The sequence below is a fragment of the Chelonoidis abingdonii genome, chromosome 8 (assembly GCF_003597395.2).
Source record: "Chelonoidis abingdonii isolate Lonesome George chromosome 8, CheloAbing_2.0, whole genome shotgun sequence".
Lineage (NCBI taxonomy): Eukaryota > Metazoa > Chordata > Testudines > Testudinidae > Chelonoidis > Chelonoidis abingdonii.
In genome coordinates, this window is record NC_133776.1 from 82,250,069 (window position 1) to 82,322,157 (window position 72,089).

Here is a 72,089-nt window from a genome sequence, read left to right on the forward strand (position 1 = left end):
GATTGCAGCTCTCACTGGTTGTGGTTTGCCGTTCCAGGCCAATGGGGGTTGCAGGAGGCGATGCGGGCCAAGGGATGTGCTGGCTGCTGTTTCCCTCAGCCCCCATTGGCCTGGAATGGCAAACCGCAGCCAGTGGAAGGTGCGATTGGCTGAACCTGTGGACACTGCAGGTAAACAAACCATCCCATCCAGCCAGTGGATTTCCCTGATGGGCTGTGTGCCAAAGATTGCCAATGTCTGTTTTGTATCATCTGCAATTTTTGCCACTTCACTGTTTACCCCTTTTTCCACATCATTTCTGAATACGTTGACTAGTACACAGCTATTTACCTCTCTCCATTCTGAAAACTGACCATTTATTCCTACCCTTTGTTTCCTATATTTTAACCAGTTACTGATCCATGAAAGGATCTTCCCTCTTATCCTATGACAGCTTACTATGCTTAAGAGCCTTTGGTGAGGGACCTTGTCAAAGGCTTTCTGAAAATCTAAGTACACTATATCCACTGGATCCCTCATGTCTACATTCTCAAAATTGGATGCCTAGTCTCAGTTTTGGAAGATAACACTTGCTTCAAAATTTGCACTACTAACGGCCTTCATTGCACAGTTTAGAAAGTTCTTTTTCTATCGACTACCAATTTGTTGTATTCCTAGCTCTACATATACATGTAGTTTATCTAGTAATTGTGCCAGCTGTTTACTGCATACGACCTAGACTCTGGGTCCTACAGAATTATTCAGAGACCAGAAATTCATCACAAAGTTGTCTAGACTTGATACCTGTTAAACTTTATCTCTTTCTTTGAGAAGAAAGCTGGTCAGACCTTCCTTCATGAAAATAACAGTGGACCTGGGCATGGGAAAAAATATTGATTCTTTGCAGAGCAGAAACATGAATTGTCGAGTCAATGCTGTCTTATATTTGTAAAATAGCTTTCAACCGGAAAGATCTCAACCAAACTGATATATAGTATTATAAAAAAAAAACATGGATAAGCACATGGAAATTACTTCGCCCACCATTTTAGTGTAGCCATCCACCACTGAGGTGAAACACAAGTTTGCCAGCATGCAGCCACACAAGTTTAGAAGAGAGGAAAAATACTGTATCTGACTGAAAATACAGGGAACATTTCTGTAAGGTGGAATAAAATAGCCCATGTAAGAATTTGGGCACATGCTGGAATTTTTACTCTAATTCTTGTGGAAAGTGCTTAGGTAGTTTAGTAACTGCAGATAGTTAACTGAAATACGGCAACAGTTCTGATGTCAACATTTTAAAAAAGGATGTGAAATATTAGAGAAAAAGAGTGCAAGAAGAGCTACAAAAGTGATTTTAGGGCCAGAAAAAATGCTTTTCTGTACGATTCCAGGAATTCAATCTCTTTTGCTTAACAAAAAGAAGAGATGAGCTGATCAGTGTATTAGTACCTTCACGGGAAGAAACACAGTAGGTTTTAAGGCTCTCTAAAGAGAGGCAAAATAAGGCCAGTGTGTGGAAATTAAAGACAGCCCTACCCAAACTATAAATAAGGCACAAAGAGAGGGTGATTAATCATTGGAACAAACTACCAAGGGATGTGGAGATTCTCCATCTCTTGAGGTCTTCACATCAAGACTGGATGCCTTTCAGGAGCTCTGCTTCAGTTAAACTCAAGTTATTGATCTCAATAACGGATGAATTTCTATGGCCCGTGTTATGCAGGAGGTCACACTACATGATCTAATGATCCTTTCTGGCCTTCACATCTATGAATCTATAATCAGCACCTGCAGTAGCATAGCACCCATTAATAATGTGCTGGAATACTCTTTCACTATTGACTTGGAGAGAAGGGTGCCACCTATTAGAACAGCATGTCCTGCTGCATTTGGATTTTTTTGGGAGATCTCTTGTCCATATACTATCACGGTCCAGCTCCGCTTAGTGGAACTCGTCAGAAATGGGGGTAGGGGATGAGGAGGCAGCTTTTTTGTGAAAATGTTTGCAACCAAAAAAAAAGTTTTAAAAAATTTCAGCCAGCTCTAGTGCTTTACAAAGTGACAAAGCCTCAACCCAAGGTGATATTGCTACAGGCATAGCTCTACTAACAAGCCATGTAATTTAAATCAAGGTGCTAGCCAACAATCAGTGTGATGATGGGCTGTGCATGCTTTAAACTGGATGAAACATTTGCTATTTTACCATTTTAGTCCCGCTTCCCGGAGCCAATCTTTCAGTGTGAATTCAAAAAATGAATGATCAGTTTCCTTATGGAAATGTGCCATATACTCACAAGCAATGTCACTTAGCAGTCTAGCCTTCAGTATGTCTCTCCCTCCCACTCCTCCTACCCCCAAAACAGTTGGATGCATTTGCAGAGTGACTTTTGTATTGAGGAGGATATTATGCATATGTAATATGACAGCACCAAACGCAAAGTGCTACATTATTAGTTAATATATGGAGTTTTAGGACTGGAAAATGTACTAGTCAGGATGAACAAAAGCTATAGAAAAGCTGTTTAATTTGCATAAATTAAGCTGACTGGGTAGGTAAAAGCAGAAAAAGATCTTTTAACAAGCAATCTATGCAATGGGATAATTCATAGTGGCTTCTCAATTCTGATCATCACCTTCAGGCTATTATTGGATAATTTACCTCATGAATCCTTAGAAAGTCAAGGAGCCAGATGATAGTGACAGGGATCAGTTCAGAAGCATTTCTCCTATGGAGATGTTAGTTACCATATAAGAGCCTAATTCATTGTGGCTCTGTGACTTGTGATGTCATTTAAGCCAATATAAAAGGGGTGGGGGTTAAGCCTTGTGAAAACAGAATGGTAGCATTTTATATCCACTTCACATTCATTTTGCTCTGGTGCAAATGAGCAAACACTAGTGCAAGGCAATGGAGAATCAGGCCCTAAATGTGGTGAGCAAAACTACGTGAGGTGGTCCAAATTCAGAGCAGGTGAAAGTGTGTTCAACTCTGTTGACATCAGTGGTTTTGCACCTACTTATACTTTATGATTTGTTGGCTATTATAGCAACAACTCCATGTACGCACTTTACAGACATGTAGAAGAAAAAGTGCCTCGTCCCCAAAAGCTCATGATCTAAATAATATACCTATTCTGAATCTGGAGCATTGTGCATCTAGATTTCAATGAGGAAGAGCACATTTACATTTTTCAGTTAGAATCTGACAGTTCACCACCTCCCCAATGGTGTTACCATTGACGGCTGTAAAATATAAAGACAGTTACTTCCAGGTGAGATTACAGCATAGCTCCTACCATCTCAGCCAATGCGAGAGCAGCTCTTTTTAGACCAAGAGGGTCCCATATGGATTCTCTGCTGGGTTAAAGTACAAATAGTAGCTCCTGCCATTGGGTGGGGACTGCGCTAAGTATGTCAAAGTGCCTGGTCAACAGATGTGTAGATGTAACAAACTCCAAAAAGAACTTAAGTTCAAGAGCCTGCCCCTCTTCTACAGTGATCTGTGGAGTTGCTTGAACTGGAGCTTCCTCAAAGCTGTGTAACTGTTATTTAAAATCCCAAACTATGGTATTTGTTTCTCTGCCACACTTGATCAGACTGATTCACTCACCTCTCAGTAAATACAAGTAAATGTTTGGGATTTTCCGTCACATTTTATCCAACCGCTGGCATTCTAATGGACATCTGAATCTGGATCAGATTGAGGATCTTTCCTCCTCCTGCTACTTTAGTCACTCAGTTTGTCATCTAACAAGGCAGTTGATAGAGACCGATTGCTCATCTTAACAGGAACCAAAGGTAAATCTCATTACCTAGAAACAAATGCTTTCACACTGTGACGGAATACCCCTGGCTTCATACCCTATAGGCTATTGTATTAACATCTGTATAAAGTATGCCTTGTGAGGAATCATTTAAAAACCTCATAATTTGATGATCAGTAATAGCATGGGAAAATGCACATCGGTGTGTTACATGTGATGTTATAAACATGAGCTGAGATCATGACTAAACATATCTTTTTCCAGATAAATGTGGGCAGTGGCCAAACACATTTCTCAGAGACAAAGGCTGATGGACCATTACCTGGCCACTGTTGGAAGTCAGGATACTGGGCTAGATTGGACCTTTGGTCTGACCCAGTATGACTATTCTTATAAAAAGAAGTGGTAGATACCCCAAGAAACCCCTCTCTCTCTCCCTGCCCATCACATTCTCTGCACCTGAAAAGACAAAGGAAGCAGCTGTTGGACTCTGGGGGAAGGGTCCTGACCTAAAGAGTTTGGTCAGTAAGACTGCCGAAAGCATGTGGTGACAAAACTTTGCTTTGAAGGCTAGGAAGCTTTGAATCTAATAACTTAAAAATTATAAGTACCAGGAAGAGTTTTATCTTGTAGCCATTTCTGACTTTTATGACTCATTACTTGTACTCACTTAAAATCTGTCTGTGTAGTTAATAAACTTGTTTCATTGTTTTAAACTAATTCACTGTGTTTAAATTGAAGTGTCTGGATAACTATTTAAAATAATAAACTGTCATGTTATTCCCTTAAAGGAATAACAAGCTTATTATATTTGTACTGTCCAGGAGAGGGCTGGGTAGTACAGGACAAACATTTCTGGGGGAAGATCCAGGACTAGGGGTGTATTGAGGTCGCCCTGCAGCATAACCAAAGCTGGTGAGAGCCAAGGTGTGGCTGGCTGGCTGTAGTACACACTGACATAGCTGAGAGTGACTTACATGCTGGAGGTTGTTTGTGAGCAGTCCAGGTTGGAGGCTACAACAGCAGAGCATTATGAAGGGCACCTCAGGTTACAGGGCGTGGGCGACACAGTCCCCGCCCCCCCCCCCACTAGTCTGGATTGTGCCCCAGAATCTGTACAAAAGGAGATTGTAGAGTACTTTCAATCCAACATTTCACCTACCCTCCAACTGTTCTAATTGGAAAGGATAATTTTACTTTAGATTCTAAGGCTGGGCTTTTCAAAGCAGAGAGCCACCCCACTTCCACTGAAAATCAATTAGGTATCTACTCCAATAGGATCCTTTAAAAACTTCTTATAACAGACATCATTAAAATGTATTGGAAAATGCCAGTGAAAATAAACATTCATATTAATTTCATCCCTATTTTCAGAACACAAAACTGGGGAAAATGTTGAATTTTTAATGTCATACACTGTATATAAATTTATTCATTTGAAATCACCCATAATGAGCCATAATTTTGCTAGAAAATGTCCTGGATGGGGCAATCCAGACTTGCGCCTGGGAGCTGAACTGGGTGATCCCACAGTTGTTTTTTTTCCCCTCTTCCGTCTGTAACTTTCAACATTCATAGACAGACTTAGGGATGTGACATCTTTTTATTCATTTCACATAATACATACAAACTTTCTATTTGTTCTAAGGCCCATTTTCGTTGCACAATTTGACCAATGAGGAACACCGTTTATTTATTTATTTATTTATTTATTAACTAAAAAGCCCAGACTAATGAAGAGGGAACATTTCCAGGAACTTTGAACATCAGCTGGGTTCTTCCTGTGCCAGAAGCTCCATGCCATTATGCCCCAGTGACCAAGAGTTAACTAGGAAACATCGCACAGTCATGACAGCAAGGAGATGCAGTAAATCCACAGAACAGATAGGATCCTGATGCTTTAATCTCCACCGCTGGCTTTTGAAAAAATAAAAAGTTACATCTAGACAGATCAATAACTCAGACAAGCACAAGACCCTTACTGGAAATGAGAAGGTTGAAAGTCATAATAAAAGGGAGAAACATCTGCTTCCTGTCAAACATTTGTATAAAGTTCTAAATAGTTTCATTGTGATTTGTGAAAAGGTCCAAAAAATTAGGGGACAAAGTGAGGAGAACTTTTGAAGGGAATCACTTGCTCTTTTTATTCCATTTATTTCTCCTCCTAATGGGTGTATCTTTTTAGATTCTCTTCCGTCCTCTCCAAACCCCATGATCAAAAATGTAATTCTGCTCTTTGATCTGTCCTGTGCTTCCATTGAGTGTTGCTTGACATGGCACTTCCCACCAGAGTTGCAAAATTCATTCATCTTCAGTGAGCAGAAAATAAAAGCTACAATTGTTAGTGACAAATATTTGCGGTTCCCTCCCTCTTCTTCCCCCTTTTCATAACAAGAAGACCCTATACATAGATTCCAGAACAATACAGGCAGGTGAGTTGACAAGTGTTTAGGCTATTGGTTAGTTATTGAAATTCTCTCGGAGGTGGAGGCCAAAGACCTGGAGGATAGTTATACTCTTCTCCCAGCCATCGCTTCTCAGTGAAGCTGTGAGCCATTGCTGTGAACTGGAATAGCAGTCATATTGTGCACACAGCTATCACTGAAGCCCAGAGGTTTATAGGACTAGATATTTTATACATATAACAAGAGCCTCCAGAGATACACTAGATGGGATATAAAATTTAGGAGGGATATAAACCTTCATGCTTCAGGGCAGAAACCAATCACTAACTTAGAAAACTTAAGACAAAACTTTATGGGCAGATTATTCCATAATTGGCAATTATAGGGTTTTATGCACCTTCCCCTGAAGCATCTCATACTGGCCACAGGAAACCAGATTAGATAGACCACTGGTACAATGTCACATGACAATACTGATGTTCCTATCTGCTATAGAGACTCAATGAAGCCTCTCCTAGAGATCAAACAGTCTTTAAAAGAAACCAACAGTCTCTTAAATAGACAGATTTCCCTATCACAAAGCCAGACCCACATTTCCTAGCAGGTTCAACAAGAGGAACTTATTTGTGTGCACATATAATATTGGAAAGCTGCACTTGAGGGTCAGTTCTGTGTTCTATGATGACACCATGTTGTGCAAGTAGTTTGGTTCAGGTGAAATGGGAAGCAGAGGTCAGGCTTGGCTAGTGGGAGGGCAAACTGCAAATATTTAGGTCAAATATTGTTTAAATATATTAAACGCATCTTCTTTTCTACATAAGAAAGTGCAACGGGCGGTGAGGTAGATTTGTCTTTTGTTTTAATTTGGGGGGAAATTGTGGTGTCAATTTAAAAAGAGGCTAACAGCAATGACTTTAGCCAGAAATAGATGCTATCCAAGCTTTAGACAGACAGATGATATGCAAATTTCCCTCACTCAGACCTTCCAGTAAGCCTCAGTTCTACTTAATTAAATTTAGCCCATGGCATTTCTATTGTGACAATCAGCATGGTTTAGATGCCAATTCTGGACCCCTTGTTATTCCAGTCCTGGTCACACACCATTAGCACTGTCTGTGAATCTCACTGCAGTTAAGTTCTATTCCAATCTTCAGACCCCCAACACAGCTTTGCCAATGCATCTCAGTCATAAAATATCTCTGAAACAACTAAGCACAGGCTGCTAATCATGACAATCTGTGGTGGTTTTATTATGGGGAAAAGTCTTCACTGAGACTAGATTGATAACCAAACTCTCTGAAGTGCCCTAATGAATGTGTGCTGTCTGCTTCAATCAGAGCTGGGGGTTTGGGTCGGAGTTATTATTGAAAGTGAACTAAACCCTCTTACAAGCTTCATAAGAATGGCCATACTGGGTCAGACCAAAGGTCCATCTAGCCCAGTATCCTGTCTTCCGATAGTGGCCAATGCCAGCTGCTCCAGAGGGAATCATCAGAACAGGTGATCATCAAGTGATCCATTCCCTCTCACCCATTCCCAGCTTCTGGCAAACAGAGAATAGGGTCACCATCCCTGCCCATCCTAGCTAATAGCCACTAATGGACCTATCCTCCATGAATTTATCTAGTTCTTCTTTGAATCCTGTTATAATCTTGGCATTCACAATATCCTCTAGCAAAGAGTTCCACAGACTGACTGTGTGTTGTGTGAAGAATAAAAAAAAAAAAGCTCCGCTTATTACAGCTTTGATAGCTAAGTGCTGAGCATGAGCACTGCAAGGTCAGATCAGGGTGGCACTGCTAAGCTCATGAGAACAAACAGTGTTCTGCTACGGGGTTGGGGACTGGGGCTGTCCAGCCATCCGTTATCTAGGTGGGAAAATAGAGTCTTGAACCATGGCAGAGGGACCTCCCAGTAACTGGTACTAGACAGCTGAGAGTGTAGTGTTGAATTCTCTCTCTCTTCCCCACAGCCTTCAGTGAGAGCAGGATTGCATTCAGATACTACAGTCAGTCCATCCATCCCTGTGTCATCAGACAGATTTTATTTTTCTCAAGGCCTTTTTTAGTTTATTTTAGTATCTCGGTGAGCCTGAAGGCCATGATCCCTTTTAAGGGAATAGATGCTAAAGAATACAAAGAAACAACATCTACTGAGTGTGTAACAAAACACTTCATAAACAACCTGGACCGAATGTTCTGACCGTAGCTGGACAAACTGTCAGAAGTGGGTCCAAGAGAAAGAACTCCCTCCCCTCCCCCAACAGACTGTATCTAAGTCCTTCACACACTAGTAGGAGATTAGGCGCTGAGGCAACAATCAAGAAGACAAGAATATGCTTTATCTTCTGTCGCAGCCCTGGACCGGGTGATGAAAGGTAAAATACTGGATTAATAAGCAAACCACTGGCAAAAATATCTGCTGTCAAAATAAAAAGGAGAATGCCAAGGCCTGGAACGATGTGCAGCAGATTCAGGCAGGCAATGTGAGAGAAGAATGAAAAGGATGGAAAGATTTCAATGGGACAAATTCAGAAAGAAAATAATGACTCTTTATTCAGAAATCTGGGACCATATGCCATAGCAGTGAGTGAGGGAACAGGCTTTGTATGGGTTCTATTCATCTGACTTTCTGCTGTATCTGAGCCTTCAAAGCTAGCAGACCATCTCTTAGAGCTTAGCTTCTTTAAAGAGTGTCTGAAATAAATTACATTTGGTTTAATAAATCTGCCTTTGTGTCCTTCAGAGGTTTCCAACTGGGGTTTCATCTGAAGTGTAGGAAGTTCAGAAATGTAGCTTACCTGCTGAAATTACGCCTGTGTCGTTATATATATGATGTGAGGGCAGGGCTGGTCCACAACATTTTGGCACCTGACCCAGGGAGCTCAAGTGATGTCCCCATGCCCCCTCGCTTAGGCCAAAACTTTGAAATGTCTCAATTCTGCCTTCTTCCTGTTCTATTGCTCTCATGGTACTGCTCTGCTACCTACTCCAATAAAGGAGAACTAACAACTTAAAATGCCTTGTTCAAAAATTTTAAGTAACACTTAACTTTCAAATGCCTGAACAGCAAATGTAACTTTTCTTGTCTGCATAGTAAACTCTGGCATTTTTATCTGTTTGAATAATCAAAGTGGTGCTTTCCGTGCCTTCTTTGGTGCAAAGATTTGAACTGCTTTCCTGCTTGAAGGTCCACAGTCTGGGCCAGCTCATGCTCTGTTGAGATGGTTGCAAGGCTGACCAGCCTCTCTGGGTCCTTGTGGAGCATAGATGTGTTTTTATTAACTTCAGCTTGGAGAAGCTGCGTTCTCCATGGGCAACTGTTACAGGAAGTGTTAGAAGTATGCACAGATCAACAAAAGCATTTGGAAAGAGGGTGGTCATCTTATTTTGCACATATATTCCAGAATACCCTTTGAGTTGATCCTGCTGAAATGTACTTGAAAGGGCTTTCAGTTCATCACCAAAATCACTCGCATCATATTGCGCTGTCGTCATATGTCAACACTGTCTCTAGTGCCCTGCATTGCCGGTGTAGTGTCTTCTTCAGGTATAGTGAGGAGTTTTGGAATATGCAACATCCCAAATATATTGCTCTGTTCCTGAGCTGCATGAAATGTTCTTGCAACTTTTGTATTCTTGAATGGGTGGGAAAATAGCTTCAGTGTGAAGTTCCTCTGCAACTTCTTGCATTCTTCAGAAGTTTGAAATCCCTCACTGATCGGTAAGACTGTAAGTATGACTTCACTTTGTCCAGTGGTTCCATTGCTCCAGATATATCAAGGTAAACCGTTGGAGTCCCTTGGTTTACAACATTTATTCAAACAGTATGTCATGCCACAACACTAAGCCACACAGAAATTGAATTATGTATGTTTCTGGTGATTCCATTTCCCTCTGCCACTGTTCTCCCATGAACAGTTCCTGTCATAGCATTATCCTCTATAATGAGGCAACTATGGCATCATCTATCTTTCCAATTTCGTGTTTGATGGGTTTTATCACCTCCACTTGACTTTCCCATGTGTAGCACTCAGTGGTTCAGTGTCAGAGAGCAAGTCCCAGATGTTGGTTTCAAATTTGCAATTATAAGTTGATGCAGAGAAAAATACATAGATGCTTTGAATTACATTTAAAAAATTCAGCAGCCTCACTAGAAGCTGATGCTGCATCACTGACCACCAAGTTCAATGAATGAGAACTGGCCAGAGTCCAGAGTTGCCTCGAGTTGCAGGGCAATACGGCCTAGTGATCAGAGGTTCTCCCACTCCATGAGGTCCCGGTCTCCAGCCATAACCACAGCATAGGACCTTGCCTCTGGCTCAGCAGGGGGTTCCCACTGAAACATGCTGAGTCTTGCCAGGGGCAAGGTACCAGTTCGTCACCCCCCTGGGTCACTTCCTACTGGCTTGAGGGTTGAGGTCTCTCACGAGTCCCTAGGTTCCCTGTGGGCCTCTGGGTCAGTCATCTCCCCAGGTTCCCCCTGCAGGAGGGCTTTGGGTTAGCCTGGAGAGGCTTTAGTCCCCGACACCTCCATGGCTGGTCGCTGGTCCTCCACAGGAGCTTCCCGGTTAGGTCCTTCCCCTGCGGCTGCCAGCCCAGAATGAGCTGGACTTTCTCCTTTTATACTCCCAGAGCACTTGGAGCATGCCCAGTACGGACAGGGCGGGACTTGCGCCGTCAGTACTAGCGGCCCAACGCTGCTGGGGCTGGTGCAGGGCAGTGCTGCCCCGTCACAGTAACAAATAACCAGGCTGGTAGCAGGGCCTGAGTGAGGGAAGATATCAGCATCTTGAGGGCCTAACTAGCTCCTACCACTTCAGTTGACTGCTTGTTCTCCTCAAGTGGGTTCAGGGAAGCAGCAGGAAACAGGAAGTTTCCTGAGAAGCTGGTGTTAATCAGTCCAGGCTCCTGGCGGTGCTAGAGAGGTACATAAGAGGCTCCTCCTCCTCTCTTTCCCTGCAGCTCCTGCAGCTTTCTGTTATTCCCTCTCACCTTTTCTCCTGCCTGCCTATTACGTCTCTTGTGCCCTCCTTCCTCCAGCACAGCACTCCACCATCTCTGTGCATCTAAAACACAGAGAATACACATGCAGCAGTCAGCAGACACAATTTTCTACACTCTGGGTCCTACTGGCGCCTTCCCACAGTCTGGCATCTAAGGCGTCCGCATGGTAAGGCCAGCCCTGTGTGTGGGAAGCAGACATGTTACCATTCAGCCAATGACCTGTAGAGCAAGTTGTCCTAACCTGAGAGAAAAGCTTTTACTTCACTCTCTGCTGCAGCAGGCACTAGGGCCATCCTTAGGCATATGCAGCTGCATAGGGCACCATGAAATTTGGGGCACCAAATTGCCCCAAATTTCATGGTGTCCTAGGCAGCTGTGTGCTGCATACGTGGCAGCACCAGCCCCGGCGACCAGCCCTATCCCTCAGCTGGCACCCCCTGCAAGGGGCAGGGTTGTCCCTAGTGGGGTGTGGGGCCCCAGACAACTCCGTCCGCCCTGTATTCTCCCCTTCCTCCCCCCTGCTCTGCCCCCGGCCCACTCCCATTCCACCTCTTCCCCCAGTGGCCCTGCACTCACCACCAGCGGCGGGAAATGGAGCAATCCGGCCCCAGCCCGCTCTACTGCACCAGCTCCCAGCCGTGGCGCTCCGCTTCCCGCTGCCAGCGAGTGCAGGGAAAGGATCGCCCCCGCACTCACCAGCAGTGGTGGGAAGTGGAAAGATGCGGCCCCAGCCCACTCCGCTTCCCTTGCCCCAGCCCCAGCCATGTCACTCAGGCTGGGGAAAGGACTGCCCCCGGCTTTCACCAGCGGCAGGAAGCGGAGCACCACAGCTGGGAGCTGGCGGAGTAGAGCGGGCTTGGGATGGGCTACTCCGCTTCCTGCCACTGCCAGTGAGTAGGGGATCCCTTCCCCAAGTGACACGGCTGGGGCCGAGGCGAGGGAAGTGAAGCGGGCTGCCCCTGGCTAATCCCCCGGGCTGCTCTGGGTGGTGGGAGCTGCAAAGGGCACCCAAAGGACTAGGAATGGCCCTGGCGGGGACCTATTTATTTGAAACAGTGATTTTGGCTCTTTGTAAACAATCTCTTTGCAGTTTGCTTCTGAGCTGCTTGTCTGTTTGCTTCCCCTCCTCTGATCTTGGTGAGAGCAAATCTAAGTATGGTTACATTTACACCTTCTTCTAGGTCATTAATGAAAAATTCAGTGTAGTTTCCTATAGTGACCCCTGTGATATTTGCTACACTTGGGACTTGAATCAAATCCCATTGAAATCAATGAAAATCTTTCCATTGACAGCAGTGGGCTTTGAATCAGGCCTTTGGTACTGTTTCACATTCGAAGGGCTACAAATAATGATTATATTGTTTCTCCTTCATCGGCTAATTTCTAATTCATGGTGGGCTATCTTTATCTGGCTGTCATTCTTCCCGCATTTTTGTTCGCTATGTAGTGCGACCGTATAACATGTTTCTGAAATTCAAATATCCTCTGCAGCACATTCCCCATTATCTATTTCATCAGTAATTATGGTGAAGGCCATTAGATTCATTTGGCTTGAGCTAGTATTAATAAATCCATGTTGTTAACTGGTCATTAGACACATCTCTCCTGAATCCTCACATATTGACTCACATCAGTCTGTGCTTCAAAATTTTCCCTAGAACAGACAGTTCACCAAACCTTCAATGTGACAGGCTTGCCTTCTAGTGAAACTGGGGTATAGGAGGGGAAGTTCTGGGGTTTGCTTGCCAATGACTACTTCACCAAATCACCCATTTGCCTAGATGATTTATCATTGAGAAGTGTCAAAGGTACAGAACTCAGAATTATATCTACAGAACGTTAAAAGGTCAGGATCACACAAACCTCCTTGAACACCTCTCCCTGACGCCCCAAAACTCCACTTTAAAAGCCTTTTTACTATGTTACAGAGCTGTGTGCTTCTCTCAACATCTATGCCCTACTCACTGTATCACCTAGAAAGAAGCTCTGTCCCTTGGCCAAGAAGGGGCCACTTGTACTTGGTGATCAGAGAAAGTTCTTGGATTTGTGTTTCTCCATCTTCCCCACCTTAAATAACTATTCAGGACTCTATCCTGAGAAGTCGTGACTGTGAAATAGATTTGGGCATCATGGCGGATAATCAGCTGACCATGGTCTCCCAGGGTGACACTGTGGCTAAAAGGACTAATGCAATCCATGGATGCATAAACCGGGGAATCCTGTATTTGGCACTAGTGTGATGGCTGTTGGAATACAGTGTCCTGTTCTGGTGTCCACACGTCAAGAAGGATGTTGACAAATTAGAGAGAGTTCAAAGAAGAGCCACAAGAATGATTGAGGGATTAGAAAACTTGCCTTATAGCGATAGACTCAGAGAGCTCAATCAATTTAGCTTAACAAAAAGAAGGCTAATGGATGTCTTGATTAGTCTATGAGTACCTACAAGGGGAACAAATATTTAATAATGAGCTCATCAATCTAGCAGAGAAAGACATAACATGATCCAATAGCTGGGAGTTGGAGCTAGACAAACTCAGACTGGAAATAAATTGTAACCTTTCAACAAAGAGGGTATTTAACCAGTCCAGCCTTGGAATCTCTGAGCATGGTGATAATGCCACAGCACCCCCATCTCAAGTCACTGGAAGTCTGAAAGAAAAGCCCCTCCCTTTGCCTGTTGGGAAAATATTCTTCCATTTTGTTTTCAGTATGACTTTGCATTGTCATCAGTGAGGTGATTACTTTGTGGTGTGATAGATTTTGTACATAACTGGGCAGTTGGGCCATCCCAGGAACTTTTCTTCTGGGAGTTTAAAACAAACAAAACTGTCTTTGCTAATATAAAAACATTATCTGCTTCACCCTCTATCTGCCATACTCTCCTTTTTTAATAACCCTTCCTAATGAAACTCTCATTCAGGATTTATAATTTAGCAGATTGCACTTGAAACCTGGGCACTTCACTGATACAATCTTGTAGGCTGTTTATTAAGAGTCTTCAGCAGGCGGACTTATGAAGAGAGAGAACAAAGATGAACTGTCATTTAAAGAACATTGTGCAAGAGATAGATGTTGAGCCCTGTCACTATCAGCTGAATTAAACAGCCTCAAGGCCTGTGGTAAATTATATTCCCAACCAGAGGGCTATGATATAGGGTCAGCTAGTGGAAAAGGATTCCCTGGACAGTAGAAGGCATTTCCCCAGTTTGGGAGCCTTAGAAAAGCTTTAGGTCAAATGCTTAAGGTGGGGGAGGGGAGGGGGAAATCAGTTTTCTAGTTCTGGCTCTACTCATCCACTCCATTATCTGAAGAATCCTCATCTACTTTCTCCATCTGCGGTTTTAAACCACCTATTACCATATCTTCTCTGTCGCTAGAGCAATTTCCTTGGCTGATTACGTTGTCAAATTGGTCAAATGATATATGACCTCTGAAGGCTCCAAGCTAGTGGATTCAAACAATAGGTTTTGCAGGGTGTGATTTCAGAGCTAGAAAGATAACTTTTTTGTTCTACAGTTAAAAGTTAAATAGATAAGAATCAAAAGGAGAAAAATCCCCAGGTCTGGAGAATGAATTGGTGTCAGGTAAACTGAGCCCTCTCCAGATATTCTATGTATCTGTCTCTGATTAGCATTGTCCCTCTCTTCTACCAGTATATTTCATTCTGTCCCCTATTCTTCCCCAATCTAAAGGGAGAGGCTTCTCCTTCCAAAAAGAATTGCCTTTAAAAATATTTCTGATATACTCATTGGATGCATGTTACTAGGGTGACCAGACAGCAAGCGTGAAAAATCAGGATGGGGTGGGAAGTAATAGGACTCTATATAAGAAAAAGACCCAAAAATCGGGACTGTCCCTATAAAATCGGGACATCTGGTCATCCTACATGTGACCTACCATACATTTTCAAGCCGTGAGCTCAACTCTGATGCTACTAAAAATTGTTTATTAGAGGTTGTCATCTCTCTGGTTTATTGCAAGTGTTGCTCTCGATCACATTCCAGTTCCAAAGTCAAGAAACAGGGGCACTGGAAAAGCTTGGATTAAAACTCAGGTCATCTTACTTCCAGGGATGTACCCTGTCTATCCACTGGACCATACTATCTCCTCTGTGGTTACAAAACTTTATTAGCTAAGGCTAGGTCCATGGAGGATGCTGTGGTTCAGACTGATCTAGACCTTTATTTCTGGTACAATATAATTCCCCCATTATTTTCTTATTGATACTAGGTGAAATGGGAAGTTTGTCAGAGAAAGTCTTCAGTTTAATGCACGTCTCTGCCCCCTTCCTTGAATAAAAACTTCAAAAACCTATTCCCAGTAGTGAACAGAAGTGAATTGGTATTTGCCAGCCTAAGGTTCCTGCTGTGAGGCACTTATAGATTCATAGATTCATAGACTCTAGGACTGGAAGGGACCTCAAGAGGTCATCGAGTCCAGTCCCCTGCCCTCATGGCAGGACCAAATACTGTCTAGACCATCCCTGATAGACATTTATCTAACCTACTCTTAAATATCTTCACGAACGTGTCAACCACTACAACAACCACACTTTGCAATCCAAGCATTTATAATTGTGTTAAATATATAATTAAAAAAGTGTTTTTAATGTTGTAAAAGGAGAGGGGTCTCACTACGGATTAGTCTTTAACTATTATGGAAAGGGATCACCAGTACAAAAGTTTGGAACCACTGCATTAGAACGAGCAACCCAGGGAAGTGGAGATTCTCCGTCTCTTGAAACCTTCACATCAAGACTGGATGCCTTTCTGGGAGCTATAGAGTTTGCTTCTGGGAGTTTGCTTCAGTCAAAACATCACAGTAAGTAGGTCTTGATAATGGATGAATTCTATGCGCCGGTATATATAGGAGGTCAGACTAGATGATCTAATGGCCCCTTCTGGCCTTCACATTTATGAATCCAGTTCGTTCTCCAGTGCAACATTGGCTCTGCATATCTAACAAGAGTAAAAGCAGACGAACTGATTTGGCAGCAACATTAGCAGATATAACACAGAACCACACACACGTGAGCACATCCAATGAACTGTGGGTCATTATTACATGCATAGGCAACTTTCGATAAGTGGAACTTCACTTTATATCATGATCCTAGTTTTGAGTGTTTGTGATAATGTCTGTTATGGAGCAGACGATTAGTAGTATCACGTGACTATTGAGTGATTGTTACATTTCAGCTAAAGCTTAAAGGACTCACATGACAATGTTCATGCGATACACCACTGTAGCATTTATTAACTTAGAAGTGTTATACTCCTGATTAGTGTCTATTACTGCTGTTACATTCATATGTCTCAGTTTAAACAACTCGAGTTTACAGGAGACAGCAACAGTGAGGGAATAATTTATTTTTTCCTTAAGAGTTAATCTCGACTATGGCTGACACGACAACTCCATTAAGGCTAGAAGGAGGCTGCCCAGATGAGAGGAAGAGAGAGACCCGAGGATATTGCACTGCTGGAGAGAGTCTTAGAAAACGAAGAAAGATTTAAAACTAGTTCCAAAACAGAAGAAACAATCAGTTTTGCCTGCCTGTACACTTCCAGAAAGTCTAGCGTAATGTGTACATGTGTCGTCGGACAGGTGCACTGCCATAACCCGGTATTGCACGAGAGCGTTTGGTTTCTTATTTCCAAGCTTCTGCTAGTTGTAAGAGTCACATGCTCATTCTAGGGCGTTTTTTTTTAGCCCCGACTTACCTCTTTATGACTCGTTAGTGTCTATTTAGACCCAAGCGCTTATGGCAGAGACTAGTCCCTGGTATTCGTTTTCACCTCTCCAGGTAATGCCATTTTGTCAATGGGGCTCAAGATCTTACTTTGTGTAGTATCTCTTTCTAAGCAGCGACCATTTGAGAGTGTATAAGATACCCATAAGATATAATGCACACTATCTATGAACTCTTGGTGTACGCAGGTATTTTAAAAGGAGTATGTTCTTGTATTACTATATATTTCTTAATTGGTCCTGTGCACACAAATCACGACTGATGCCACAGTGAGATAAACCACCACCGAGGCAGATGAACTGAATCTGCGTTACTGATCCCTAGGACTCATAAGTAGAGAATTACAGGCATTCAGAGAGAGATGACGTTCCTTCTGCTTTAGAACATCAGTGAAAAAGAATTATTCCAAGAATACTAAGACATTTCAAATCTACATTAAGGACTACATTAGCAGACAACAGAGAGAAAACAGCTGCAGGTAAAGTTAATAACAACACAATTAGAAAAGTTAGATGCCTGCAAGTCACAAGGCCTATGAACTGGCATCCTATGACATACTCAGGATCACTAGGAGTTAGAGGAGGTATCTGAGCCTCTAGCTATTATCTTTGAAAGTCATGGAGATGGGAGAGATTCCAGAAGACTGGAAAGGGCAAATATAGTGCCCTCATAAAAGGGAAATAAAAACAACCAGGAAACTTACAAAGACCAGTTAGTTACGCATCTGTGCAGGGAAGAAATGGAAGCAAGTATATTAAGAAATCATCGTGCAAACACTGGTTCTAACCATTTTTTAACAAAAACCTCACTGGCTGCTGTATAGTGGGAGTGGTGAAAGCCCACCTTCTCTGACTCACCTGACAACGTGAGGAAGAAAGGGACGAGAGCAAACAATATCCATGATTTGACAGGAAACCCTATGAGCCGAAGCCTACATTTGGCCTCTATTGGATATTGTTGGAAGTGGTAGGAGTGAATATATTATCTCTCTCAGGGACAACAAACTGGAGGGACATATTAGCGAGAGGGAGATGTGGGAGCACCGAACTACGCCAACCTATGTCCAAAGTGTTTGCAGCATGATTTCTTTAATTACTTGCTCCAACTTAAATCTGCACACGTGAGCACAGCACAGTTAAACTAACTCCTAAAAAGTAATCTACTTGTGCGCTCTTGGTGTGTTATTTTCCCACCTTCCTTTTATAGATTGCCATTGGTAGTTTTGGAATCCTCTATCATTTGCCCTACTAATTATCACACTTCTGGCAAATATCGCCTTCTCCCCATAGCTCTCTCATACAGACTTTCCCAAAGATAATAGCTAGAGGCTCAGATACCTCCTCTATTAACTCCTTGAGTATTCTAGGATGCATCTCATCAGGCCCTGGTGACTTGCAGGCATCTAACTTTTCTAAGTGATTTTTAACTTAGTTTACTGCAGCCTGTTTTTCTTCTCTGTTGTCTGCTAAATGAGTCCTTAATGTAGTTTTGAAATGTCTTAGTATTTCTTGGAATAATTCTTTTTTCACTGATGTTCACATAAGAGAAGCATCTCTCTCTGAGAACAATGTATTCCTTTGAGCCTAGGGAATCAGGAACAGATCTTAATTGCCTCGGGTGGGGTTTATCTGCACTGGGCAGTAAGTATTTGTGTGCAGGACCAAATTAAAAAAAAATTATCCTTAATACCTGCGTACACTGAGAAAAATGTCTGTATTTATTTATTGGTACTTAGATACACTATGGTCGTGCTTAGAGGTCCCAATCAAGATCTGAGCCCCATTGACAAAGGCACTGAATAAAACGAATACCAAGGGACAGTCTCTGCCCAAAGCGCTTGGAGTCTAAATAGACAAGACAAACAGAGTCATAAAGAGAGTAAGTCCCTTGCCTGAGGCCAACTAGCAGAATTGGAAATAGAAACCAAGTCTCCTGAATCAGGGTGCAGTGACCTGTCCGCTGTACCATGCTGCTTCTAGGTGTCAGGCAGGCAAAACTGTTTTCCTTCTTTTTGAACGTTCTTAAATCTTTTTCTTCTTTCCTGACTCTCCCTCTCCTTTCCTCTCTCTGCAGCTCCTTCTAGCTAATGGAGTTGCTTCAGCATAGTCAGATTAATCTTTCCAAGGAAAAAATAAAATCCTCACTGTTGCTGTGCTCCTGTAAACTCGGTTGTTTAACTGAGACTATGATGTAACAGGCAGTAACACTATAGAGTAATATAACTGTTAAGTTAATAAATGCTACAGTCCTGAGAAAACATTCATGGCCTCTAGCTTAGTGATAATGTAAATCCATTCACTCAATTAATGTTGTCATAAAAAATCCCAAACTATAACAACTCAAACTAGGATCTGATATTAAAGTGAAGTTCCACTTTGAAAAGTTGCTATGTAATAATGACCCACAGTTCATGGATGTGCTCACTGTGTGTGTGTTCTGTGTTATATCTGCTAATGTTGCTGCCAAAATCAGTTCTGTCTGCTTTTACTCTTGTTAGATATGCAGAGCCAATGTTGCACTGGGAGAACGAACTGGATTCATAAATGTGAAGGCCAGAAGGGGCCATTAGATCATCTAGTCTGACCTCCTATATAACACAGGCCATAGAAATTCATCCATTATCAAGACCAGTAACTTGAGTTTGACTGAAGCAAACTCCCAGAAGCAAACTCCTATAGCTCCCAGAAAGGCATCCAGTCTTGATGTGAAGGTTTCAAGAGACGGAGAATCTCCACTTCCCTGGGTTGCTCGTTCTAATGCAGTGGTTCCCAAACTTTTGTACTGGTGATCCCTTTCATATAGTAAGCATCTGAGTGCGACCCCCTCCCTTACAAATTAAAAACACTTTTTAATATATTTAACACCATTATAAATGCTGGAGGCAAAGTGTGGTTTGGGGTAGTGGTTGACAGTTCGTGACCCCACCCCCCCATGTAATAACCTTGAGACCCCCTGAAAGGTCCTGACTCCCAGTTTGAGAACCCCTGTTCTAATAGTTAATCACCCTCTCTATTAAATATTTGTTCCTTATTTCTAATTTGAGTAGGCCTGGCTTTAACTTCTAGCCATTGGCCTTGTTATGTCTTTCTCCACTAGATTAAAGAGCCTTTTAGCACTTGCTATGTTTCTCCCCCTGAAGGTACTCATACACTGATCAGCTCATCTCTTGTTCTTCTTTTTGTCAAACTAAAGAGATTGAACTCCTTGCATCGCACAGAAAAGCATTCTTCCTGCTCTCAAATTATTTTTGTGTTTCTTCTCTGCACTTTCTTCTTTCTATTATTTCAACAGGTTGACACCAGAGCTTGTTGCTGGATTCCATTTAACTATTTGCAGTTATGAAAATATCTATGCACTTTCTGCAATAGTTGGAGTGAAAATCCCAGCATCTGCCCAAATTCCTACATGGCTTGGATTCTATTCTGGTTCCTGTATCATCAACAAATTTTTAAAGTCAATTCTAATTGCAGGAGTAAACTGTCCTCTTCAGTTATACCTATTGGAGATAATGCCCAAAGGCACACAGCAAGTCCGTGTCAAAGCTGCTCAGGGGTCCCTGATACCTAGTACTGTCTTCAATTCACTGTTGCATTGATGTCCTGGTGAAATTCTACCTCAGATAAATATATCCTGGTTACCTAAATTTCCCTGCAGTTTCAAATGGATCCTTCCTCACTTTCTGGTGTAACCTGTGGGCAGTGTGTTATCAGCTGTTAAATGGCTGCCATGTTCCATCGCAAAGGTGGCTGGACCTCAATAGTGGGTGAAGTTATCCATATAATATGCACATTTCTGTTAGCTTTCAAGGTGCTTAGGGACCATTAGACATAAAAAACAGCAAATAATGTTATTTTATTTGTCAGGATTGTAACATGGATTTCTGTGGCATTGTATGAATAATAAATGTATTCGTGTCAATAGCAGGTACATGACATAGCTTCCTATTTCCACAGGAGTTTGGCCAGGCTCTGCTCTGTTGCCATCATTGTTTAGTATTAGTATCAATTGGTTAATGGATAAGCTTGAGGTAGGGGTGCTGGAATGGGGTGTGGGGGGGAGGGAAGGGGCCATGGCCCTTCCACTTTTTGCCACAGTCCCCTGCCCTGCCTCTTCCCCTCGAGGTCCTGCCCTCCCTGGCCAAGCTGGAAGCCAGAGCTAGGCCGGGGAGCCCGGCCCCTCCACATGCCCGGGGTGGGTGGGGTCCGAGAGCAGCCCCTGGCCTGTGGCCCTGCCCCCTGGCCTCCCCACCCATGGCAGATGGAGGGTCTACCGCTCCCCACAGCTGCCTGCATGGCTCTTATCATGGCCCAGCTACGGCTGTTCAACCCCCAAGTCCTCACCCCTAGGCCAGGCTGGAAGCCAGAGTGGGGCAAGAGCCAGGCATGCAGCTGAGAGGAGCCGCAGACCCTCCACCTGCCCTGGCTGGGAGGCCAAGTGAGTGGGAACATGGGCCAGGGGCTGCTTGCGGGCCCCTCCACCCCAGGCAAGTGGAGACGCCTGGGCTCCCCAGCCTGGTTCTGGCTTATGGCTTGGCCGGGGGTGGGACATCAGGGAAAGAGGAGGAGGCAGGGCCTTGCAGTCCCCCCACTTTTAGGGAGAATCCGTTGCCCCTGGCTTGAGGAGGCATCTGTCAGTGGCAGTGAGCTGAACACCATTCTGCTTCAAATAGGAATGGAAAATAACTGGCTAAGTAGTGATACTGTTGCAAAAGACCTGGTGGTTATAATGGATCCAAATGGAATAGGAGTCAATGTGATGTAGTTGTGAAAAAGGCTAAGGTAATAATTGGAGATATACCAATCTCCTAGAACTGAAAGGTCATCAAGTCAAGCCCCCTGACTTCCCTAGCAGGACCAAGTACTGATTTTGCCCTCGATCCCTAAGTGGCCCCCTCAAGGATTGAGCTCACAACCCTGGGTTTAGCAGGTTAATGCTCAAACCACTGAGCTATCCCTCCCCCCAATATCATTCTGGCGTGTGTAAACAGGAATATTGTAATTAAGACACAGGAGGTAATTGTCCCACTCCACTCAGTCCTGGTGAGGGCCTCAGCTACAGTACTGTGTCCAATTCTGGGAGCCACACTTTAAGAAAGATGTGAACATACTGAAGAGAGTCCAGAGGAGAGCAACAAAAATTATACAAGAGGAAAGACTGAAAAAACTGGGCTTGTTTAGCCTTGAGTCAGACAAAAAAGCTCCTCTCTTGTCCTCATTTCACCACATACTCTCCCCTAGACAAAGCAGGGAAGCCTTTGTAACTCACCTGGTGGCTCCTGATTGGCCATTGCCTGACCCTTCCAGCTGCTGGAGGATCAAGTCTTGTAAGTATCTGAGCTTGAGTGGCTTATCTTGACAGGGGGTGCAAGGCCAGTGATACCCACAGCAGGGGACAGTGAAGGCCTGGCTACCCCATCACATCTCCCTTTTCATTTTATGCCTCTGGATCAACAATATCCATGATCTCTCATTTCCTGGCATATTTAACTCCTCCACTAAAACTCCCCTCCCAACTTGTTGACATGAATGATGCATCATAAATAAAGCCCTTTGCCACCAAACCTTTTGAACTCACCTTGACTCTCCAATTCACAAATCTGTGTTGACTGTCTGCACATTTGTGTTGGAGCGAATGCTCTGTGAGGAAGGCCTCTGCTTGTACCTGGTTTGCTTGATCCAGGCCTCTCGATAAGCCATGATCACAGTGGGCAACACATTGTCCTGTGTTTGCGGGACCTTCTGGCACATGCTGAGTAAGGACTTGATTTCTGAGCGGAAGCTGTCATTCAGCCAGCAGTAAATGAAGGGGTTATAGCAAGTGCTGCTCATGGCAAACCAGTGCAGAGCGAAATAGAGGGAGTTTTTGGTCTTGATGCCAAGGCTAGAGATGAGCACTACATAACAGTTGAGTGGGAACCAGCAGACAGCAAAGACCACCACAACCAACACCAGCATCTTGATGCTTTTCTTCTTGTTCTTGTAGTGGGTGATGTACTGCTGTGTGGTGATGTCCCCAATGGCGCTGCGCAGCCACAGCTTCTTGGCCAGGTGTGTGTAGGTGATGGTGATGATCAGAAGGGGCAAGAGGTAGAGGAGGAGGAAGGTGGAAAGGTCTAAGTATTTCCACACCAGTTCTGCAGGCTCAGGAAAATCAGGAAGACACAAACTCCGGACAGTAGCTTCCCTTTCAAAACAAAAAAGTGTTTTTTATAGTATGTGGCCACAAAAACATTCATGCAAATTCCTTCATTTCCCAAACCAGTGTGGGACTTTCAGGCCACAATATAAATGGCCTGTCTGCTGCACTTGTGGATATCACAGAGCTAGTATTACCACCACTGCTTCCATAGGACCCAAATCTGCTATAATTATGTACACTGAACCATACCTTAATATGCAAGCAGCCTCACTGCAATCAATGTGACTACTCCCAAAGTAAAATACTACCAGATGGAAGGATGGCAGAACCTGGCTCATAGTAATTAATATCCTTCAAAGGGGAAGAAGTACCTTCCCACTTCTGACTTTCATGTCACCCCACTTCCAACCCCCCTTCCCTCGCTAGAAAAACAAATAAATTACAGATGTGACTACTTATAGATACCGTAACAGTGTAACTGCAAGATGTTTGTGTGCATTCTTTATTACCCCACGCCTTGTATTTGTGACACTTCTCTTTCTCCATATCCTCCTATTTGAGTGTATATGCCACCTGTGTCTTCTTTTGAGCTCCTTAGGACAGAAAACATGACTTTGTCTGTCTAGCATCTTGCATTTACGGGTGCTGTAAATAATAAATGATAATTGGGGGGTGAAGGCTAACTGTGCAGGACAGATTATGAAACTGAATATACAGTATGCAGAAGTGTAACTATAGTGGGTGTTTGTGTGTATGCACACACACGTGGAGGGGAGTGCTGTACAATTTTGATTGTGGTATGTTTGGGTGGAGCTGCAGAAAAGTAACAAAATGCTACTTCTCTAAGGCTTTCCAGCCAATGATCTCGAAGCAGATATTAATCAAACCCTTGTCACCAGTGAATGAAGCAGGTGCTTAGGGCGGCCAATGGAAAGGGACGGCACGTCCGATCTTCGGTGGCAATTCGGTGGCGGATCCCTCGGTCCCTTTCGGAGCAAAGGACCCGCTGCCGAATTGCTGCTGAAGAATGAAGCAGTGTGGCTGAGCTGCCGCCTAAGTGCCGCTGATCGCGGCTTTTTTTTTTTTTAATTTCCTTCCTTTGGTGCGGCAAAAAAGCCTGAGGCCCTCTGTGTTAAATGAATATAACTATCCCTGTATTGTAATTCTGTTTATGAATATTTTACACTTCTGTAGGCCTCTTTCTCCATCGCTTTCAAAGTGCTTAGCAAAGCTGGGTAAACATGATTATCACCATTTTATAGAAAAGGTAACTGATACAGAGAGGCTAATGGGGCTACACCAAGAATTAGTATGGCCCATGCTGCTTAATTAAAATACAGGTCCATATATGTATCATACATATGTAAATTAGTATTATTATGCACTATAATAATATTCATACTATCTACTTTTACACTAAGATAAAAGTGCTAATGGTGATCTATGGTGTAAACTGATTACTTGCTGAGTACACAGCATAGTACTGCACACTAGGATGTTTATACTTTCCTCTGAAGCATCCACCATTGGCCATTGTTGGATGGGCCATTAGTCTGGTGCATTATGATACAAAGGGAGGGCAGTTCCAGTACAATCCTTCCAGTGTTTGCACGAAGTGGAAGATGTTAGGTTCCCATCCTGACCAAGGAGAGCAGCATTTCAGAAAAGTGTTAGACTAAATCAGGTCCTTGTATCCTAATGGGCTTTTTTGTCACCATGGTGTGCTCTCCCTTGTATTGAGGCCCACATTCCTGTTGTCAAGAGTGAATGACATGGTTTGTGTGGTTTTTTTTCTGAAGTGTTTCTTGTTTAGAATCATGCAAGGCCTATTAATGAAAACTGAAATCTTCTCTTGGAAGCTGTTGCTGAGAAACGGGCAGTTTTGTTTGTCATGGCACGAGATGGGTCCTCCTGTCCCCTCAATAAGGCAAAGAGAAACTCTTATGACCCATTTTTTATAAACAAGATACCAAAAGCTGTCTTAAAGCAAGTAACTGCAAAGAAAAGGGAGTTCCCTGAAGGAAGGACAAAGCAAGGACAAAGCCCCCTCAGACCACTCTTAGGAACACTACACAACCCTCCTACTCATCTCCCCAGCACAGACCCCAAAGGGACAAACAGAAGGTAGGAGTGTGTCTCTGTAATATCCCAAGCTGTGGGCTCCATCCAATGACTCCCCACACTTCCCCAAGCTCACAGGTGTTGCCTGTTAACCTGACCCATTATGATAGGCAACTATCTATTAACATAACTTAAACAATTTCTCAGTGACCCCCACCAGAAAGGACTGAATGTTCCATAGACCAAAAATAAGTACATGTAGCTGGAATTGATGAACTATTAAGGGAGGTGGTGACACACACATTTATTTCCTGGGGGTGTTTTAAACCCATCTTTTTCTGTCTCTCTCCCCTCTGCTTTGTCTCTCCCTACCTGTCTTCTTCCTACCTCCGTCTGTACTCAGCTGCAGTCACTGAAGACTTCTTAATCCCTGTCAGACAACTTTATTCCCCACAGTTTGATTAATATCTTTAATATCCTGTTGTCAACCTCCTGCACTGACTATTATGCCATTAATTGAAGACCCTCCAGAACTGACTTCTGTGCATGTGGGATGACTGCAATCCTCAGAGGAGTTGACAAATGGCAGGTATGTAACTAGAAAGATTTTGGATTTTTAGGACTTGGAAACTTTTGGTAATAAGGAAGTAGATGCAAATGGAGAAAGCAGACTTTGAGACAGAGAATTTAAGGCCAGAAAGGACTGTCACAGTTTAGGGCAACTGCACTCACAGGTGCCGACTTTCCAATGTGTGGGGGGTTCTCGACCCCTGGCTCTGCCCCCACACCATCCCTCCCCCCAAAGCCCCACCCCGCCTCGTCCTGCCCTTTCCTACCCACCTATTCCTGCCCCGTTCTGCCCCCTCCCCCGAGCGTGCCGCATTCTCACTCCTCCCCCCCTCCCAAAACAGCTGATTGTGGTGAGCGGAAGGCACGGGGATGGAGCAGGAGGTGCTGAATGGTGCAGCCCACCAGCGGGCAGAAGGTGCTGGGGGGAGGGAGAGGTCCTGATAGAGGGCTGCCGGTGAGTGCTCAGCACCCACCATTTTTCCCCATGGGTGCTCCAGCCCCAGAGCACCCACAAAGTCAGTGCCTATGACTGCACTTGGATTCCCCCTCAGTGGTCCTGCCAGGGCATCCACTCTCTGCTTCCAGCTCCTCAGGTGTTGTTTCTCTTGAGTGGAAACAAGCATGTCTCTCCCTTCTTACTGGGGTTTTCCCAGGCTGGACAGTTCCATTGCCTTCACTCTGTCATTCCCAGCATGGACAGGTACCATAGGACACCTGCTTGCTTTCTCTTCAGAGTTGGATAATACTGTAATTGCTACAGACATGTTACCACACAGTTCTTTCTAAGCAAGCCTATTTTATTCTTACAGTACAAAACATTACAGAGAAAACATATTAAAATAAATAAAAGGACCTAATAAGCTTACTAGAGTTCATCCTAACTTTCTCTTGGGCTCTGGCAAGCCCATCTTTTAATACCCCACCCTAGGGGTGTCTTTGTTGTTACAAGTTCAACAGAGCTTCAGCTCACAACAAGTCCACTCAGAACACATTCAGTTCCCTTTTTATACAGTTCAGAAGTCTTAGAACTTGAGTTTCCAGAGGCAACTAGTAAGTATACAAAGGATCTCTCCCTCTTCAGGCCATATCTTCAAAAGATTGGCTTCGGAGGAGAATAATTTGCATTCCTCTCACCTCAGTGTATTTCCTAAGGAAATCCATTTCCAACACATTGTTCTAAAAAGATCTTTGAGCTTTCTCATACCTTCCAGAGATTGCATTAATCTTGTCCTTCTGCTAAAGAAGTTCCATACAATCTCACAACAGCACGTAAACATTTGCATTTGTAATACAACGAACTCCAGAGGTGCTAACTTTAATTCAGGAAGGTTTCACTTAATTCAGTAAAGTTTATCTTAGTTCTGTAAGGCTTGTTCAGAATATTACAGGCCATTATCAATTAATATCATTAAAATGGGGTCACGACCCACTTTGGGTCCCAATCCACCATTTGAGAACCACTGATCTAGTCTAATCTCCTGCATATCACCAATACCACCTAGCAGAAAAACACTAAACCTAACAAATGAAATTAGACTGAGGTATTACAGCCCTCAGGAGCCTAAATTATTATGTGCCACAGGCAGAGATGATCCTGTAAAGCAAACTGCATGCCACACTTCAGAGGAAGGCATCTCCCTCCCCGCCCCCCCAAGGTCACTGCCAATTTGATCCAGGGAAGAATTCCTTCACAGTCCCACATTTGGTGATCAGTTAGACCCTGATCATATGACCCGTATCTGTGCTCTGACCTACCTTTCTTACAGGTACCACCAAACCCACTCACCAGCAGTTGGCACATATACAGTTATGCACATCCAGAATTAGCACTATAAATAGCCAGGCTTATCAGGCAGTTAGCGCACAGAGCAAGCAACCAACGTGATGTCTCCCCTGATAAATATCTGAATCTGCTAGTGAAAGCAAGAGTGGGGAACATTACTTGAAGGAATCGAGAGGTTCAAATTGTATTGTAAAGGAGTGTGAGGTGGGGTTATGCCACTACGCGAACTCTGAGATGAATGATTATCCTCATAGTTCACAGTTCTCCAGGTATTATCATCCAGGTACTTATCTCCAGGGATTTCTAGAAGGATGCAGGAATGCATAGTAAAAGGTTGTAGACCCTTTGTGAAAGAACTGTTGTGAGAGCAAAACCAGGCATACCACAGTATTTTAATAAATCTATGGCCATCAAGGAACTCAGTGGTTCCCACAGTGCTGCACACTATGGCCACTTAGAACTTGCTGTTGACAGAACTTGTATCCTGCTCCAAAAACCTAGCCCACTACCACTTAAGAATCTCCAGAACTTGTTAGCAGTATATGTCAGCGACGCACAGTGGTGCAGTTCTGATTCCGTTCAATGCCATCCAGAGGGCGATGATGCACATACTCCCTAACCAGTCCTTTACACTATCAAAAACTCCAGTCCCAACCCAAGGCAATGTTTCCCCTCGCTGAGCTGTCTAATGTGTCAATGGATGAGCAGAGACAGGGGCAAATGTAACAGTCTGAGCAGCATTTGTTCATTCATAAACAACATGTCTATACATTAAACATAGCTGCAAAGCAGTGCAACCACTGAGGTAATCCAGCATTCTGTTTGCGTAGTCTAACCAGTGAGGACATTGTATACATCAGTAAGATACTGCCCAGGCAAATAAAATGCAAGCTCACATAAGAAAGAGAATACAATATACTACACATTCATTTTATATATCATCTTAAATATGAATTCCTCCCTCCCCAAAAGGGAGTGAGAAATTAAGAGGCGAGGCAAAGGAAACGAAATGGGCACTTGTATTAAAGGTTTTTTTAGATAACATTCTTAATATAATAGTTTTGATGTAACAGCATTGGGTACTCTCTCTTTTGCTGTCCATTCATAGGAGGGAAGTAGCTGTGAGCCAAGGAAGAAAGCCAAGGCTATCTTGTGTGGTTTTTGAACAGATAAGTCAGAGGGATCTGTAAGCAAGATGAAAATCTTTCTAATGTTGATTATTATAGCCTACAAATTCTTCTCCTTGGGACTGAAATCTCAAGCGGACAATATTGTTCACTGTGATACTACCAATTCTCTCTTGCTCCAGTGGGATTCTCCTTGATATTTACTGACTAGCAGTATTGAATGAGAACATGGGAAAAAAATAAACCTGGTTTGTTTTGATGCATCATATGTGGCTGCATCTATCCCAAAGAGACCTTCTTTCTTTACTGGTTAGGAAGAGAGTCTCATTAGCTGGTGCCACAAGCTTGCTGTCAATAGTGGACTAAGGTAGTACCTATGATCTTGGCCTGCCCCAGAGCACAATGATCCCTGGATCCATCACCCCATCCTGCCCCCATGATACAATGTTTTGATGTCGGGATCCTAAAGCCATAAGTCCTCAATAGCTTCTGCCTATCTGTGTTGGCTATATTGCAGGTATCACCCTGAGTTTGATTTACATGCCTTTTGCTGGCACCGATCCATGCTGCTTTGTGGGCACTGGGGTCAGAAGAAATCTCATATAAAGGGAGAAGAAGTAGTTTAAGGCTTAACTAAGAAGAGACAACTGCTGGGTCTGGGCTTCCGCATGGTAGACTAGATAACTATCTTGAAATTGGATGCAAGATAGCTATCTTTGGACTCCTCCTTCCCTTCCCTCCCCTCCCCTCCCCTCCTTTCTCCAAATGGAGCCTGAAGGGAAACATTTATGGATTTTGCTATGCCAAACTCCAGCTCAGAATTTTCACCTTCTTGTGGAACTCTGTGAATCTTCTCTGAATGTGAAGTTTCACTTGATCTCCTTCAGGTTTGCCAAGCAAACAGCACTCTTCACCTCCTCTTCACAGCAAAATAACCAAAGCAAAGTGGCATTAAAAAGAGAGGTTTTATTTTCCTGCAGAATACCAGACCACCTTTAAAAGCACTACCATGTGTTATGGTGCTGCTGCTTCTATTTTGATGTATTGGGTTTAAGTGTTTGTCAGAGGTGCCTAATGTGTTGAGAGAGGCTCCCCTTGTTTAGATTTATCAAACAAATAAAACCAAAGATGCTGAAGTGAGATGATCTCGCTCATTGAGTAAATCAGCTCCTGTGGCTCAGTTTGCTGAGGTGTGTGCTCCTGTTGATCAGCAAGGGAAGTCTTTGTTGTGTAATGTGGTGACCCTAGATAGCTCTATGTGTGGCTTAGACACGTATAGCTTTGCCTCTGTAAGTATCAGACGTGTGCTGTGGTTTTGAAAGTTTGATTCCTGCCTCCTTCACCTTCCCTCACAAGAATATAGGGTTTGTTGGATGGCAGGAGGTGTCCTGTTTATGAACAAAAAGGTGAATGGGGAAAACAGTGGCATTCTAGCTAAAATAGCCTTCCAGGAGTGAATCTAGTGCTGAGAGAAACCACACAGTACCTCTAAGTCTTTTAGCGATGACAGAAAACCATGGCCCTGAGCACTTGTGCTCACTAAAGTTCCAAAGGCCCCAAGTTTCACAGTGGACCAGCTGTCTTGACCAAACTCCATTTTTGTAATCACATTGGCCCAGATCCTCAAAGGTATTTAGGCACCTAACAAACATTAAAATCCATGACAGGTGCCTAAATGCCTTTGAGAATCCGGGCCATTCTGTCTATATAGAACTCCCCGTGCATTGTCAATTGGACACACTGATCGTCACTTCTTGGGCTAAACTATCCTGCTTTATGTCAGCTGCAGCTTTTCCCACCTGAAGAAGTAACTACATTTCAGTAGTGGGGGAAGCGATTCTTCTAAATGACTGTGTGAAGTGCCATGGGGGCAGAGGAGCAACTTACCGGTAGTTGTACTGGAAAAGCTTCTGATAGATTGCGTGGGGCAGGGAGAAACAGGTTGCCATCAGCCAGATAACAGAAATGCTCAGCACTCCTCTTGTTAATGACATCCTTTGCTTTAGTGGGTTCAGAATAACCTGCAGTAGAGACTTCACAGTGACCATCATCTCACCGGGAAAGAAAAGTCCCTTCATTGTTACCCGGAACTGATATATTTCTTCACACGTTCCGATGCTTCTAAGAAAATCACTGAATGCTTAGAGAAATGCCTAACAAATTAGAGTGATTTAGAGAAAACTGAAATGTAGAACTCTACAACAGTACCAAAGCCAGTTTTCTCTGGTTTGTCTTGAAATTACATCAGACCTTAAACCATGACGAGCTGTGACAATTGTGTAAGATTGAAAGGATGTTTATTCTAAATATATCAAATTAAGAAATGCCTCACGCTGTAACTGAGGCAACAGAGCACACCTGGCTTGGGTATTTTGAATTTTCACACAAGGTGAACTGAGCTCTTTATTTTTTGACATTATTTGTGGAGAATTTCAGGGTCTGAAGATCACTAATTGCCTGATATCAATGAAAGTTTTCTACAGCGAAGGGACATTGTTTGTATGTTCCTATTTTTTTCTCTCTACATTTTGTAATTAATGTAGTGCTCACAAAAATGACAGGCTGATACCAATGGCTGTAGGCCAGAATAACACAGGCAGATGCTATGTAAACTCCCCTCTCAACTCTGACAATGCCCCCTCTTGTGACACCCCATTTTATTTCAGTTCTGGACTCCACTTTGCTTGCCCATGGTTAGATAGGGGATACAATGGTTTGGAGCAGCTGTGCCAAAGGAATCTTACACCAGTCTGGGGATTCTGTACCTGATGTCTGTCCAGAGCTATGGCTGTCAGGGTGAGTGTGGAGACATGAAGAGAGCAGTACTGCACAAAGCGGCTGATATGACACATGGCCTTTCCAAAGACCCACGTGCTGTTCACAAACCGAACCTGCAGGGAATGTAACAAATCAGCAAAAACCATCAGCAGGGCACAGTGGTTCATGTACCCGAGCCAAACAAATAGAGGCGCTCTTGAGACTGCATCTGGAGAGCTCATGAACATACATAGCCTTATGGTGCCCTCTGTCACTTGGGGCAGGTTTCCTTTGAAGCCCAAGAAAACTATTGTCAACTTTAGACATTGAAACTCCTTGGTTATTGTTTATAAGGCTACGACTTAGACACAGAGGTTGTGGAAGTCATGGAATGCGTGACTTCCAGCAATCTCTGTGACTTCAGCCTGAGGTGGTTGGGAGCTGCAGGGTCCCCCACCACCCACAGGGGCCGGGAGTCGAAGAGGTACCCCCCCGCCTCTGGTGGCCCCTGGAGCTCCAAGCCGCTGCAGGTGGTAGGGGTACCCCACAGTTTCTGGCTGCAGCAGGGGAACCCCTAGGCTCTTGGCTACAGTGAGCAGTTGGGGCCCCTGAGCTTGCAGGTGGCGGGGGAACCTCTGGGCTCCTAGGCACTGTGGGCCCCCATAGCTGTGGGTGGCTGGAGTACCCCACAGCCCCCAGCTGCTATAGGTGGTGGGCGCCCCTAGAGCTCTCAGCCATTGGTGGTGGGGAACCCTAGTGTTCCAACACCCAACCTGCGGTGGGGGCCCTCAGAGCTCCTAGCCGCCCCATAGCTGCCCCGCAGATCTCCATTTTGACACATATTTTTAGTAAAAGTCACAGACAGGCCACGGCTTACATGAATTTTTCTTTATTGCTTGTGACCTGTCCGTGACTTTTACTAAAAATATCCCTGACAAAATCTTAGCCTTATTTATAAAGGTTAAGACTGAAATTCCAGACATTTTGCCAAATAGCAACTTCTAGGAGCTTCACATCTCATTTAGAGCCTTCTAAAGGGTTGAGCCTGTAAATCACACCCCACTCGTGAATAAGTCCAGTGACGGAGTCTATACAAGCACTCACTCCATATTGCATGGAAGCCCTATTGCACTCTAGTGGTTCAATGGCAAGGACAAGGAGGTGATGTTGTTGGAGCTAATTTTGGATTTTGAAAGGCCCCTTTTTTGCTTACCTGGCAGAGCTGCTGTCTATGGGCCATGACTCTGCCCAATTCAAGTCTTAGCCCCAGAAGCATGCACCGAGTGAGTGCAGCCACCAGATGAAGCACTCTGCTGGATGGCCAAACCCATGCCTAGCTCTGTTTTCAGCAGGCATAGCAGCGAGGCTTGTGGCACTTACCAAAGTGAAAGGAGTGTTGAGCAGAGTGATCATGATATCGGACACTGCCAGGTTGACAATGAAGAGACTGGTGGCTGAGTGCGTCCTCTTGTTCTTAATCACCACGTGGCAGACCAGCATGTTGCCAAACAGGGATATGATGATGATAACTGAGTATGCTACGATTAGAAGAGCTTTCACTGTGGGCTTCTGGGACTCTGGTTCATACTTGGCCAGCTCAGCAAACTTCTCCCACTCAACAATCCGGCTGTCTGTCCAGTTGAAGGCTGTCCTGTTGGCTGCCTGGTAGATTGACATGAGGTTAGCCAAGGAAGAGCTATGGTCAAATGTCTCCAGAACTCCTGTGACCTGGGGAAAGTAGGGAAGCGACTGATGTAGGGGGCGAGTCATTGTGGTTTCCAACTGGGTTAAGCTAAGAGGAGACACAGTTTAAGGTGCAGCTCCAGGAAGTGTGGTTAGTGATTGTTTGACTTTGGAGAAGCTGCTTCTCTACGAGGCTAGAGGGCATGCAGTCAGCATTAGTAAAGCCAGCCTTTAAAATGTAAAGTTAGAGAGCAGCTACAGGGCATAATAAATTCTTCTGTGCAGTCAGAAAAGCAGTAGGGTCTTGTTTAACTCTGATGTGCAGCGTGGAAAGGAGTTGTGAGGAACTGCAGACGCTCATAACTCTTTCATGTGGTAAAAATTGCATTAGCCACTAAGGGTGAAAAAAATTCCAAAACTACATGAAGTAAACCTGTAACAAACTCTCAGGTCAATGTTAATCTTGGATAGTATTTGGCACTGTCCTACTACCACTTCAGCTTCTCTCCTTGTTCTCAGCTGTACTTATTGTTCTTTCAACCTTCTGAGATTCTGTTGTGTTTATCCTCATTTCTTTATTTCTGACCACCTTACTCTTTTCTGTTGAAATGAAATGCACAGCCATTTCCAGGACTGTCCTTAAGTGCACAAATAGCTATTATCTTCATCTAACCACGATAATTGTCCGGAGCATATTCAGAACCTGTGAATTATATCAGAAGAAGATTATAGGCTATTTTCTCTTCCACACAATAGCTGTGAATTCTGCTTCCACTTTTTCATGTTTGATGGTACATGACCTTTTTAGCTAGAGGCCTATTGATATCATATACAAATAAACTATTACGTAGACGCAGAAGGACTTGAACATTCCTCTAGGCTCAAAAGCTTAGCTCCCAACACCTTCTGAGCCCCCCTCTAAGAGCACATCCAGATATTTCTGGCAACTGACCTGCAATTAGCAGAAAGCAATACATTTTTTGTATGCTACTGATTAACAGGGTGGCATGGCAAAAAGATGTTGTTAGCGGGAATTACTTAACTATATCCCACCATCATGTATTATGCATATGCCATATATACACATTAGAGAGCAAAAAGTGTTCCATGCTGTGACGGGTTGGACCCCTTGGGAAGTCACCTGATGTGCTGAGATACCACTAAGTCTACTTGTTCTGCCAGCCTGGGCCCCTTTAACCAGTCTTACTGAGCCAGGCTCTTAAAACCTCTTCTAACACACACACAGGCAGGGCTACGCTCAGCTGCAGATCAGCTCTGGGAAGACTCAGCTTAAGGACTTACTCCAGCACTCAGATGTCCACCTCCCTTGGAGTACAAACCCCAAATTATATGAAATTTGCCTTTTCTCTCAATGTGGAGGAGGGTGTACACAACTTCTTCCCCCCCACCCCCAGTTAGAAATTACATAAACTGGGTTATATTATAAACCAGAAATAAATGTATTAACTATAACAGGTGTATTTTAAGTAGTTACAGAGGTAGCGGAAAGAACAAGGCAGATTACTAAGAAAATACAACAGAGCTCGTAAACTAAGCTTAATACACTAAAGAAGCTGGTTACATATAAGTTCTCACCCTAAATGTGGTTCTAATAATCTTCTTCACAGGCCAAATGCCCTTTCAGCCTGAGCCCAGTTCTTTCCCCCATTCAATCTTAGTCGTTTCCAGCAGTCATCTTGGGTGGGGTAGCAGGGGAGAACTGATGACCTTGGGCTACCTCACTCTCCACCCTTAAATAGGACTTGCATAAGGCGGGAGTACTTTGTTTCCTAGTTTGCCCCCACCCTTCCCTTACAGTGGAAAGTGACAAGAAGACCACCTGACTCTGTGGGGTCCTTGTCGCCATTCTCCACAGGCTGACCCACAGGTTCACAGGAAGACTAAGCTCTTTTACAGTCCATTGTCCTCTCTGATGGGCCATCCACTCTGTCTGGCTTTCCTATTGTTGTACCTGAAGTGTTAGCAGTGGGCATCACCCAAAGTAGCATAGTTGAAATACAGATTCATAGTCAATACTCTTAACTTCAGATACAGAAATGATACATGAATACCAATAGGATAATCGCATTCAGTAGATCACAACCTTTCCAATGATATCTCACATGAGCCATCTTGCATGAAGTACATCTCAGTTATGTCATATTCACTATCATAAGCATATTTTCATAAAGAATATGGAATGACACGTCACACATGCTACTTAAAAGTTGCATCAATGTTATTTTGCATACCCCTCTGCCTGTGAAACCAGATGCCTTCACTATTGTAAGTGCAACTCAACAGGCCTCAGAGGGAAAGGAAATCTTTGAAAAATTCCTAAAATAGCTTTTAGTACATTTGAATAGCACACTTTCAAGGACTGTACACATCACAAGATTCCGGGGTTAAGCCTTAAACCATTGGGCAAGGGAGGTTTCTGGCTTTCTAATGGTACAAAGACCAACTCATGTACTTTGAACGTGTCACCTAATTATTGCCAGTGTTGTGTCAGGGTAACCTGCAAAGAAGGAAACACTTCTTTAGCAAGTTGATTTTTCTTTTTTTTTAAAGTGGAAGCTGTTTGGAGCTGCTCAAAGGTTTGTAGGTGGGGCAATATTCTCTCTCTCTCTCACACACACACACACTATAGCTCTATATTTTTTCAGGTTGTCTAGTAAGAGGCAGTAGGGTGAGCAATTTGTACACTCACTGAATGATCCACTGCCCCAGCCACAATATACGAAGTTAGACATGCAGGTATAATGGGTGGTGATTTGAGTGAATTCACATGGCCAGTCTCTATAGATAATTCTCCCTTCCAGGTGGTCCTTCCATTTCAACCATGAAGCAAAGTGTGAGAGCAGTTCATGGAGGAAGTTTATACTGTGCTATATCTGCTTGGAGGATAAACAAGTGATTTGGTCAGGCCTGCCAATCTGGCATCTTTCACCACCCACTGAACTCAATGAAAAATGTTAAGGAGAAATATGCTCCCACACAGAGACTGCAAATCTCAAATACAATCAATAAACACCTGTGGAAAGCAAGAATTTTAAAGCTTTTCATCCATTTTGTTGTTTCCAATAAATGTTGCCCCTAGCTAGGTTGAGGGAGGGGAATTTATTGCCCAGTGTTTCTGACCCTTTCACCAAATTGACCAAACCCATAGTCTTGTATTTCTACTGTTGTCTGCCAGTGCTGGGGGATACCCCAATACCCAAGTTCCGTGTTGTTCCCAGAGGATGATATTTCTTGCTTGTTGTATACACTATCCTTTCAATGCAGCATAAGGACAGGGCACTGACTTACCCTCCTCCCCACCTCCCAGAACTGTTTTATCAGTAAGAGAAATCACTGTAATAGCACCTTATATTTGCTTGGCACTCTGCAACTGTGGACCCAAATGTCGCAAGGAGCTCTACAGGGGCTGATCCTACGCCTACTGTGATGTTGTGTACACTCCACACAGGACTGGAAGGGGTTAAGGTGGCCAGGGAGGCTAATTAACTCCACGGGTGGGGCCTGTGTAAAGCCAGTTAGCTGGCAACAGAAGGAGGCTGCTGGGAAGTAGGATGTAGTCACGCCCTGAGTAGAGGGAATGGGTAGGCTGGCAAACTCAGAGAGGGAGGAAGCCATTAAGGTAAGTGAAGGCTCAGGGGAATAGCAGCAAGGAATAGGCGTGCAGACCTTGGCTGCTGACCAGAGGGCCCTTGAGCTGGAACCTGGAGTAGAGGACAGGCCTGGGTTTCCCTACCAGACACTGGGAATGTGGCACCAACCAGGCAAGGGACAGCAGATTGCCTGGGACAGTTTATCCTGAAAAGACTTTGTTATGTGTTTCCCTTCCAGGGGTAGTGTATGGTGACCCAGCTAGAGTCATGAAGAGGAGGTTGCGGTTCCTAGAGTGAGAGGTGTCTCTAGACCGAGGATATGACGGGAGAGACACCACCAGTGAAGGGTTCAATACCTAGCCAGAGCTCACCCTCAGGATAACCAGGAGGAGACACCATTAATGGTGAGTCACCTTATGGTACCTACACAGAACTCTGTGCAGCATTGGGCTGGAGATAATAGGAGATGTTCCCTGCCCTGAAAAACACATGCTTTAAGCTAGATAAGACACAGGATAACAGCAGAGGGAAGGTGGGTTGTGAGGATTACTAATGAATGAAAGGACTGCTGGAAGAAGTGCATTAGAAGGAGGGATATGAAAGAAGAACATGAGGGTACATGGCAGATGAGAAGACAACGACCCTCTAGCATGTGAGGTAACATGATGGAAGACAGGAAGGCAAGACTGGAAGGAGAGAAAGAATACAACAAGGTAATATGTGGGATAGTATTAGCTGTCCCAGCTCCTAAAAGCTTAATCCTTGCAGGCTAGTTAAAGAGCCCTGAACTCCTTTTGGGTGTCATGGTACAGCATTAGGACTCGACTTGGGTGAATCATACACATTATCACAGCCAAGAAGAAAACCAGGACTCTGTCTTTTATTGGCAGCAGCTCTGCCAGGTGAGCCAAGAGACAGTCTAACATAGACCAAGCTGGTAGGAGCTGTGCTTAGTCTCATACAGAACTTTTCCTTTGTATTGTTTTCAGAACCAGGGGTTGGACTGTGTTGTGGGTGGGGGGGTTTGCTTGTGGGGCTCTGATGCACAGCTGCTTGGCCCCTCAGCCACTGTAGGACTGTATGTAGTGAGCTCTGTGCTGTCCTGTCCCACTCCTGGAATAACCCCCCTTCTGTGTGGGGTGGGGAAGTAGCTGGTAGGGAAAGCAGTTACGGCGCAAATGCCAGCAGAAAGTTCCCCTATATGAGGGAAATTCCCACTGTCCTTTCCCAGCCTCTTGGAGGCCATGGCACAAACAGGCCTCTGTGGACTGGAGAATCTGGCCCCCAGTCTCTGCCAATGGTTTGACTCACGGATTTGTCAACAAGTGTGAGCTGTAACATTCCCATTAGGGCTTGTAATAATGGTGAGGTCTGAAAATCCCACCCATAAGCAAGAGGGAAATTCAAAGAAGGCAGCTAACATGAGGGGAAGAGAAGCTGGTACTGCTTAGAAAGGCACTGCCCAACCTCAGTCTTGTTCAGTGCCATTTATTATTTTAATAGGAAGGATGATTAGTCCAGTGGCTGAACCATGAAACTTACAAGGAGACCTCAGAGTGGGCCAGATTCACCAAAGGGCTACACTGGAACCTCCCCAGGGAAACAGGCTGCAGGAATATAACTTATCTGCAACTTCAATATGTAGTGTAGGGGCTCTGTACGGGCCCACAGTAGTGACAAAAGTGGGCAGTGCTGGCTGAAAAGGGAGCCTGGCTTTCTCTGCATGTCTTAAACAGCTCTGTTCTCCCTCCTAATCCCTTGATATCTTCCCCCTTTCTCCTTCGTGTTTGCCTGAGTTTCTGGAAAGTCTTTTAGGACAGTGTTAAGGATGGTCTATAAAAACAAATGGATACAAATGTGGGTCTTGGAAGAAAGTATCCAAGAGACTGAAGGAAGCATTAATCCTGAAAACAGCTCATTGAATGCACTTTCCCACCTGTTAAATTGTTCACAAGAGAGAAAGGTGGGCTATCATGGAAATCCAAGAGCTTTTAGCTGCCAAGTACAGCAGGAGTAATCAAACAGAAAAAACATCTGATTTTCTGAACACCGAAATAATACTGGGGGTGTGATTAGCCTTTGACTGTGGTCGTTATGCTTTTGCATGACACAAGAGCCAGGGCACATTCAATGAAACTGAAAGGCAGCAGATATCAAACAAAAAAGGAGATCTTTTTGTTAAAAAAAAAAGAAAAGAAAAAAAAAAGTCACAATTAGCCCATGAAACTCGTGTAACAAGATATCTTTGAAGCCAAGAGCTTAGCAGGATTCTAAAAGGAGTGGGTGTCTATATGGATAATGAGAATATCCAGATTTACATTAAGTAAGGATTTTACAAAGAGCGTGGAAAGGATATAACCCTGTAGTAACTTTAATTTAGTCAATTCCTTGTCATATTCAGCATCACTCTGCTCCCCTTTAGGCCACCACTATGTCTGACCTTTCCCTTCCTTCCCCATCCTCCTCTCTCTTTCTTCCCCTCTTCCCCTCTTTGAGAGTCTCACTTACTCCTTCCTTTGCATTTCCATTCCTGCAGCAATTCCCAGCTCTTCTATGGCATTAGTCCCTTCACCTCCTTTTTCCGTTCTGTCTGCTAGAATGATCTGCCATGGAATAGTTAATGCTGATGTTGAAGTATCATCACTGGGCTTTATAGCTGATGTGTCAAATTAGATGAATGGGGAGTGGGTTGGTTCACACCCGTCAGAGCTATCTTATCAGCTCTCTGCAGACTCAAGCAGACAACACTGTGTCAGTTTACACTGATTTAACATTTGGAAGGTTTTCTTTGCAACCATAAGATAGTCTATATGATATTATATATATATATCGATAATATATATATTATATATATTTATATATTATATATTAATATGATAATATATATATATATATATATATATCTATAATATACACTCTACTAATTTTTTATATATATATATATATATATAGTCGAATATTTATATATATAATATTTATAATATATTATATATCTATATAGCGACTGGATAGACATAGTGGTTAAGAGCCGCGCCCTTTGATACTGGAGAGACCGCCCTTTGATACGAGAGACCTGGGCTCAAATCGCTGGTTGGTACCCCAACTTTCCAGTAGGGCGTCCATTGGGCAAGGGACCCCCTAACGGCTTCACGCTGCCACCTCAAATTGAGAGTGACACGAACTAGGAGAGTATGCCGGGCTCGGATGTCGCCCGCGCATTAACAAGGTCCGTGCCAGATGTTGAAGGAACCAGACAATCTGACGATAAAGTGGGCTATCTGGAAACAAACCATTGCATAGGATGAGACAACGAGAACCTTGGAATTGATGGAATGCTACTACAACAGTAGAACCATAATGAGAGGGATATATGAAAGCGTATGAGGGCGACTTGGATGGACAAAAGCCTACATCCACAACTTACTGAGAAAACAGCTAGTTCCCAACGCTTCACATAGTAAAGAGGAAGCTGCTGTCACAGCGTGAGATGAGACCAACCTCACACTTACATCCCAGACTCAAGCTAAGACGCTGAGGAGAACAAGTGGATGTGGCAGCCCACACCTGAAGCTGAAAACTTCACTGCCCCCCTTCCATTGCAGAGCACATTCAGCGATATGAGGCATAAGATCATGGAGAACTAGCTACAGTCAATCCTCGAGGACCATTTACCGAAGGCTCAGTGGAGAAGTACCATCAGATAGTATGTTCAGAAGATGCAAATAGAGCCCTCATGACAATCCCTGCTTACCACCATAACTCGAAACCAAGGAACTGGTATGACCGCTATAGCCTCTGTATCTCCTTGGAGATGGCTTGGCTACTACGATAAGAAAGAAACAACAGTATGTACCCACCTGGGCAAATGAGGTTGGAGGATAAGATGCAAGGCGACTCGGAGAAGAAGTTAGTCAGGCTGGTGAACTTACAGAAGGGTGTAGAGATTAAGGACTAAAGACTCGCTTACTGAAAAAATACAAGGAGCTTACTCCATTCTGAAGCCGCAGAGACTGCGAAACAAAGGCTCACAGCACTAGCTACCTAGGCTAAGGAGATACACTAGAGAAGCAGAGGCCAAAAAAAGTAAATGCCCTGTTCTCCCAAGAACCATTCCAAGGTGTAGCTTCTAACTGCAGTGCCAAAACACACAATAACAAGCAGAGCCAGCGCAGCAGCAGAAAACTGAACAGTACTGGAAGAACATAATGGGGAGAAAGAGAAGAACTCATAACACCAGTGCAAAGTGGCTGCAGGACCTGAGAACAGAGCAGCAGCAATCTCCAAGACAGAAACGCAGTCACATCACAGGTAAAGACATGCCCAGCAGCGGGTCCAAGAACATGAAGAGCTGGACAGCACCTGGACCAGACATGGTCCACACCAATGGCCCTAAAGACACTAACAGCAGTGCAATAACGCCTAGCAAGCACAGGATGAACAGCTGCTAGCAGAGGCTCCACCCAAAACTGCTAAAAACAAGGAAGGAACAGTTGCTGATCATGAAAAAGTACCCTGCAAGGGGACAGAACCGTTCCAACTACCGGCATCATAACGCTGCCTCCCCACAAATGGAAGTCTATCAGGCATCATAGGCCGCCAAGCTAACAGGACACACATGGGCCACGTACATTGAGCACAGCTCAGAAGGGCATTGGGAACAACACCAAGAGGCTCACAAACACCAGTTTGCATCATAGATGAAGCAGTCGCCACACGAACTCAGGTCTAGGACAGACCAATCTGAGCACAGCCTGGATTGACTACAGGAAAGCCTATTGGACTCAATGCCGGCACACGTGGATCTGTGATGTCTGGCGCTATACAGTCAACAGGACAACTAAGCGACCATTCCTCAAGAAATCAATGGGACATGCGAAGTACAACACTAGAAGTAACCTCAAGGCAGCTTGCACAAGTGGCCATCAAGTGGTGGCATATACCAAGGTGGATGCCACTGTCCCCGCTGCTGTTCTGCATAGGCTTAAACCCCCTCAGCCAGAGAATCACAAGGACTGGATACGCGGTTAACAAGTTCAGGAGCTGGAACTACCATCAGCGCAACCTCCTCATACATGGGATGACATCAAGCTGTATTGTAAGCTATGAACCGAGACATTGACTCGCTAATCCACCTGACGCGGATCTACAGTGAGGATATCGGGAATGTCATTCGACTGGGAGAAGTGTGGCCGCGATGGTAGTGAAGAGAGGGAAGGTAGTCAACGACTATGGGGTGGAACTACCGCAGCGGGCCACATAGCAGACATAAGACCAGCTCAAGTACCTTGCATCCCACAGTCACATGAAACCACGATGAGTGAGCAAGGAATGACGCAACATCCAAGTATCACCAAAAGGGATAAGCAGGTCCATGAGAGCCAGCTCAGGGGAAGAAACAAGATCCACGCCATCAACAGGATACGCCTGCACGTCATCAGATACCCTGCCGGCTTTAGTGAGCGGCCAAAGGAGGACATGGAAGGCTGCCGGGATGTGAAAACCGGAAGCTCCTCACAAGGCACGGAGGTTTTCCACGCGCCAGTCTAGTCCAACACCCAGAGACTGTTATACCAAGCCGGAAGACGGCAACTGGTAGATCGGCCTGATCAGGGGGGCTTAGGTGAGCCGTCAAGGCCACTCGTCCTGAATGAAACCGGAACATCCCAGGAGTACATCAGTAAGATGGCCCCAGATGGAGCTCTGAGAGAATGGCCTGAGGCAGCAATGCAGACATGGGAGGAAGACCAAGCAGTAAGGAAGTGCCATGGCAAGACAAGACCTGCATGGGATGTACCATCGACAGACAGCTGAGTGGCTGACATTGGGAAATCCTACCATGGCTGGAAAGGGCCTGGACTAAAAGACAGCACTGGAGGAGCTGATCATAGCCAGCAAGGAAACAGCACTGAGCACCAGATCCCATATGAGGCCAGGGGTCTACCAACACAGAGAGGCACCCCAAGGTGCAGACCTGTGCAGAGAGGCCTCAGAGACAGTCAACACATAGTGGCAGGATTGAAGATGCAGGCAGGAACAGCATTACACTGAACGGCAACAACCAAGTGGCTGGCATGTGTAGCAGTGAACATCTGCACAGCGTATGGGCTAGACCCTCCAAGACCAGATGGGAGATTTCCACAGAAGGTTGTGGAGAATAGCAGGGTAAGATTCTGTGGGCTTTCCAGATCCAGACGGACAGGCAAGTATGGCCAATCAACCAGACATCGTGGTAATAAGACAAGGACAGAAAGACAGTGGTGTGATAGATATAGCAGTGGCACGTGACAGCAATCAGGAAGAAGGAATATAGAAGCGTGAGACAGTTACAAGGGCCTGAAAGAGCGACTCAAGAAGGATGTGGAAAGTGCAAGGCCAAAGTGGCCCAGTGGTGGTAGGGAGCCACTTGGGTGTGGACTCCTAAGCGGGTGAGTGGCTCCAACAGATCCCAGGAACAACATCAGAGCTCTCTGTCCAGAAGAGTGGCAGTGCTTAGGAACAGCTAAGATACATGCGCAGAACCCCTCAAACTCCCAGGCCTCTGGTAGAGACCTTGAGGTTGAGGAAGATCACCATACCAACCTCATAGGGGTGAGCAGGGAAATTATATATATATATATATTTTACATGAAAGCTGAATTTCTGGAGAATGTGGCTAGGTCATGTGGGCCACATACATACACTATGTGGTCCAGATCTGGTCTGCAGGTCATATGTTTGACAGCCCTCCTGAAAGTGATGGAGATTAGGAGGAAACTTCCCCTGAGGACAGGTTATTCTATAAGAGTGGAATTTTTAAAAGCGTCCAAGTGATTAGGCACGTGAGCCCTACTGAGTCAGTAGCGCTCGGGTGTCTAAGCCATTTAGGTAGGTTGGAAAATCCCACCCTAACTGGCCATTAGAGAGTTTCTTCCATTTGAGGTAACCAGTACTGGCTGCTGTTGGAGACAGGATATTGGATCAGATGTACTACAGATCTGATCTGTGATGGAAATTCCTATTTGTGTGTGTTTAAGCTAAATCTAGATTGTAATCCTGTCAGAACTGAAACATTGTGTTTTTGTGTCTGAAGGGAGCTTGCATAGTAGGCAGGTTTTTGTACATTAGCTCATAGTTCTATAGATTTATATATTAACTGGAGGAAAACTGAAGTAGACAACTTCAGACAAACTTTTACATGTTTCTTTTATGGGGCATCAGCATCTCTTTGGAATGTATGTCTAGTTGTTTAAAAACATCTTTTCTGTTTAACAAGCATCTTCACAGTAAGCTGCCAGTTAAATCCCATTCTGAATGTATAAGCATTACTGAAGCTGTTCCTCCATTGCTTTGTCAACCCAGGATAAAAGCAAATAAACTATTTAATAAAATCAGATATTAAAAGTACAAATTATGCACAGATTACAGGCAAAATCTAATTAACTAGGAGAACAAAGTACCTTGTCCTTAACTTATTTCTCATTCTGCCCTCCACTCACATTTGCTTAGTTTTGTACAGAAATCCCCAAGAATTACTATGTCAGCTTTAAGTACTGTCACAAAAATGTCTCGAATTCAAAACATAAGGGCAGCAACAGAAATCCTCTAACAATCACAGCACTGTCTCCTGGATTTATCTCTGTTTCCATTTAGGAATTTATTTAGGGATCTGCAAAGAAGTATATTCCAGCATCGCACCCTGATCTGAGCGATCAGTGATCTGTTTGTTTAAAACGCTTTCCATTCAACGGGTCTCTTCAGAGAGCATAGAACATTCACACCCAGGAAAGTGTTGCAATCTAGTGACATTCTCTCTCTCTCACACACAATCCCCTGGATAGCTTTTGCAGTCGTCACACACACACACACACACTCACAAAATGTTACAATCGAGTAAAATGCAGGCCAACACTCCGTATAAACAGTGCAATCGAGCCACACACAAACACAACCCCCTCGGAGATTGCAAGCTAGTGGCACACACACACTACATTTTTTAAAGTGTGTGATTAAAATGCCGACTGACTACCCGAGAAGCTAAATTCACAGAGCCGCTGCACTGAGCCAAGTGCAGCAAAATACCGTTCGTCCTCCCTTTGCTCCATATTTAACTTCGCTTCTTTACCCACCTGCTGCAGCAAGAGGTCTCGCAGCCACCCCGCAGCTCCTTCGAAAACCAGCCGCCTGGCCGGGAGGGGCGGCTCTCCGTTGGTCCCGCTACTTTGCAAGAGGATCGCTGCATCCCAGAGATTTCCCTCTGTCCTCGCCCGCAGCCTCCGCGCTCTCCCGCAGCAGCACGTTGGAGGGGACCAGCCTGTTGCACTCACACATGGTGCCTACCGCCCGCTTTTCCTCAGCTGGCCACACGAGCGACGCCGCCCGGCCAGTCAGAGGCAGCTGCAGGCAACTAGGGTGGGGGGACGACTGCTCTCATTCACAAAACAGTTGGGCTGGTCCCCCGCCCTGGGTGGCACTGCCGATCTGCAGCGCCCAACTCAGCTGGCAGTGCGGATGCCACAGCAGCAAACCCAGCAGAGCAGATTGCAGCCCCAGGGGCACGTTGAGTGCCTTGAGCAAGGACTGAGGGAGGCTATACCGATTGCCAAGCTGCCTGCCTCTCCTGCTTTCTCGCTGCCTTCTATAGAGTCCATCAATATGGCATCCGGCTGCTTAAATTACACTGACTTTTTCTGGGGGGATGGGTTATTTAGGCAGGTCGCTTTGCTTCTTCATGCCTCCATTTCCCCATCTGTGCTGAAGATACTCACCTTCCTTGGTAAAGTGCTTTGAGAGCTGGGGATGACGTTCTGCATAACAGCGAGGTATATTATTCGTTTGCAATATCAACCATGCAATCAAACCCTGGAGAAATCAGACCATAACCAGGCCAGGCTCCCCCCTAAAGTGAATGGCTCAATTCCAGTTTGCCTGGAGATGGGCATGCAGAAGTGACCCTCTCCGGCAGGGAAAGAGAGAACACAGGGAAGCATCTGAATCACATCATTCTGAAGGAATCAAGGTAGGAGGAAGAACATTCTGAAGTCTTCAAACTAGTGACAAAGCACCACCTCCAACCAAAGGGAACTGGATTCAAATGCAAGGCACCATATGTTCCCTTTTTCAAAAATTGAGATAAGAAAATCCAAAATGTATCTCATTGTGCGTGCAATATACACTGGCTAGAAGTGACTTTAATATTGGTTGTATTAGCTTTCTTGCTTGTCGTATGACATTACTTATGCACTTCTACTCAGCCTATGGCTGTATTATTCAGCTAAACACCAAAGGAACCAATTTGTGTATTTAACTAAAAAAACCCACTATAGTTTAGTGATTCTTTTGTTTGTTTATTTCAGCGCCAGATGTCTGCATAGTGCTTTATAGACTAATAAAGACACAGCCGTGTGCCAAGGAATGTACAATAGGGGCTTGTCTTCCCTAGTAGTCTCACTAGAGTTATGGCCCAAGTGTTCCTGTTAATGTTTGCATAGCAATTTGCCAATGCAAGGTGCTGGCTAAATGCTCAGTATGGTTATTATTATGTCATCATAAAATGTAGGGATTAGACCATGAGAGATTAGCTACACCAGCTAACACAGACAAACCAACCTGTACTGGAGTTCCTTTAGAATTTGAATTTTATTGGGGGAAGGGGGAGGGATGCTAAGCAGAGGAACAAGAACTGAGTGCTCATTTCAAACAAGAGATTTGATCTCTACCAAAATCAATGAAGCCACATGAAACAAGTAATACCTTGGTGCCCTTCTGCCAAGAGGTGCCAGATCAGATATCCCCTGATGCAGTTGACAAAGGATTGATCTGTCCCATCGATCAATTTAAAAGCCACTGTTCTCCAAGCCCAGCTAATATGAAATGTAAGCAGCTGTGTTGCTTATTTGAAAGGAAATTCTCTAAAAACCTGATTGAAAGCCCAGAGAACTCAATGAGAATCTTTCAATTGACTTCCCTAGGCTTTGGATTGAGTCCTAAAACAGGAAAGTTCAGAGTGATGTGAAAAATTCAGTTACCGAGCTAGGAGTCTGGGTTATAATCATTGTATTGAAAATCACCAGCAGCAAAGATTTAGGCAACACACTTCAAGGTCAGATTGAGTGGGCTGTTAGCTTAGAGTGTTTTGTGATGGTGTGAAGCACTTGTGTTATTTAGAAAACTTGGAAACACAATAAGAAAAAAAACCCTTCAAACCTGGCCTAACCATTTTGGTTTAAGATCTTTAGTGGATATTTTTTTATTTTTATTTGCTGATTGTTCCTACTCCTAGGAACTCATTTTCCTGTTTTGGAGGCTCGTGTTAACTGATTTTGGTGTCTGAATAAAATAAAGTCTAGACAAGGATTTCAAGAGGCAGTTTGAAAGTGGTGATGCTTTTCATTTTCCTTCCTTCCATGTGCATTTTTCTTACCTGGATGTGTTGTTAAATTTCAGTATTCTATATGATAGCCCAGTTCATTAGTTTTTACAAGGCTACTAGGACAGTATAAATTTATGGCTGGCATTAGTATTGCCTTTCCTTTCTTATTTAGTACCGTATGATACTCCTGATTTCACTACAGACTTGATCCCCAAAGCTGTTCAGTGTCACAAGGGAACTGAAAGATGACAATCCCTTTCCCTCTACAGCACAAATAGCCAAAATATGGGAAGGTGCCATTAAAGAGTTGACAATCTACAAACATGGATTTGACTCCTGGCAGGATGCAGGACCAGCTCCAGGGTTTTTGGTGCCCTAGGCGGGGGTCCTTCCATGCCCCCGGTCGTTGGCAGCAATTCTGCGGTGTGGGGGGTCCTTCCGCGCTCCTGGTCTTCGGGGCACTTCAGCGGCAGGTCCTGGAGCGAGTGAAGGACCAGCTGCAGAATTGCCGCCGAAAACCTGGAGCGCGGAAGGACCCCTCCGCTGCCGAATTGCCACCAAGGGCGGCAAAATGCCCCCCCGCCCCCAAATCCTGGTGCCCTAGGCAACCGCCTAGGTCGCCTAAATGGAAGCACCGACCCTGGCAGGATGGATAAGATGAGCTGTAGTGCCTTGGCAAGTGACCTTCTGGGGATCCCAAGTGAAAATGGTGATATTCTTCCATAAGACACTCAGATAATATAGATGGCTATAAAGCCTTGCAGACCGTCCGTGCTTGACATTGTTGGCGATGGATTTTTCATTGTACCTACAGTCTCATTTAGAAAATACAGAGTCCAGAGAGAGGATAAAAAAGATTGTGTGTGTTCCAAAGTGTCCTAAGACTTCATTTTCCTTTGACAAATTGTGCACCATTCCCAGCCAGCCAGCTGGATTCCTTAGGGCAACAGTGCTAGCTAAACAGATGCAACTCCAAGGTAGAAATTAGTCAATTGTCTTTATGGTTAGCAGCAGATAATAAGCACTCCCACACGGAGAAGTGTTAATATAACTCATTAAAGAATGAGGCTGAAAGGCCCTGAAGGACTGCTAGATTTTTCTGAGGAGAATTAGGGCTACTGAGCTCAGATCAGAGCTACACTGCAGGGCAGGCAGAGTGTTTTCCTTTAAAATTAGTATTCCGTAAGGGACTTTGGTGTTGATGAAATGTGCTGGTCTGGTGTCCCTATAGATCGAAGTCCTTTGTAAATTTGTAGTGGAATATCATTAATTTAAGCTTCTCTTGCACTATCTCCAGCCAATATTCTTCATCTTGACTCTGGAGAGTATCTCTGTGAGTAGGCAGGTCTCCAGCAAGATCAGTTTCCAGCCTCATTCATGTTTTTTATATAGGAATTGAATTAATTCCGTATCTGACAGGTATAAAGAAGGCAATTTGTGGGTTTATCATCTCAATGATATTTTTGGTTAGTCTTTTTTTTCCCCATCTGTTCTCTGATTGTGATATTCAAGGGCATCTGAGTACTCCATTTGTAATGATCCATTCATATTTTTCCTGCCTACTACATTTCGCTCTTAAGTTTCTAGTGGTTTATAACCATGCGTAAATTCAGGGGTGAAATCTGAAGGGTTCATAATAACCAAGTTACAACTTAATCCTAGGCTGTCTATCTCTAGGAGCAATTATTTAATTACATGTGTGCTCTGGCACCTTCTGAAGCACACACAACACTATTCATAAATTAAAATCCCATCTATTAATATCAGTGTATCTTACATTTCTTGGTACTTTACTGGTTTATGATATTTATTTTCCCCCCTAACTGGGTAGTCTTTCACATATTGTCTTGTCCTGGCTTGCAGTTTGCGAAGGTAACTACTTTCTAGATACCAAGGCCCCGATTCAGGAAAGCACTTAATCATGCTCTTAACTTTTGAGCGCTTGTTTACATTCCATTCAAGTTAGAATTGAGGGTCTACAACTGTTTGCAATCTCAAATAAGGGAATAAAATCCATTTTAATCAAGGTAATAGTCAAAGAATGACCAGTTTGAGTTGTCATGCATCCTTTGAAATTATCTGACCTTAAATTAAACACTTTAAATTGTATTTATGCAGTGTTGTTGTAGCCACGTCGGTCCCGGATATAGCTTGTCTCTGTAACCAACAGAAGTTGATCCAAAAACAGACATTACCTCACCCACCTTGTCTCTCTTAAACTGTATTTGGCTTTTAAAGTTCTGTTGAAACCAAAGGGTGTGATGCTGTATGATTGAAATATGACCATTTATATCATTAAGATTGCTGCTGTTAGACAATTGCAACAAATCTTGTACAAAGCACACCATGCAAGGTGTCAACGGAAAAGTTAGAATTTTCTAAGTATGATTGTCCTGTTTATATGCATATATTATTTTTGTATCTGAAGTAATAATATTGACTATGTACTGGCATCATTCATATGTGCTGTATTCCTTGGATAACAACCATCAGGTAAAATCTACATTGAAGCCAGACAACTATGTGATTGATGGCCCTTTAAAGACACTTAACTCTCATGATGAGCCATAGAAGAAATTCATCCTTCCCAGTACTCTTCCTGTGGATGCCTTTACAGGGATATGGTGGACAATGGCTGCTTCTGTGAGTCAGCAAGCCATGTAAGGACATGTGATATGCTCATGTGACCCTGGGCTCCATATTGTGCCAGTAACTTTCCACAGACTGGGCTGTGAGCTTTGTTTGAAACAGAAAATTTCCAGGCACATGCCAAGAGTATAAAAGACCCCTGGCATGCCTACTTTTTGCCTCTTTCCTGCTCTGATTCTCTGGGCTGTGGATTTACAACTAAAAGGAGCATATTGACCTATAGACTGAGGACCTTCCAATCTTTTGGAAGTTATCAGAGACTGTACAAGCCAGCAGTCTATAAGATCATTTCTACAAACAGGATATAAGAATATTGCAGTTATTGTATGTATATGATCCGTTAATCATTTAACTCTCCTTCTTTTCTTTTATTAATAAAAGCTTTAGATTTTAGTTACTAAAAGGATTGGAAGCAGTGTGGGTAGGATCTACGTTATATATTGATGGGTCTGTGTGGTTGATCTCTTGAGATCAGAACCCTTTCTTTGATAAAATTGGTTTTCAGTAACCACTCATCATAGTCCAGTGTTTGGGTGGTGAAACTAGGGTTGCAATGCCTAAGAAGACTGCATTTTTGACTTCTTGTTAACCAGCATGGTGACACAGAAGTTGTTACTGGCTTGGTGTAATCTTATGATAGAATAACCTTCAGTTTGGGGTGAATCTGCCCTATTTCTCATCAGTTTGTCCTGAATCTGGCATCCTCAGCTGTGACCCACCAAGCCACAGTGACAATAGGGAACTATCCTTCTTTTAAATGGTAGCTGAATTTAATTTGCAGATTTAAACTGAATAATTTTTGCCTTGATGGATGCAAAATACCTCCCTCCTATTCTCTTTATGCATTCCATGGAATATTCTGTTCATCAGTCTACCCCAGTGGTCCCCAACCCTTTTGTGGCCAGTAACACATTCATGTTTTCAGAAGAGTGTGGCGGACGCCAACAATTTTTCAAGGCTTATTTTGTATTTGTACATTAAATAATATGAAAAACATCATATTTAATATTACATAATATATGAATCCATAAGATAAAAGGTAATTTTACATGTAAAAGGTATTAATTAAATTATTTGGCAATTACTCTTTCACCTTACCATATGAATTTGCTCTTTTAAGAAGTTTTTACAAAATAAATATCATAAACAGTTTTTATCTTATTTATTTAAAAATAGTAAAATGTTGAATTGCTGGTCCAAATATATTTATTATTCTTACTTTAACATAGAGAGCCAGTTATGGTTAATTAAAATATTCTTTGTATTGTTACTTGTATCTGGATTTCAATAAAGAAACAAATATGAAAAAAGTTAAACACAAGTTAATCATGTGCTCATCAGTACTTAATGGAAAATAGGTATAATTAATTCATGTGTCTTTTCTAATAAAGTCAGTGTGATTTTTGGCACTGCATTTCTTCAGCCAATTTTTCGTCATTGGGAGAGTAGGATGATATTCCCGTTCGTAAGCAATCGTCAAGATGGACATCTGTAAGCCAAGATCTGTATTTTGATTTTAGGATGTTCATTGTTGAAAACAGAACTTCTCATGGGTAAGTGGAACCAAAATAAGATTTTATTTTGTATGCTACATTTTTTAAGGCAGGAAACTTTTTTTGGTCAACCAGATTCCAAAAGTTTTCATCTGTTGTGCAGGATTTTGAACAATAATTGAACAATATCATTTTGAAAGTCCAAAATCTCCAGTTCCATGTCTTCTGTTCTTACTTGAATGAGACTCGCAATTGATGTAGCCATTTCTGTTACCTCTATTTGGCAAGTAAAAGGATTCACAAGAAAGGCAACTACAGGCTCAGTGATGGTGAACTGTTGAAATCTCTTTTCAAATTGTTCCAGAAGTGTTTGAATGTTGATAACAAATGGTGATGGGTTAAAATCACTGTCACATGCCATTTCCTTCATACTTGGGAAATGTACGAAAGACTTCGTCTTCATATGTGACGTCCACAAGTTTTGCTTTGAATGATTTTACAGAACTTATCATTTGAGCCATGTTTGTCTGTCATAGCTTTCCTACTCAGATTTGAACCTTAGCGTTCATAAACTGAGAAGCTAGCATGAACCCTCTAAGCTTAATTACCAGCTTAGATCTAGATCAGCGCACCTTAGCCAGGAATCAGGCCTGACTCCTCGGGTCTCCCCAAACGTCCCTGGGGGGACCCCAAGACTCAGATCCCTGATCTACAACAAAGGGAAATAACCTCTCCCCCGTGGCTCCTCTTAGAACCCCCTCCCAGCCCCCCTGGAAGATACAGCGTCAAAGTCTTGAAAACACAAGCACCGAAAATTAAGATTCCTCCTCCCCCCCTTGTCCCCTGAAGACGTCAGATCCACGCCCTTGATCTAACACACAAAACAATTCCCTTCCCTTCGTCCCTAGCCTACCGAGAGAAAACTCAAACAGTCTGAAAAAAAAGCATATGAAAAAAAGAAAAACACCGAAACATAGTCCTCTTGTACAGGTTGAAATACAGGTCAAACTAAAGAAAAAATAGAATAAACGCCTGATGCAAAGATGTCCATTAAAACATCCAACTAAAAACTACAACACAGTAAATACAACAAAAAAACTAATGTCTCAGGTTTTTTCACTTGAACTAACCTGGACAGAAGATAGAGAAACGGAAGAAGAAAGACCCTTTCATACAGAGACAGACAAAGACACAGACCCCAAACATTCTCCCTGAGCTTGAAAAATCCGGTTCCTGAATTAGATCAGAGGTACAGTGTTAGCTGGATCTGAAAAGCAGCAGAGAATCCTGTGGCACCTTATAGACTAACAGACGTTTTGGAGTGTGAGCTTTCATGGGTGAATACCACTTCGTCGTCACCTGCGTCTGACGAAGTGGGTATTCACCCATGAAAGCTCACGCTCCAAAATGTCTGTGAGTCTATAAGGTGCCACAGGATTCTCTGCTGGTTTCCTGATTGGTCCTCTGGTCAGGTGTTTTGTTCCCTTCGTTAACCCTTTACAGGTAAAAGAAACATTAACCCTTAGCTATCTGTTTATGACATTGTCTTTTCCTTGGAGCTCAAGATTTAAAACGTTCAATTTGTCAGTGATGTTGGCAGGAAAAGCCAAGTCCATTAACCAGCTGGAGTCTTCTAGTTGCTCGAAGTTCTGATATGTGGACTTCAGAAATTCTTTGATCTCTTCAATTAGGCTTAAAAAAAGTATAAGAACTTTACCTTTGCTCAGCCATTGTACTTCTGTGTGCAAGATAAGATCAGATTGTTTATCATCAACATCTTTCAACAGGGCCTTAAAAAGTCAGTGTTGCAAAGGTTTCGCTTGAATAGAGTTAATTATTTTAATAACGACATTCATGACATGTTGAAAAGACAGAACTTTGATGCACAAAGCTTCTTGGTGGATAATGCAATGATTAGACAAAGTTCAGAAAGGATTCATTCTTCTTACTGAGTGCAATGAATCCATTGGCACTGCCCCTCATTGCTGGTACCCCATCAGTGGTGATCGCAGACAGCTTGTGTGGTGGCATACTAACTGATGTTGCATATGTTTTGAATAAATTATAGCTGTCCTCACCCTTTGTTCGCCCTTTCATAGGTAATACTTTTAGTAACTCTTCTTTTGTGGTGAAGTCACTAAATACCATCCTCACCATAACTGCCAACTGCGCTGTATCCAATATATCTGTCGACTCATCGAATTGCAGTGAAAACCAGTCACATATTTCCAAGTCATCCTTTAGCTGAGTTTGCATGTCGCTTGAAATTGCATGTATCCTCCTCGTAACTGTGTTGTCTGATAACTGCAAGTCTTGTATTGCCAATAAAATCTCACCCTTGTTAGGAAATCCTTGAAAGAGGCAATCAGCACCAGTTAAAAATGCTTCCTTCAACAATTCACCATCTTGAAAGGGTTTTTTCTTCTTTGTGAGCAGATAAGCAATTTTAAAGGAAGCAATAGTAGCGCTTTTAGACTTTATCACTTGTCTAGTGAAAACAGATTGCTGGGCAGATGGAAGAAAATTAATCAACTCAAATTAAACCTTTCTCAACTCAGATTTAAGTGGATGGCTAATGTCAAAAGAGCCGTGATTAGTTTGGAAATGGCATTCGACATTATGTTTTTTCGGCACTGCAGCAGCACCCCCGCACAATAAGGAAACACATTTCCCTTTATTTTCAATAAAACAATAGGATTCTTCCCACTCTGTGTTGAAATAATAAATACATTGTCTTTTATTTGAACCACTCATTTTGGGGCAAAATGTTAAAAAAAAATAATAAATCACAAAGCACAAGAAAACAGCAGTATCAGTGCAGTAGAAGAATACTCACGTACCGGGCCGGCTCCAGGCACCAGTGGAGCAAGCACATGCCTGGGGCAGCACATGCTATGGAGAGGCATTCTGTTCATTCTTGGGACTGCAGAGTCGGAATTTTTTGTTTGTTTTTTTGGCAGAAGTTCTGGGCAGCATGGAGGGAAGCCACAAGGACAGAGAACACTGGCACCTGCAGCCTGCAGCCCCAGAGTGCTCTGTCCCCAGCAGGCAGGGGACCCTGCTTTTCTCCCCTGTTGGGCACTAGGCAGGCCCCATGCCTGCAAAGGACAGAGAACACTGGCACCCGCAGCCTGCACCCTGCAACCCCAGAGTTCTGTCCCCAGCAGCCACGGGGCTGTGTCTATTCTCCGGCTTAAGCCGTGGCCCCGAGCCTGCCAGGGACCAAGAACACCAGCGCCCGCAGCCTGCAGCCCTGAAGTTCTCTGTCCCCGGCATGCACAGGGCCACAGCTTCTCTCCCTCGCTGGGCACTAGGCAGGCCCTGTGTCTGCCGGGAACACTGCGCCTACAGCCTGAGTTCTCTGTCTCTGTCAGGCACAGGGCCGTGGCTTCTCTCCCCTGCTGGGCATTAGGCAGGCTCCACGCCTGCCGGGAACAGAGAACACCGTGCCGGCAGCCTGAGTTCTCTATCCCTGTCAAGCACAGGGCTGCGGCTTCTCTCCCATGCTGGGGACTAGGCGGGCACACATAAATGGGCACCGCATTGGAGACCACTGGTCTACCCCATTTTTGTTTTCATTTTGACTGCCATTTGCCTATTTTATTACCTCTTTGAATTAAATACTCATTCTGGGGCTTCCAGTGTATCTTATTACTGAGCAGGTTGGTTGGTTCCCCCCCCCGCCCCCAAGTAAAAAAATTACTTGGTTGTCTTTTGTGCATATTTTGTGGGTGTTGCTCACAGTATCCATGTGCTTCTGTGGAGCCTTTGCAAGCCATAGATATCAAAGTTATCCAGTAGTTACCTTCATTTGTTGTTTTAAACTGTCGTGCTTGAGTGTTTAGATACTATAGAGAGAGGTGCATTAGAAATACCACAGATACATAGATGTTTTAGTTTGGTGTTTCAAGAGGTCTTTCTTTTGCACCATAACTTTGAACTTTAAAATATCAATATCATCATCAAACAGAATTCAAAGTGTGTAGCTAGCAAACTAAAAAGTGTCTAAATGTACACCTGTATACTCTTACTGCATGCAAGGGACAAGTAGGGTGACCAGATATCCCAATTTTGTAGTGACAGTCCCGATTTGGGGGGCTTATACTTATATAGGCACCTATTACCCCCACTCCGTCCCGATTTTTTCACATTTGCCCTCTGGACACCCTAGAGACAAGTGATCTACCAGGGGATCATTATAATCCCCTTTGAGGTGCCCCAAGTTGGGCACCCAAAGACTGAGGCACTGAAAATCACTCATGAGAATCGGACGAGTCCTAGTTCACACAGGAAATCAGTGGCAGAGCCACACGATGACTCCATATCTCCAGAACCCCAAATCAGTGTCTTCTCCACAAGACGATTTTCCTTCTGGATCTTATTTCACCTGAATTTAGATCAGTGAGTTTAGATAAAAAGCACTTGTTACTCACTGAAAACTGATCAGTGCAATCAAACCAGTTGTAGCCATGTATTTGAATGGGAACAGTGCCTTTCAACTTGCTATTTCAGACTGAAGTCTACCATCAGCATATATTTTTAACAGCCTTTATATTGCTCACTAGGGAGTAGGAGAAGGGGTCAATTTCAATAGCCTTCAAACAAGAAAAGGCAAACAATAAAATAGCAATTATGCTTGATTTTCTTTGGACAGTTTCAATATGTGCTTAGTATTCAGAACACAAGTGACAAATGTGATTGTTTGCTGCCAATAATGGAACATCAGAGAGGCTAGAAAAAAATAGCTTTGAAAATGGGCTACAAGTCAGAGAAATGGTGTATATTCAGATAGATCCGCTGTACATCTGCTCCTCATTCTACATTCTTTCATTCTTCTTTCATTGAATGCCTGATCCTGAGGACACTTCTGCATAGGCTTAACTTGATACACTGGAGCAGCTGTATTGAATCATATGGGACTACTCACATGTGTAGGTATTTGCAGAACAGGGATGGAGGGTCCTAATTTTCTTTCCTCTGTTGTTTAGATTTCTGGGGTGAAATCTTGGGAATTTTGCAATGACTTCAATTCAGTTAGTGTTTCACCACTGAAACTTAACCTCAGATTCAGAACTCCATGCTTGGTCTGCATAGCTGATCTGGGCAGATGCAGAGAGGAGTAGAAATTCGCCTTTCCTTCCTAGTCTGCTTTGTGGTTGTTATCGATAAAAATGTTGGTAAGCATACACCCAGACCCAGATACAATACTAGTGTGAAGAAAAGGACAAAAACAAGGAAAAATTACAATGCCTTTTTTTTTTTTAAATCAAACCAGTAAATAAATAGATCAGAAAAATAAGATTCTCTCCTCAATTCAGACTTTACATTTACTGTTCATTCAAGCCCTACCGATCACTGATATTTTTCATTTGTAAAAGTAGCTGATGAACTTTGACCATCATGAAGGAAATCATCATTTTGTCATTTATTTGGTATGTGATTCTCATAAGAAGCTTCTCCTATGAGGCTTTAATAATCAGAATGTTGGCTGTTTCCATCATCTCCAAATGAATTGCTTAGCATGTGAAAGAGCAGTTGCAATCCCAGTGTGGATTCAGCGCTGGCCTTAGGGAAAATGGTACCCTGTGTGTGAACTTCTGTGTGAACTTTTGGTGCTCTGTCTTTGAGTCCAGATGCACGGGGATTGGGCAAACAGACAGTCAGCTCCCCATATAGTGCTCCCCCTCCTGTGGCTGGGGAATGATGGGGCAGGAAACTGTGTGTGTATGTCTGTGTGTGTGTGCATGCACAGAGCTTCCTGCAGCTGAAGGAGGTTCCTGCAGGTGGGTCTGACCTGTACCCGGGAGCAGCCCAAGCAGGGGAAGAAGAAGAAGTCCCATCCCTCCTCAGCCCAGCTGGGATTAGCAGCTGGAGCCCGACACAAGGTAGAAGCCCCCATCTGGGCCAGCCCCAGCCCTGCCCCTTTCTAGCTCTGGGTCTCGTGCTCCCTTTAGGGGCTGTGGGCTGGCTGGAGTGGGGGTGGGGTTGATCACAGCTCGCCCTTGACCACGGCACCCTGGGCAGTCACTCATGTCATCCACCCATAAGGCAGCCCTGTGTGGATTTCTGTCTTTGTACCTTGCAGTGCTGTAGGATGCCATTAGAAGTGCAAAGTGGAGATTTATTTCCCTGTCTTTTATCTAAGATGCAACATGTTGCTGGCCAGAATTTGAGTATTAGTAATTGCCCAAACATTCAGCCATGCACATCTACAATTGCCCATGTAAATATGAGTGGAGCTTGGCCCTGAATCCTGCGAGTGCTTGTTCATGGGCTTCCGTTTAGTGCTTGTTCATGGGCTTCTCTTTACACCTGTGAGTTATCCCGTTGAAATCAGCAGGTCTAGGTGTATGGGAAATACCAGCTGAACCTCTTCTCAGAGGGGTGCAAATCAGTAGTTCCACTGAAATTAATGGAGTTACACTCGCAGAAAACTAGTGAGTCAGAAGGGAATCAGGCCCATTGGCTTTAACAGGAGTCAGACAGATTGCCCCTTAGTGGTACATGTTGCTTCCTAATCTTAGCGAGACAAGGCGGGGGAGGTAATATATTTTATTGGACCAACGCCTGTTGGTGAAAGAGACAAGCTTTTGAGCTACACAGAGCTTTTTTAAATCAAAGATATCTTGCCCACCTCGTCTCTCTAGTATGCTGGGACCCATGCAGCTACAATAACACTGCTTCGCAATCTTATCTTGTTTATATTTTGTCTTCATAGGTAGCTGCTCTACCTGCCTTCCCCTGTTACATACATGTCTGCTATTTCTGGGACAGCTCAGAAAGGCATTAATGAAGGAAGAGGGAGACTTCCCGTGACAGGGTTCAGTTTTCCTGAGTGGAAGAAAAGGGAAAGTTTAGGCCAACAGAAAGCATCAGGAGAGCATCACTAATGGCCAACTCTGTGTCAATAACTCCTCAGCCATTCATCACTTCCTGTCTCTTAAAGGGCATAAGAAAAATGATAGGTGAGATCTCACCACTCTGGACCTGAAGGGCTCCTGTACTCTGGGCTGCATTTTTAATTCCATTAGTGAACAGCAGGAAATAGCAGAAACTTAGGCAAATAGCTTCAACTTGCTGCATTAAGAGAATGAGAATCAGCGGCATCTGGGAAGCGGCTTTCATCTTCCTCTCGTCATTTAGACTTGGTGAGGGGAAGAAGGTGTGTGATTACTTGGCACATGGTGTATAGGATATTGCAAACGCCTAATGAGGAGGCCTAACATAATACAGTAAATCTGACTTCTTTCACAGTGTTGTTTAGTGATCACAGCAGGGGACTAGGAACCAGGATACTTGTTTTCTGCTTCTGACTCTTCCTCTAATTCTCCATACAACCTTAGAAAACTCACATGGCTCAAGCAGAGGTAAAGAATATGAGTAATTTGCACAAATTGCCAACCCACTTTACTCCCATTTATTCTCCTAACAACATACATTCTCCCATTCCTAGCATGTGTGGGTCCCATCAATGAGCTCCCCACACTATTTCTATCATGGCGTGAGAACTAAGTAGGCTACAAATGACAGAACAAAATCATGTTAATATCCCTTTGTTCCTGGCACAGCTCAATATACATAGAATCCTTGTATATAGAATAGTTGCTGTTTATGAGAAGAATGTCGGGGGGAACCCCCACACCTTTCTTAAACAGTATAACTTCCTCTGTTCATGACTGTGTTTCTCAGACCTGGGTCATAGAGAAGCCACCATGGTTTTGTTCCTCATTAGCATGTATGATTCTTTTCCTGGGAGGCTGCAGCAGAGTTTGATTGCTCTTAATTTCCACTTTGTAGCTAACAGCACATAATGACAGAAGGGGGCAGGCTTCTTTCAGTAGTATACAATTGGCTGCAGAAGCTGTGTAACTGTACTGATTGCCAATAACAAACAAAATAGTCAAATGAGTACATGATGTGCAGAAAGGGTGGTGCTGAGTCCTCTATATGCCTCAGGACACCTTTCTGTAGCTGTGTGTGTTTCCTCACCACAGAAAGAGCAGATCTGCAGCCGCCAAACTGTGTATTGCTTTCAGCCTTCCTGTGGCTGTGAAACCACAGAAACAGAGAATGAAAACTCACAAGTTCAACTGTAATCCAGGGCTAGGGCTCAGTCCTACAAGGTGCTGAGTTCTATGGCCCTGAACCAGCAAAGAGTTTATAAGGACATCCTTAACTTTGTGTGCATGAGTAATCCCATTGGTTTATGGGATTTCAACTGATTCCATGGAGCTAGTCATATGGCTAAAGATAAGCATATCCTTCAGGGCTTTGTTGGACTCCTCTGCAAGCAAGACTGATGCAAAGAATTCATTTAGTTTCTTCACAATGGACTTGTCTTTCTTGAGAGCTCCTTTTGCATCTGAGTTGTCCAGTGACACCACACGCTGGCAGGCTTCCTGCTTCTGAGATACTTAAAAAACCATTGCTGTTAATTTTTGTGTCTTCTGGTAGTTGCTCTTCAAATTCCTTGTAGGCCTGCCTTATTATATTTGACTTGCCAGAGTTTATGCTCCTTTCTATTTTCCTCACCAGGATTTGACTTCCAATTTTTAGAGCATCTCTTTGTCTCTAACCGCCTCTTTTATACTCTTGTTCAACCATGGTGCCCTTCTTTCGGTCCTCTTACTGTTTATTTTTGATTTTTTAAATATGGGGTATACATTTAATTTGGATGCTATTATGGTGTTTTTAGAAAGTCACCATGAAGCTTGAAGGCATTTCACTTCTATGGCTGTTCCTTTTAATTTCCATTTAACTAGCCTCCTCATTTTTGTATAGTTCCCTTTTTTTAAATGAAATGCTAATGTGGTGGGTTTCTTTGGTATTTCCTCCCCATAAGGATGTTCTATTTAATTTATATAATGGTTGCTATTACTGAGCAAAAAGCGACGAAGTGTCCTGTGGCACCTCGTAGACTAACAGAAGTATTGGAGCATAAGCTTTCATGGGTGAATGCCCACTTTGTCAGATGCATGTCACATGGAAGCTTTTGCTCCAATACTTCTGTTAGTCTATAAGGTGTCACAGGACTCTTCGTCGTTTTTTTACAGATCCAGACTAACACAGCTACCCTTCTGATACTATTACTGAGCAGTTCAGGTATATTGACCTCTTGGACCAGATTTAGGGTGACCAGTCAGCAAATGTGAAACATAGGTACAGGGGGTGAGGGGTAATAGGAGCCTGTATAAGAAAAAGACCCCAAAATCGGGACTGTCCCTATAAAATCGGGACATCTGGTCACCCTAACCAGATCCTTTGCGTCAATTAGGATTAAATCAGGAATTGCCTTTTCCCTTGGGGGTTCCAAGACAAGTTGCTCCAAGAAGCAGTCAGTAATGGTGTCTAGAAATTTCATCTCAATTATTGTTCAGTTTTCTATTTTTGTTGCCTCTCTATTCTCCCTGCGTATTTCATAATCACTATCACCATCCCAGCCTGGTCAGGTGCCTGGTAGTATATTTCTACTCTTATAATCATGCTAATAGATTTTACAGTAAATGTTCAGCTCTTAATGAAATAAGCTGTTACGGGAACTGTTCAAGGGCATACAAGAGCTATGAAAAGGGGGGAAAAAAAGAATATGTACAAAAAATACCTTGAGTAATTTTTAAAACATAAATTCACTCCATTGTATATTCTCGTCGGTTGCTCTGGAAATGAGATCTCATACAGAGACCTCTTTCCAACAGGACTGAGAAAAGGAATAGCGCTAAGGATACAAATTACAGAAGTAATGCCTAGCCTTCCTGTTGGACTGTGTGTTTTTAATAGAGATCTCTGAGGCAGGAGAGTTACTATATCGAGATTCTTGTCCTACTGGAGTCCTCACTTTCCCATACTGGTGGTGATGTACTGCCTTAGGCAGGTATTTTCTCTAGATGGCTCTTTCTTCCCTATAGAGTTGTTGATCTAGGACTGACCCTGTAGCTATTGAAAGCACTTTCTTTATGTTTGTACAGAAGAAGACTTGGCTTTTGGCTAAGGCTCAAGATTGGATGTGAGTTCGGGATTCTGTTGCCAACTTGGCTGCTGACTCACGATGGGACTGATCCAAATCCCCTTGAAACCAACAGAGTGGGCTTTAATCAACTCCTCTGTGGCCTTTGGAAGGTTACTGTACCTCTCTGTGCCGACTCAGATTCCTCATCTGCAAAACAGGCATGTAAATACGTCTCTACCTCTGAAAGGATTAGTGTGTGGAAGGCCATGAGCTCCTTAAAGGGAAGACAATACACGTGGGTGAAGAATTACTGCTTTGTATTACTTTTACCTCTTTATGCTCACCTGGCTTAGTCTTTTATTTCAGCTGCCCTCTTCTTTTTACTTTCTCTCTCCCTTTCTCAGGTGAACTTCACTGACTAGGTCAGAAAATGAAGTGGATTTGCTTGTACGTAAAAAGCAAAACAAACCAACCATCACCTCAGTTCTGTGTAGAAAGATTCACCCACTGAACTTTGAGAACTGTTGTCTTTTATACACCTAATAGCCTAAGAAAGACATTGTTCCTCTTGGACCATCTCCACACTATCAACCCCACACATATCTGGGTTTATGGCTTTCCCTTTTTTTGTTTGTTTTTAGTACAAATCAAATCTTGAGCCCTGAAGCAGGTGACACTGATTTGGTGATAGAGAGTAATGATGATCATTTACATTTACATAGCATCTATCTACCTGACAGACTCTACAGTGCTTTTTGGGCTGTAATGAAAGGCTTATACACCTGCCAGGTGTGGCCACTCAGATCCTGATGCTCTACACCAGGGTTGGCCAACCTGTGGCTCCGGAGCCCCATGCAGCTCTTCAGAGGTTAATATGCAGCTCCTTGAATAGTGCTGACTCCATGGCTGGAGCTATAGATGCTAACTTTCCAATGTGCTGTGAGGTGCTAACTGTTCAACCCCCTGCTCTGCCATAGGCCCTGCCCCCACTCCACCCCTTTCCCCAAGGGCTCTGCCCCTTCCCCCGAGCCTGCCATGCCCTTGCTCCACCCCACTCCCCACCAGAGCCTACTGCACAGTGCAAAACTGCTGATTGCGATGGGCAGGAGGCATGGGGAGTGAGGGGGAGGTGCTGATTAACAGGGCTGCTGCGGGGCAGGAGGTGCTGGGGGCTGGAGGGGGATAGTGGATGGGGGGCTGCTAACATATTAGTGTGGCTCTTTGGCAATGTTCATTGGTAAATTCTGGCTCCTTCTCAGGCTCAGGCTGTGCACCCTTGCTCTACACAATAAGGTTAGGATGCTAAAGGAAAACTAAGAGCCACAGTCTTAACCCCCTCCAGCCCAAACAGGACATGGTTCTGCCCTACTAGGGAAGCAGAGGGTTCTCCTTGCACAGGAGAATCCCAGGGTGGTGGAAAGCCAGCATTGCCAGCTCTGTGCCACCCATGAAAGGACCCCCCTACCCTCTCACAACTATCCAATACCATCTACTATGAAGAACTCAAAGAAGACTCCACACTACAATTTACCCAGGAATATAAGGATATCATCAAATCCTTCCCCAAATGCCGAGAGAAACTCTAAACCTCATCCCCCATAAACCCAGCCACAGCGCTCTTACTGAAGGAATTTTGGGACTCATAGAAACTATCCTCAAGCCAGTCACCACACAAAGGCCCAGTTTCCTCTAGAACACAAAATTCTTCTTCCACAAACTCTGCAACATTGACAAACCTCCCTTAGAACACCAGCCTTGCCACCATGGATGTCACTTCCCTGTACATCTTTCACAGTGATGACATAGTTACCTGCCTCAAATATTTACAAGAGAACGGACAACCCTCAGGTATCCACCCTAAGCACATTGCCAACCTCATCTATTTCATCCTTACCCATAATAATTTTACATTCAACAACAAATATTTTGCCCAAACCATGGGAACAACCATGAGTACTAGGATGGCTCCCCAATATCCTAACCTCTTCATGGGTTACCTTGAAAAAGAATTTCTTCACAAATGCACCACAAAACCAATGATCTACCTGAGATACATGGGGATATTTTCATCCTTTGGAGAGCCAATATAAACTTCCTCAGATTTCCACCACAACTTTAACAACCACCACCCATCCAATAATCTCTCTCTGGAACACTTCCATACCGGCATTGACTTCCTGGACACCATGATCAGCTTCAACAAAGGAACTGCACAGACAACTATATACAAGAAAACCACAGAGCACCACACCTATCTTCATAGATCCAGTAACCACCCCAAACACACCAAAAAATCTGTTATCTACAGCCAGGCATTCAGATAGTACAGAATATGCTCTGAGGAGAAAGTCCGGGATATACACCTTAACGCACTTAAAACTGCCTTCACCAAACAAGGACACTCCCCCAGAGAAGTAGATCACATCAAAGAATGGGCTACCCACATACCCCAAGATAACCTGCTTCAATTATAGAAATAAAACACCCCTCCCACTGCACACCCCTAGGTGTCACCTACCAGCCTATACTGGAGCTCATACAGTATATCACCAAACAACTACATGGGGATCCCATCCTGAAAGAATCTTTTCTGAAACCCCATTCTGGCCTTCAAACAACCCCCCAACCTCACAAAGCTCATCAGAAGCAAACTCCCCACAGACCAGGACACATCAACTCAAAGCAGCACCGCGCCCTGCAGAACAACAGATGCAAAACCTGCAGACATATCTCCACTGCTACAATGATCGACACCCCCTACAACAAATCTTTCAAGATCCATGGATCCTACAAATGCCTATCACAACACATAATGTACCTCATCCAGTGCACTAAAACCTCCACTGACAACTAGGGGGATGAAACTAGACCATCACTACACTCTCGAATGAACTCACACAGAAATGCTAAAACACAAAAACCACCATATCTGTGAGTAAACACTTCACAAAGCAATCACTCTGTATCTGACCTCCCAGCCTTCCATTCTCAAAGGAAACCTGCATGACACTCTCAAAAGCTGAGCCTAGGAGCTTAAATTCATAACTTTGGTAGACACTAAAAATAATGGTGTTAATGAAGACACTGGATTTGTTGCTTATTACAATAATCTGGAGCCCACTATAACCTCTCTTTTTTGTTCTACGACCACAAAGGTATTAATGGGCTACTTCACCTTGAATGGTCTCTCAGAATATGTGCTAACTACTTATGCTAAACTATGTATTTGATCTTGTATTTAGCTGTAACACTCCTAGGACCTTTCCCAGAGGGAAGAAGAGCTCTGTGTGGCTTAAAAGCTTCTCTCTCACCAACAGAAGTTGGTCCAATAAAAGATATTACATTAGGCTGTCTACACTACCACTTGCGTTGGTATAACTTATGTCACTCGGGGTGTGAATAAGCCACCCCCTAAGTGACATAAGTTACACCACCCTAAGTGTCAGTGTGCACAGCACTATGTCAGCACCAGTCATTGAGGATGGATTAATTATGTCAACGGGAGAGCTCTCTAGTGTGGCGATAGCCTCCCCACCCTTATCTCTCTGTTACCCTGGGACCACCATGGCTACAACAACATTGCACACACAGGGGGTTATGCCAGTGGGCACAAGTTACGGCCCCCTCAGCACTGAGAGGACAATAAGGTGGTAGAAAGCCAAACCTCCTATACTTCCTCCTCCAGAGCACTGACTGCTGCTCAGCCTCACCTAAGGATCTAGCCCTGAAACTCAAATAAAATAAATCAAAGATCCCATTTTTCAGCCATAGGCACAGAAGTTAGAGTATCCAATTCCTCATTTGGGCCCTCTGAGCAACAATTAGGGGACTAGAACAGGGATTTGAATGTACAATTCATCCTATCAAAATGCCAGAATTTGAAAATTAGATCAACAAAAAATTTGCAGAGGCTACATTTAATGAGCCAGGCTGGAATTTTGTTAGGAATTTGGAGCTAACATGCACACCCAGTGTAAAGGTTATCTTCTTTAACCTCTGGTGGGCAAGACCTTGATTTTATGACTCATCCAAGAGCTGACAAAATTCAACAGTGCTTCCGCTAGTGTTCATCTGCCTGTTAAAATGGTAATGCTCCAAGAGATTTTTCGCAAGTTTGAAACATGTTTCTTCAGTGGCTATAATAATAATAGCCCATCGGAAACCTGAGTGAAATTATCTGTTGCCTTGGTTACCAGCTACTTTCCCCCCTCCATCATACGTGAATACATATTTGTTCTTGTAGTTTTATTCATGAATGTAGTCTCCTCTCTCTTCCTCCTCTCACATTAAGACTTCAGACAAAGCTGAGGACAAAGCTGAATATCTTCACTTCAGAAAGTGAGATCACTGAGCTGCTTAATGGTTGGATCTGTCCCAAGCCATTTGAGATCACAATAATAAGCTCAGATTTTCACAGTCAGCTTGATCTTTTGACTTTTTCTCCACGGAGAGCAGAGAAAAGAAATGTTCTAAACTCAGCTCTGAAAAGTTTGCTTTGGGCTTTATTTCACAGCTCACAGATCTGTCTGGGCCCCATCAGGGAAAGGGAAATCTAACAATTCATGTGAAAAACCTATGATAATAAACTAAGGGTTTGCAGGAAGTTTACATGGGTCACATTTCGCTAATAGCTTTGGAGTGGGGAGCCATTTTAGTTTTATTTGCTTATTGTACTTTTGATTTATACACTCAATTAAAAATGTGCCAGTACCCTAAGCATGTCTGACAGCAAATAAAAATAAACCATATGACTAGCATATAGTTTATAGCCTATCTTTATCATCGGAAAATCATAAATTGTAGTGCTCGAGAGGTCTTCTAATGCAGTGCCCTGCACTCATAGCAGGACTAAGTATAATCTAGACCATTCCTGACAGATATTTGTCTAATCTGTTCCTAAAAACCTTCAATGACAGAGATTCCACAGCCTCTTTAGGCAATTTATTCTAGTGCTTAACCACCCTGAGTTTTCCCAATGTCCAAAATAATGGTTGTAGGTGCAAGACTTGGGGCAAATTTGAAATCACACACAAAACATCTATTTTTGTGTAAAGTATTCCTTTATCCAGACTACTGTGTACATACCACAACTGTAATAGAAATTAACAAACATTCCAGGTAGTGGAGCATTATTTTTACAGGCAAAAATCCTTTTTGTCTTGGAGCGGGAAAATAAAACCCCTACTCAGTTCAGCATTTTGCTGTAGATTCCTTGACTGTAGTACAAACTATCAGATGAGTGCAAACAAATTCCCGTTGTATGCACCAGATCTGTCATGTTTGATTCAAAGCTGAGGCGCTCTCAGAGACCTATTGGTGACAGGTTTAATTGCAGCCGCTAAAGGCGGCATTGGAGAGCAAATTTAAAAAACGTCATGGGAGATCAAACATCTTTCAAAGAAATGAATAATGTCAAGATAACCACAAATAAGGTACAAAATGGAATGGGCCAAATCCATCCCAGGTGTCACGCCATTTTTTTTTTTTCAGTGGAGTCACCAGGAATTGGTTCTCCAGGTTGTTCCTTCTGGTTTCTGGATGAGTTGTACATGCATCTTTATTTTATCATGCATACTTTTCAGGGGCTGGTAGTACGTAAGGCTTTGGTCTAACGTTATACCAAGATATCTAAGGGTGGGATTGTCATGTAGCCTGGAGTGGCTCATGACCGTGAGTGCCTACATCAGGGCAGACTGTCAAACTAGTGGTATGTTCTATAATTAGATTTCACCAACCCAGTAACAAATGTGAATACCTGGCTCACTATGACAGTCTTACCATAAAGTCACAGACAGTTCCCTTGGGCTCTCCAATCTATCTTGCCCCTCAGGCAAGCTGGACTTAGTGATAAATGGTCACTTACACCCCCAAAAAAATAAAAAATAAAAAAAATCACATCATATTCAGGTTGCTTCTAGTCCTAAGAGACCAGTGATACCCCAGATCAGTTGGTACCCTAGCTCTTACACCAAAGACAAAGCCTGTAGCCAATTCTGTAATAAACTATTTACAGGTTTATTAACTAGGATAAAAGATGAGAGTTATTTACAGGTTAAAGCAAGCAAACATATGCCCACAAATGAGTTACTATCTAAATCCTCAGAGTGACAGAGTGGTAGTGATTTGCAAAGTGTTTATCAGGGCAAACCGAGGCTGAGTTGGGGATCTCTGCTTTAGTTTAGTGTGTCTGGCCCTGTGAAAGTTCAAACAGCAAAGAGAGGAAACATTCTCTTTTTTATCTGTTACATTTAATCTGCCAGTCTATGTGACCAGCTCCCTTGCACTTAGCATTTCCAAGGTGAAATAGGGCCATTCACCGATTCTTTATGTCGCAATGTTCCTTAATGGCCCATTTAATCTTGATCGGTTACCTGAATGGGGGGCGGGGGAGATGATTCATATGCCCGGGTTCATAAGTTCAGAGCAAACATTTTCAAAGTTATAAAGCAAAACTTACACATTTCTGTATAGCATGGAATACAGACATTACAAGATTAATGCCTGCAGCAATTTACTGGCATTTCATAGAGTCCAAACACTAAATACATTCTTATAAGACTAATACCTACTTTGAACAAAACTAACATACAGGTGAGCTGGTTTGGTATCTAGTTATGAGTTTGTCAGTTCTTAGCTAATGCCTATTGGCTTGGCCAGAGCTGGCACTTGGTTTATCAGCGTCACAGGGATCAAGTCTTATCTGATGGCCACAGAGGTTCACATGCAGTTCTGCCTTAACCTTTCAATTAAAGTGCTAACACAAAACACTTGGTGTTGCATATTCCAAATATTCTTCCAGGGTTTTAAGGTTCTTGGTTAGGATTTGTTCTATGATAGGTAAAATCAGAGCCTGGGTAGTCAGAGCAATGTCATCAGCATAGACAATTTTCCATAATGATGTTCAGGGAAAGCTCTATGGACACACAGTTCCCCTGCATGACTTGCCAACTCTTACCTTAACACTGCCATGTGGACCATTACAGGCACAGTAAAATAATGCATTACTGTGGCTTCCATACTTGTGCATATCCACCCACCCGAAATTCACTGTGATTGTGACACTCCTTCAGGAAACCATTGTATTTGAGGGAACAAACACACGAAGACCTAAATAACATACTAAGATTTTTGCTCAAATGCAGAAAACCTTGTTGGCTTGCAGTGTAAGAGCATGAAGGCTCGGAGTATTCCCCTGAAGATCAGTGGTGAGCAAGGCGAAAGGATACCAATGTGCTGAACAAACACCTCATCAAGGACCCAAATTGAAAACCCAGTGACTTTTCTGTCCAGAAGAAACTATGATCCACCTTGAATCGCATCTGCACATCACAAGGCAGGTGTGCCTACATGGCCAGTAAAAGGGGACTGAGACACAATCCTATTTATGACAGCAGAAACAAACTTCGAACTGTGGAATACCCCATCAGCCAATGCCCCAAATGATCATATCCTGGTGGTGTTTCTGCGATCGACTCCATGTCACCTGAACCAGTTAATTGGATGGCCAGCCTACACTTGGACATCTAACATTGCTGCTTTTAAGCCATATGCACTAAGAATGAGCCCCAGTGTCAGGTGTAAGGCCCTGCAGCTGTGTCTGCTCAGGCTCCTAAGAGCGTAACAAGTCAGCTAAGCTGCCTGATGGACTGCCCTGCCCGATTGGCTGAGGAAGCTAGCAGGCTGCTTCTTATGCTGAGCAGTAGCTCAGTGACTACACAATGCGCATGCTCATGGATTCTCTGCCTCTCTCTGCTCACCTCACTCCAAGCCCTGCTCCTGCCTTGCCCCTCACTACTCCAGCATAGACCCTGCCCTGAACCCAGCTTTGTTCCAGTCCTGTCCCAGCCTTGCTCCTGCCCTGGAACCAGCTCCGCTCCTGCCTTCTGAGACTTCCAGTAATCCAGTTCTCCCCCTTGGTTCTGATTCCTGGTTCTGATTCCCGGCTCCAACTCTGTCTCGACCGTTGGCTCTGGCATTCAAACTCAGATTATACTCTGATCACTAGGCCTGACTGCTTATGACCACTAGGAAAGAGTTTGGCTTCTTGACTTTATGAATGGCCCAGATTACAAATTGGAGGGAGCATTCTTCAAATGGAGTCCAAGTAAATTCTACCTACCCTATCATCACTCAGAGCTTATATAAGGCTCAGTGGCATAAGTAAGCTAGGGACCTTGTTAAAATCCAGTCACACAAATGAAGGGGATCTGGAATGATTTCCCTGCCTCTCTTGTAGTCATTCCCTCTTTCACACTGCACAGATGACAGACACAGCCCAGGGAGAGCAGATCCTGTGCTGGGAGCAGAGCTGCAGCCTCAGAGCCAGACACACAGCCCAGGGAGAGCAGATCCTGTGCTGGGAGCAGAGCTGCAAACACAGAGCCAGGTGTGGTGAGCAACTGGGGCCAGCCAAGGGGAACCTTGGGCAGAGGGCCAAGAGAAGAAAGACACCCCCAGTCAAGGGTCCTTGCAGGCCAGACTGGGAGGGGGATCTTAACCCGACAGGGCAAAGCCCAGAGGTGTGTGGCTACCACCATTCATAGATTCTAGGACTGGAAGGGACCTCAAGAGGTCATAGAGTCCAGTCCCCTGCCCTCATGGCAGGACCAAATACTGTCTAGACCATCCCTGATAGATATTTATCTAATCTATTCTTAAATATCTCCAGAGATGGAGCATCCACAGAACCTCCCTAGGCAAATTTATTCTAGGGTTTAACCACCCATGACAGGAACTTTTTCCTAATGTCCACTTAAACCACCCTTGCTGCAGTTATAACCCATTGCTTTTGTTCTATCCTTAGAGGCTAAGGTGAACAGTTTTCTCCCTACCTCCTGATGACACCCTTTAGATACCTGAAAACTGCTATCATGTTCCTCTCAGTCTTCTCTTTTCCAAACTAAACAAACCCAATTCTTTCAGCCTTCCTTCATAGGTCAGTTCTAAGGACCCTTTAATCATTTTGCAAGATGCCACCGCAGCATCCTCAGCACTGCCAGGCCTCAGAAGGAGACCTGGGACTGCAAGGAACAGACTGCAGAAGGCCTTCATGTCCTGAGAAACTGGTTGTACATGTTCCCTGCCACCAGAGCAGGGTGAGTGTTTTCCTTTAACCTTTCCCATTTTTCCTTAATTATTTTCTTTAAATTAAGTGTTAAGTAAACAACTTATATTTGCTTTTAATTGTATGAAATGGTCAGTGGGCAGAGAGTGCCCAGTGCAGAGAGAGTACCCTGGAGTGGGACACCCTAGCCCCCGTCCCCCTGTACCACAGCAGGGATTGGGGTCGAGCGCCCCAGGAATCCTGGGCCCAACCTTGTTGGGATTATGAGGACTCTGCCAGACAGGAAAGTGGAGGGAAGGTCTTCGAGGGCGGGAGATCTCTGGGTAAAGGGTGGGAGTTGTCGTAGCTTCCTACTCAGATTGAACCTTAGCGTTCATAAACTGAGAAGCTAGCATGAAACGCCCCAAGCTTATTACCAGCTTGGATCTGAATACCGCTGCCACCAGTCAGGATTCTGAGTACCTGATAAACTCCTGGTCTCCCAAATACTTCTCTGGGGGACCCCAAGACTCAGAAACCCTGAGTCTCACACCAAGGGAAAACCCCTCCCCTTGTCTCCTCTTTTCTCACCCCCAGCTCTCCCTCCTGGGTTATCCTGGGCGATACTGTACTTAAACTCCTTGATGCAAAACAGAGAGGGCAATTTACCTTCCCCCTCCTTCCTCCCCTGAGGCTATGCATTCAAACCTAGTCAAGCTAACACAAAGAGATTTTCCCCCTCCTTCATTCCTTAGCTAACCAGAGAAAACCTCAAACAAGGTTTAAAAGAAGCTTTATATAAAAAGAAGAAAAAGACATAACATATCTTCTGGTATCAAGGTGACAATTATTACGAAGTCATTTGCTTAAAAGAAAAAAATAGAATAAACAGCCTTATTCAAAAAGAGATCCAATTTAAACATTCCAGCACTCCACACATGTAAATCAAAATACAATATTAACCTATTGCTTTTCCTTTTGTACTCACAACTTGGGAACAGAAGGGTAAGAAAAGAAGCTTGGAGATAGGAAAAAAAAAAGCTCTTCCCTGCATAGCCGAGAGAAACAAATAAGCAGAAACAAAAGACAAAACCCCAGAAGTTCCCTCCCTCACTTTGAAAAATCCGGTTTCCTGATTGGTCCTCTGGTCAGGTGTTTTGTTCCCTTTGTTAACCCTTTACAGGTGAAAGAAACATTAACCCTTAGCTATCTGTTTATGACAGGAGTGAGGACTCAGATCCTTTCGCTAGCCTGCTTCATTGGGGTAGTACAGAAGCCAGGAAAGTTCCCCACAATAGCGGGACCATTTCCCCCATTAAGCTATCAGTGTGCTGTTTTTCAGGAAGAAAGGATAAACATTCAGGCAAAGTGCAGCTTCATCTATGGTAGGTTATTTTTTCCAAAGGTGCTGTTTCCTTTCTTTGTTCCTTCCTGGTGTGGTAATAAGACATTTAATTTAAATTGGAAAGGATTCCACCACCCTTTTCTCTCTTTTTGTGAGCTCACAGTCAATGTTTAATGCAGTGATCATACCTAACTAAGGAAACTTTTGCATATCCCATGCATGGTACACTTACCCTGGCATAGTATTTCACACTGCTGCTACTATACGCTTCCAACTTAAAATGTGTGGAAGTAGGACTGAGCAATAAGCCAGGGGATCAACACTTTCCCATCACTTTTGCGTTGTGTGACGTTTACACCTCAGTTTCAATTTAAGTTTTCCTCTGAGCAAAGCTGGTAGGTCTTGTTTGGTTTTAAGTAAAAAAACAACAACACAACACAAAACAAAACCCTCCTGCTGAGTTCTCCTGATTTGGAGTGCAACCATATATCCATCTGACATTAGAAATCCTGACTCATGTAACTTGAGATCCAGGAGAGCTTTATGTCAAAGAAAACAAAGCCAACATCATTTGTGCTTCACTAAATATACAGCTGATATTTGAACCCTAAAGTGGGAACCCCATG

The 72,089-nt window shown here is 43.7% G+C and overlaps 1 protein-coding gene across 1 annotated transcript; it reads right to left on the reverse strand.

Moving 5' to 3' along the window:
* Positions 1 to 22,420: 22,420 nt before the first annotated feature.
* Positions 22,421 to 33,714, reverse strand: LOC116816568 (G-protein coupled receptor 83-like). The gene is made up of 4 exons (XM_032765900.2): positions 32,726 to 33,714; positions 31,354 to 31,479; positions 30,476 to 30,609; positions 22,421 to 23,092 (listed from the first exon to the last, which is right to left on the reverse strand). Exons 1-4 carry the CDS (start codon positions 33,113 to 33,115, stop codon positions 22,498 to 22,500), a joined length of 1,245 nt encoding a protein of 414 aa, XP_032621791.1. The 5' UTR covers positions 33,116 to 33,714; the 3' UTR covers positions 22,421 to 22,497.
* Between the last annotated feature and the right edge of the window lie 38,375 nt (positions 33,715 to 72,089).

What these genes read in the sequence shown, in the direction of transcription:
- LOC116816568 (XM_032765900.2), bottom strand. Translation starts at nt 33,115, where the DNA reads ATGACTCGCCCCCTACATCAGTCGCTTCCCTACTTTCCCCAGGTCACA. An exon ending in TCAACACTCCTTTCACTTTG is followed by an intron (nt 31,480 to 32,725) that starts GTAAGTGCCACA and finishes CATTCCCTGCAG; the next exon opens with GTTCGGTTTGTGAACAGCAC. An exon ending in TAGCTCTGGACAGACATCAG is followed by an intron (nt 30,610 to 31,353) that starts GTACAGAATCCC and finishes TCTCTACTGCAG; the next exon opens with GTTATTCTGAACCCACTAAA.